General features: G+C 32.3%; 1 long non-coding RNA gene across 1 annotated transcript; it reads left to right on the top strand.

Moving 5' to 3' along the window:
• Positions 1 to 47,605: 47,605 nt before the first annotated feature.
• On the top strand, positions 47,606 to 54,953 carry LOC148620732 (uncharacterized). The gene is made up of 3 exons (XR_015920819.1): positions 47,606 to 47,674; positions 48,039 to 48,079; positions 53,869 to 54,953. It is a non-coding gene; the product is annotated as an uncharacterized LOC148620732 (long non-coding RNA).
• The last annotated feature ends 17,136 nt before the right edge of the window (positions 54,954 to 72,089 follow it).

Raw genomic sequence — 72,089 nt, 5'->3', positions numbered from 1 at the left:
TTGTGACCCGACCATGCATTTGGTATCAGCGAGGGTTTTATGAGTGACTTTTGTAATCTGTACATTACATCTTGACTTTTGTCTGCTTTTAACAAATATGTAGTAGTAAACTGTCTGTATTTTGTGAGTTTAATTCTTATTATATATTCCTTTCATTTCCTTCTATCAGCTATTTTCATCTTGTTTGTTGTGGTTATTGTGTCGTGTTTACATTCCCGAGTCCCGTATGAAGAGGGCATCAATGGATGTCTCATATTATGAATCGTGAGTTTTCTATTACTATTTTATGATATTTTACCTTTATACCACTTTCATATTTTTTGAAACTTGATAACCAAAAATGAAATTTCGTTGAAAAGAATAACTGGAATAAAAGCTGAAACGCCAAGATCAGCATAAAAAAATAACAAATTAGTACCAAGACAGGAATAAATAAAAAAGAAACATATCACTGCTCTTTTTATTCATTTTTAAATTCTTATCGATGTTTTCAAGTAGGAAGTATAAGTTGGTCACTGCTCACAGATATCATCTCAGTTGACACTTCAGTATCCCTTCTTTTTTCTTTACAAGCGTGAGTGTTGATATCTGTTTGCTCGATTTTTGCCTGAAATACCAAAATGGCTTGAAAGGAAAAGTTTTGACAAATGGTTTTGACCTGACAAAATACTTGTCATTAAAAACAAACAATCAATTAAACAATTAAATACAAGCAAACATAACATAAAAAAAAACAAAAACAAAAACCAAAAACAAAAACAAAAAACAAAACTAAAATAAATAAAATAAAACAAACAAAACAAAACCAAAACGAGAAAAAAAACAACGGAAACAAAACAAAACAAAAACTATAACCCCAAAAAAACCCTCAAAAACAAAACAAAACAAATATAAAAACAGCAAAAAAAATATTCATTACTTATTATTAGTAAACCGTAATAATTTCACATATATACCGGTACATATGGCTAAAACTAGGTCTTAGCCCTTCAAATATAATTTTTCTATCGTTGATTATACAGGTAGGGCAGCCCCGAATATTTAATTCAGACCCCTTCCGTATTATACTCCTTCGTTTTACAGGAATGCATGATTTGCAATTTTCATCGACTTGTAGGCTTACATCCGTATAATATATTAGCCGTAAAAACGCTGAGCCGGTAACGTTATGTCGATCAAGATACCCGATAACGCTTTAATGATCCACTTAATTCCATTATTTTGAAAAATATCTGTAATATTTTTGTAGATGAATCAGAAATTTCATCTTATTAAATAAATTTAAAACGGTATATATATGCAAATGTGCATTTCTAGTCGATTACAAATCCCATTAAATAAGTACGTAATAAATAACAACTAAATCAGTCTATTCATTACAAAGCCTCAAATTTCAAATATTTATTTTCAAACTAGCGGAATACTGGTACCTCAAAAACCACGGTCCGTTGTCATTATGTAGGCAAATGTTTGCACCTGTATGCACTTATGCAAGGTGATAATTTGTCACAAAAAAGCAATAAAGTAAATAAAAGTTATTTTATATTACACAGCATTAATTTCACATTTCACAAATATCTACTTTCATATTTCTTACTGTGATCTAAGAGACTTGCCAGAAATTTTCATGGTAGACACCTAGTCCCTTTTTATCTTGGTATCCAAATAAGCTACTCTTTGTTAAGAAGATATTATAACAATGAAGCCCTTCTAAACCGAATATCTTTTGGACTGAAGGGATCGTTCGGTTTATACAAGTTAAAAATGTATTGAAATTATTGTGAAAGGACTGCAGAAGAAATCTGGTTTGGACAGATCATCGGTTTATTAAGGGTTCGGTTTATACAGTTTTCATTGCATCATCATCATCATCATCATCATCATCTCTGTACATATTGCTTTTGACATATCACGTTATCATTTACTAAATCCCATGCAATGGTTTGTTTATTTTTTTTTTATACATTTCATTATTTATCTTCTAGCATAATTGAAAACAGGAATAGAACATATATTGCAGAAAACTGGATGATTGTTCACTCGATTCATCTTTATCTCTTTTTTGAATAATCTAGATCATGAGACTAATAAGTTTGTATTGTGGAATTTGTTCTAATGAAGAGAAAAAAATGACAATGAGATGTCAAGAAATTCAACCAATTGACACGTATTTGCGTAATTTCCAGTCGATGCACATAAAAAGAGAAAATTTGTATGGCCTACCAGATCAATGTAAAGATATTGAATAAAATACACTAAAATACCAAAGATTTTGAATTACTTCATTTATAATATTTTTTGCATTAAAAAAATTGAAAATTATTAATATAAGTCAAATAAACAACGTGATTAAAATTTGCTTTTATTATCTTCGACGCCCAATGATAAGGTAGCCATTGATCCACCCTTGTGTGAAATCCTTCGTAATAAGTAGTTGTGATTTATATACTTCCAAAAGATATTGTTAAATCATTATTTAATTTATCAAATACTTCAAAGTATCTTCATGATCATGGCAAAAAAATTATTACCCAAATGTGTCTCATCAAAGAAAAAAATGGGGTCTCATTTGAAAATTTTGCAACAGCGTCCTCATATTTCGTTAGTTTATAGACTAATGATATTGAACAAAATGTATTCGAATTACAATTTTATACAATTTTATTTTTTTCATAAATTTGTTTTACTTAAAAAAACACAATATTTAGGGGTGGGTGGGTTCATGATAAAATGGAAGAGGACACGACGCTCCGATAAGAAATTTTCCTTCAAGTCACTGAATGTGTGTTCAATCAACACTTTATTCTGCTTTCTGTTAAGATCTTTCCAGAATATTTGGTTTTTTCTCCCAATAACACTTTCAAAACCAAGAGAGTTGAAGTCTGATTGGCTGAGTAGGAAGGTCATCTAAACAAGTGTTAGCGCGATAAAAAACTTGTTTAACCCACTATTTTCATCGCAAATGCCATTACGAAGTCCTCTGCGGTGGTTTCCAACTTTCCTGTTTTTACCTTGATATTGCCGTTTGTTATACATACTTTCCAGTTTTTACCTTGATATTGCCATTTGTAATTCAGACTTTCCTGTTTTTACATTGATATTGCCATTTGTTATACAGACTTTCCTGTTTTTACATCGATATTGCCATTTGTTATACAGACTTTCCTGTTTTTACCTTGATATTGCCATTTGTTATACAGACTTTTCCTGTTTTTACCTTGATATTGCCATTTGTAATACGGACTCTTCATTATTTGTTCGATAATTTTGTTATTATCCTTCTGTAACTACTACAAATGAAGCACAAATATGAATGAATGGTGAGAATAAACAACATTATAATTAACACCCCCCACACACAAACATCGTTGAATATAGCGCAAATATAGCTTTAAAATGACCACTGATTTACCAATTATGACAGTACAGCATGCAAACCACAGATATATTCACGCCGATGGAAGATGAAAGTTTTACGCGCTGTAAAACCTATATTTAACCCACCATTTCCTTTGAAATGCCTGTACCAAGTCAGGACCATTTGCGGTACCAGCTACTCAGGTGATGTAATGTCTATTTTGTCAGATTTATTTTAGACTTGAGTTGATAGTGGATCGAATGAGTGATCGTTAATTTTGTTGTTACCCTTATATGAATGACGTCATTGGTAGCAAACAAAATATTTAAAAGCTTCACTTTACAGTAAAAGGGTTATAGCATAAATATTATGAAAACCTATCCCTACCAGCATATACTTATTGCACTTGCAGGCTCATGTATGGTAAATGTTCTAGTCAATGAGTCTGTGAATTGATTTCTCTGTGTAACTACAATGACAATATAGACTTGTTTCTATGTTTCTATGACAACAGAGAAAGCTTACCCTGTAATAGCAACTATAATGGATCACATTTTTTGTACAGCGTAGTTTATGTATAAAGTATTTCTTATAACTGTGGTCGTTTGGGCTTTTTAATGACCGATGCCCCAGTTCTGTGTTTAATTTTGTTTGTTGTTTTTTCTAGAATTTTTTGAGAGCTTCTTGGTGGATTAAATTTCACTTTATACAAAGATCTTCGTTCTTGACCTTAATCATTTTCTTTAATTTTCAGAAAAAAAACAACATTATACATTATAAACTGATTACAAAAACTAATATAAAGTATTAAACTAATAAGCCATAGATTGAAAGGATTGTCCAAACGCCTATAGAATATACTATATAAGCTAATATTTATCTAAATGGTTGAAATGCACTGGTAAAGTGGTCAACTTCCCTCTCCTCAGAGATACCATGCAGAGATTGCTGATCACAAACTAATTACTTCATAAATTAAAAATTACGATCTAAACGAAACTTCATTTTATTATTCTCTGCACGAAGTTCGCTACTAATTACTTATTAAGATGAAATGAAAATGACTACTACCCCCTTCCATGTCTATTTGCAGTTCATTTGAAAGGAAACTGCAAAAGAACGCCCAATTCGTTTTATTCTCTAATTGCTTAAATGTGAAATGTTACACCTATATTAATTAAATTCCTCAAAGTGAAATAATCACCTGTAAGTTTACTTATCATTCACCTTTCCTCCCTTTCATCTTTAATTACAAATATAATACCTATGTAGTACATCACACAGTATGTATGTTTCATACCGACCAACAAGAGGAAATTCTGTGGGATATTTGCTTTTTTCTTCATTTTCATTATTTTATTCCTCATATCATTTTTCAAAAGAATTACATCAATTATATGAGAGCGAAAATAGATGGTAATTATATCAAATATATACCTTAATCATTGAAACGGAAATAAAGATCAAGGCATCAAAAAGATAAAACACATTCACATTTGTTTATCCGCGAAATCGTTCTGTTTTTTTTTTCGTATCAACGACGCTTTCATTAGTTCTCAAATGAAGACAAAAACGAGCAGTAAACACTACTTTGCACGTACTATTTACAATATACAACAGCAATAAAAAAAAATGGGCATTTCTCTTCATATACCGATGCGTGAACAATGAGACAATTCAAATACGTTAAAATCCAGATATGTCCAGAACGTGGAAACTATCAACATACAAAACGTAGCGAACAGAATAAATAAACCGAATAGATAACATATAAAATCTAAGACAAAGTCTTCAAAGTCGTCAAATATTCACTGTCACTGATTTTGACTTACTTTCAACAGCCGAAATGGTGCAAATGCGATATGCTCTTAAATCGGGTGACTTCCGCTAAACTCTTGATATTATTGCGTACTTTTTCGTAACCGTTATGACCAGAGTGTTTTCAATCATCCGGAATAAGATTTAACAAATGGCAATATATAGATATCAGTTTCCTGATGATATATATGACCTTTATATAATAAATTGGAACGAACGCCTGTGTTTGAATCGGAAACTGGGTAATATTACATAAATTCAATGCTAAACGCTCATTTTATCTTTTAATGAAAACTTCCCGTTCTAATACACACATGTTTATGATATGTTTTTTTAAAAAGGTACGCTATAGCGATATTTAGGTCGCTTATAATATTGACCAAAGAACCAGTTTAGGAATCAGATTAAGCTGCTGGCAATGAATATCCACAAATATCGGGGCGTGCTTATGTATCTGACCTATACAGTCTTGTAACGAGCCCCAGTACCTGAATCTGGGTAACGTTCAAAGCTATCCGATCATTTCATGTAAACTTCCCGTTCTCGTACAATGATAAATGAAAAATCTTGAAGTCTTCCTAAGATTTGAAAATTCGATTATTGTAAAACAAATGAACAAATCTATGACGAGGAATTGTCTTATTACAAAAAAGGCTTATATAGGACCATAAAATGACAGAACAAAATCCAGACTGAAATTTTAGGAAACGATTCAGATTTAACATTTTGCACTTCAAAACCCCTGGATGATCTAAGCTGTGAATTAAGGTTTTGAGCTTTTTGTGCATGAGAAATAAAATGAAGACCATGTGTTGCAACAACTTCTTGTACTCGACATAAAGAGTAATCAAAGGAACCAAGGTTATAGCGGTAATCCAGGGACAAAGACCAGACATGGAAACCAGACATACACAACAAAGAACATAAAGTAACTAAAATCATACATACAAAGTAACAAAAGCAAATGAGCAACTCGGACTCCACTAAAAACTGGGAGCATGGACCAGATGCACCGGTAGGGTAAACGTCCTCTGCTTTTCTAGAAACACCCGCCGATTTTTTGAAATTACGAATTTGAAATCGTCAAAATACCAGGGGAGTAATGATGTACCACCTCCCAATGATAGAAACACAAGAAAAAAGTTACCTATAGCGATTACGGATGTCTTTTAGTATCAAAACCAAGTCCGATATTTTTTTCACTAGAACAAAAACAAATAATTCCTTGCCATTAAGATCACATTGTTTATATCAATTCATCACATCATAATGACAAGATGGCGTTCGAGAATAATATTTTTTCGCATCCTAATTTATTCCGTACGTGTGTAATTAAAAATAAATGCAGACGAGCGTATCTACATACACAAAAGCATTTCTTTGCTTAGAGTTTTTTCCCTATGTATTTGTTTAACTTCAAAAGATGTACACGGTTAATACACGTATCGTTCCAATGAAATATCAAATACGAAAACACATAAAATATATATTTCCTTTCAAATTTCAACCTTAATGAAAAGCATTTAAGTGTTCAAGAACACGCCTGTCGAAACGATGTCAAATCTCATCATTAGTTTTAACTTTGAACAAAAAAATCCTTTTCCTAACAACTGAACAATGTCAGCATGAATTTAACACAATCATTGACATTTATTGTTTTAAAAAAATAACAAAGATACATGCATAATTCAGACCGTAGAATGTTGATTACGATAAGGCAAAAGCAAAGCATTTGAAAGTACAAAGGAAATTGCCTCGTTCTCGTCTTTGCAACACAAACCTAAAAATCACATGGGTCTGCATTAAATTGTTTATTTTGACAATGAATTATAAGGTACCTGACAAATCTATTTTTGTTTTGAATGAATATAAAAAAAAACTTGAAAAATACAGTTTGTTAGCAAAATGTGTCTGAAACATCTGACTTTTGATAAAGAATCGCAACATAAGGTCATATCGGTAGTATTGTAAATTCATTTTCTTAATACTAGCAACTACAAAATGTATATCAAGAAGGTCATTCATTTTATTTTAACATTGCTTTTTTAAAATATATAATGTTTTAATCCAAGTAAGCATGGTAATAATTATTTAGATTGTTCATCAGTTCGAAAGTAATACGACCAACAGGTGTGTCAGTATCTACCGGTACCACAAATACAATTATTTTTGCCTTGTCTTTGGTTTTTGATCTTCGAGTTTTGTATATCACCCTCAACGTGGTTTTCCCTGGTTTCAATTTCATGACAGAGAAAATACCATTTGGATATACATTATAGGAGAGACCACAAGAACATGATTACAGACAGGTTGTTCATGTTCTATATACTTTACAACCTGAAGCCTTTACTGTAAATCATTGTATATAAATAACAAAATCGTTTTCTGATCATTTGAAAACTAGTTCTTTATTATCGTGTATTACAACATTTTTGGGGGATTTGTCAAGGAAATCCATTTATCAGTAACTTATATAGACTCTCTAAGCATTTATAAACCACCATATAAGTCGTTTTGCAAGCAAATAAAAGTTGTGCAAGTACACATGAAATATTTGCTACAGGTGACAGTTATATTTTAAATACACAAACCTTTAATGTTCCTTTAATAATATTTTATTAAAGGGAGGCAACACCCTTTTGTACCAGTTACGTATATAACCGTCTCTTGTTCTTGTAAAGGAGTAAATTGTCAACTTTGGCATGTAAAAAGTGTTTTTGGTATTATGCTGTCTCGTAGGCTTGTTAAAGATTTGATTTACGATGTGTTTATTACAAAAGAATGATACTTCTTTTCAAGTAAAATAAGATGTCCCCTTCAAAACATCTTTAAGCTTTTATTTCCCCACCAAAAATGTCGAATCTATACATGCACGTGAAATCTAGGGCAAAGTCGAGCATTGGTAATTTAAACTGACATAACAGAAAAATTATATGCAGACGCAATAATAATAATAATAATAATAATAATAATAATAAATTATGAAGCTAAACGAGCAATCTATACTACACCAACAGTAGTGTGTCCTAGTTTTGCAACGTAATGCAAATAGCTTAAGTTAAGTTTTTTATTAAGGCTATTTCTGTTACTCGATCTATATTTATTATCATTTTTATATGAGCACAGATAAAAAGAATCCGCAACGTTTGGAAATTAAATTCAAGAACTCTTTTACTTAGACAAGAATTGACTAGAAACATTTTGAGTCGACCATGATAGCGATAAATGTTGATATATCTTTGTTATTTGACACACTACCTCGATTCAATACCAATATAATACTGAGCTCGTTTTGCCAACTATTGGTTGAATGTTACTTTTGAAGCGATGGCTTGATATTTTTTTTACTTAAAAAGAATGAAAAATATTATTAAACGAAAATTCCTCGTGTGCTTAACAGGACAAACTTACTTAATAGATAAAAAGTTGTTCGATCTACACCAAATTATCATATTTCTTTCTTTCGTACAAACTCTGCTGATCGGGAAAAATGCACATGCATAATTATGCCCATTTTCAAAGATCGATTCGACTTACACATTCTCTCAACATTTCCTACAATAATAAAAGAACGCTCACAAACTAATGCCTAATTGTGCCTCTGAATATCTCAACAGATTCGCTCATGTTAACTGCGGAATAGTTGATTATCATGCTTAATTAAGATACCTGCAAGGACAGTTCTTTTGTTTTACTCAAGAACCTACCTCGCGGAAGTATATGTATCGCATGCTCATCTTCTATCCCTAAAAAAACACGCAAGGATATTTTTGTTTGTATTTTCCCACAATACACAGAGACATAGCTTCCACTTTTGTCACCCATTTATTTTAAAATTGGTAAATGCTTAACATATTTTGCATACTAAAGATACAGGAGGACAAAAATATTTTTTCTTGTATACGAAACTAATAACGAAGACCAAATTCCAGTGAACATGAAGAACGTATATCAAACCGATTTGAGGAAATTAGAAATGCAACGTGAATAAAAAGTTAGTATATTTCTTAATCTTGACACGAATACGATTTATGCCTTAATTTGCCAACAAAAATAATACTGATATGCGCAGTGTTTACTTATGTATGTATACCTTGGGATGTATATAAATCACCCTAGGTTGACATTGAGAACGACTTTTTGATACAAGCTAATGCAGTGTGTCTAAACTAATTTTACATTAGCTTTACAAGATCTCAAAAGCCCCTTTTAATCTCATTTTGTTGTTTAAGGATTGAGAACGATATTAAAGTTTAATAAGTTTCGATCATTTTATACCAATGCAATATTGGACAAAATTTGAATATAAATCTCTTAGGTTTTACGTACATTCAGACCAACGCGAATTGAGATCTGAATTTTTACCCTTATTTTGTTAGAAATAAACGAAAAATAAATAAAACAAGAATTATAAAGTTTAACTTTTGTATGAAAATGATAGGCGGGAATCATGACTTGTCGCTCGAATTAAATTGAATGCGAAACAAATTGAACTGGAGCGTCCCTGACTTTGAATGATTTAAAAATTCCAGCATTCCCGTAGAGAATATGACGCCATTATTAGAAGGTTAATCGAGTCTTGAGCAACGCAACAGCTACATCAGTTATTTTTATGGTTTAAATATTAAATAACAGACAATAAGAGTTATATGAAGGAATTTTGCCGTATTGCTTAATTCGGTACTTGTTTGTCATCAATTATATTAATTGTCATTAAAACTTGAGATGTGTGATAAAGCTACTGATTTTAAACGATAAATATGATATCAAACAGTATGCAATCTTTTTTTATGTATCAGTTTTATACATTTTCGCTATACAAACGGAAGACTTCTTTCTAGGCATTGTCAAAATTATTATATACGGTATCGAAAGTTGTAAATTGGGTTATTAACATATTGACTCAATGAGTGTGATTTTAGTTCTAAATTTATTTCTATTTGCAGTGTCATCTACACGTATTTTGATTAAGAAAAAAAATGAATCAGTAACACTTTAAAAGGCCACCCACTAATTGATAGGGTATAGTTATTAACGAATGATAAGCATCTTATTCAAGTGATCCGGAAAAGTGAGTCCAAAGATTGACTACTGTTACTCTATTACCATTTCTGACATGTCCTCCCATTTTTATAATCTGCTGTCATATTTCGTCAGTTCACATCTTTAATTTTAAGTAATACGGAATGAAAAAAAGCTACAAAGCAATCAATAGACATGGTACAAAGTACAGCAGAACCTGTCTTAATCAAACCACGGTGGGACTGAAGAAATCGCTTGGTTTAGGAATGCATTTGGTTTATACAGGTTCAAAATATATTTCAATAGATACGAAGGGACTTACGATTAGATTTACCCTACCGGTGCACTTGGTCCATGCTCCTAGTTTTAGTGGAGTCCCGAGTTGCTCATTTGCTTTTGTTACTTTGTATGTATTATTTTAGATACTTGATGTTCTTTGTTGTGTATGTCTGTTTTACATTTCAGTCTTTGTCCTGGATTACTTAATTTTGACTTCCGCTAGAACCTTGGTTCCCTTGATTACTCTTTCAGAGTTTATCAGGGTTCGGTAAAGACAGGTTTCACTGTATAGATCATGCTCCACGCAGCGGCAGACTTAGTTTTCTTTCTTACTAACCGCTGCAGACAGACCTTTCGAAATTCTCGGGCGTTATTCAAATCATACGTCGTTTGACAATCGGAAAACGTCGCATAAAATCATTCACTTTCTCCCGAATTTGCAAGATTTTTGCATTTTCTGAGAAGGGGTGCGGCAGCGTCTACAGTGAATTTCGAATATAAGACGCTGTTCGTTTCTTGTGTATAGACAGTAAATGATCAATATTACTTCGATATTTACCAGTCTTCATACTGACCACCAATATCTTTACTGAAAATGACAAAACATAATTTCCGAACTGATAGATTCTAGATAATATGGTAATGGTCATTTGAATAGTCAAAATAGAAAGTAATTCGGTTCAGAATTTTTCGCTGCAAATAGTTGATTAACGTTAAAATTCTTATTCTATATATTTTAACTCAAAATAGTATGTATATTTGTGAATAACAAGAACACATATTCAACGTTCGAAGACAGAACAAAAAATGAAACAAAATATATTTGTTTAATTTCAGTACCGAGCTTATACAACAGTACTAGCATTTATCAAAACTTAAAAAAAAACAAAAACAAAAAATTAGAATTTACATTTTGTTCTAATGTACTATACTGTTACCTTTGGTTCTCCACCACACAGAAGGGACAAAGTAATTCATCATGGGTTGAGAGGATGTTGTAATTGGTACTACACCATCGTGTAGATATAATACAGCAGTTATTACGCAACTAAAGTAATCAGTTTGTTCTAACAGTTCATTTTTTTCATTTGACGCATATATCAAAATATTCATGAGTTCATCTTGTGTCAAGAATAAGTCAATTCTAGTTCATGCAGTATAAAAAGAAAAAGAAAGCTGCGCAATTGTAATTATTTTTTGTTTGAATGCACGTTAAAATGTCTGTACCTGTGCACATGATCCATGCTTAAAAAAATGGCGGATGAACATGTAAGTTTTTCCTATTTCAGAGGTAGAAATCATGAAAAAAATATAGACAATACGTTGTTTTTTGTGTCTACATTCTATACTACCTTAGATCTTTCAGATAGTCGTATTTATATGATTTATATATCAAAAGTAGTTGTATCTGAAGTAAGGAAAGTAATGAAAGTAAGAAAAGCAGTTAAGTGGAATTCTATTGAAGAATATTTTCCACATATTTTTCTCTAAAGATCATTTTGTTTCTTCACCTTAAGGAGGTAGACCCAGGGTGAGGGACGTAACTCTTGAAATCAGTAATATGTTTGCATCATATACAACTTATCCAAAGCCTATCAAGTTTTCATTTGAAAAAGAATTAAATCAATCTAAGCTACTTTGATGCTTACATGAGATTGGTGTAAAATGCTGAATACAAACGTTCCAATGATTTGTAAGAGTTGTGCTTCTTACCCTTAAAAATAACAAGGATCTCAAAGGGTTGTGAAACCTTATAAGATCTTTCATGCTAGACACAACATGAATAGAAAAAAATATGGATCAATGTGTTCGTTTTAGAGATATAAACTTTAAAAATTTTTGTGGGAAAAGAATTTCTCTGGAATGTCCACATGTCATTTTCCATAGGTTTTATCTATTAAAAACCCAGAGAAATAACGCAACTTTAATGAAAACGTTTCAAATAATATTTTAGGGTGTGTTATTTTTTTTTTATTCTTTAATGATAGGCCTCTGATTTCCCTATTTATTCTTTCAGTTCACGTGGAATGGAGCATGCCTGACAAATAGTTTAAAATGTTTTTTAGGTAATAAGATTATATATGCATTTCTGTTATAGGTGTGATTAGATCATTCACAGGTATCACTGGTGTCTGATCATTTACCGGGTATTACTGATGTCTGATAATTCACCGGGTATCACTGATTTGTGATCATTCATTCACCGGGTATCACCGATGTTTGGTCATTTACCGGATATCATTGATGCCTGATCATTTAGCCGGTATCACTCATGTCTGATCATTTAGCCGGTATCACTCATGTCTGATCCTTCTGCGGATATCACCGATGTCTGATCCTTCAACGGATATCACCGATGTCTGATCATTCACCGGATATCACTGATGTCTGATCATTTACCGGGTATCACTGATGTCTGATAATTACCGAGAATCACTGATGTCTGATCATTTACCGGGTATTACTGATGTCTGATAATTCACCGGGAATCACTGATTTCTGATCATTTACCGGGTATAACTGATGTCTGATAATTCACTGGGTATCACTGATGTGTGATCATTCATTCACCGGGTATCACCGATGTCTGGTCATTTACCGGGTATCACTGATGTCTGATAATTCACCGGGAATCACTGATGTCTGTTCATTTACCGGGTATTACTGATGTCTGATAATTCACTGGGTATCACTGATGTGTGATCATTCATTCACCGGGTATCACCGATGTCTGGTCATTTACCGGGTATCACCGATGTCTGATCATTTACCGGGTATCACTGATGTCTAATCAATCACCGGTATCACTGATGTCTGGTCATCATTTACCGGGTATCACTGATGTCTGATCATTTACCCGGTACCACGCATGTCTGATCCTTCTGCGGATATCACCGATGTCTGATCCTTCAATGGATATCACCAATGTCTGATCATTCACCGGGTATCACATATGTCTGATCATTTACTGGATATCACTGATGTCTGATCTGTTAGCATTCAATTTGGTTTTGAAATTTTGATATTTTGCTTTCAGCCGCTGGTATTTGATCACTTATCATATATTGGGTTCTCTGGGGTTTGATCCGGAATTCTAAATTCACAAATCCTACTTTATGAATAAGTGGAATTAATAGACCATTATTTTCAAAACGGCAAATTTTCAATGACAAATACAGTATACCAAAGATCAATACAGAAAAATTAAAGAAAAAACACAAACAATATTAAAATAAGCAATTGGACTCAAATTGTTATTTCAAGTTGGTCAAAATACAGGCAATTAATTCTCCGCTGGAATGTTCATGTCATATCTATAAATTTAGCATTCATGAACCAGTATTAATAGGAGATTTTAGTTTCACATATTTCTATTGGCCCAGTTATATCTATGTACATTTTAAGTGGCCCCCTGTATAGTGAACTGACATGTGCACAACGGAGACAGACTAATAGTAAGCATTCTTCATAGAAGATTTATTTTATTCTTCCACACTGACCCCCATCTGATATATTGTTTTCTACGTTCTTTTTTAATTTTTTTTTTACAAATTACTTAAATGTTTTCTGAAATAGTTTTGGTGCATATTTTACTATCTTCATGTTAAGGACACTTCAACACAAATTCATAAACGGATAAGTAATTTATAAATACATCTTTTCAGTCTACTCAAAGCTTTCCAATACATATTATGCAATCGCTCCCTTTTATTAAACGGATGCTTAAAATTCTAATATGAAAAAATAAATATTTGTACACATTCTCAATCTTTCTTTTGGCATTTTAAACATTATATCTTTTTGACTACCCATACTGATTGCAAACACTATGACACTTTTGCTTCTTTCAAGCATATGAGTGACATTTGAAAGCATCTCTATGAAATTTAAATATTTAGAATAAATACTCTGTCAATGATATGCATTTTATAAAAAACTGTGTTCATAAATGCATCTTTATAACATATTTGTTTGGCTACTTTAGAAATTTATCTTAAAGTGCATTTTTTATAAACCCTTCGATAATTGATTTTTTTTGGAAAAAAATTGAAGTGTCCTTGTGTTACTAAGGTTCATTGCTTTAATTAAGATAGGGAATATCAACGGGTTTAACAAATGCAGCTTTGATTTGAAGTGTGTTTACTTATTGTCCTTGCACTCGATATGGGTGGCATTTATTCTGGGTGGAGTTGCAAATTCTCATAGTAGATGTAGATATACCCATGCGATCTGTGCATGATTTAAAGGAAAAAAACAAACTGCTAAATAAAATTTAGTGGTCTTTTTCACAAAAAATCGTAAGAGTAAAATTAGTCGTAAGTTATGACGTCTCAATACTTTGATTTACTCTGACGTCATAACTTACGACTAATTTTACACTTATGATTTTATGTGAAAAGGATCACAGCAACGTAAGCTGTGCTTTGTGGATTTTTTCTTTCAGACTTGTACATGTTTTTCTAATTAGTTACGCCATGAAATATTGTGGTTAATTTATTAAAAGGAACCACTTATCTGTTGGAAAAGAAACTTACAAACCAGGGTTGTCGTCGTCCTGCTAACGAAAATTGTTGAAATTAGTTCATACAAGTCTTTCTCAAAACTTACTCATATGTTTCATTGATAACTTTATATTCAGTTGTTTACACCTTTGGTGTCAACAGTTCTATGATAAGTTCAAAAATGCAGCCTTTTCAGAAAAGAAAGAAGCAACCAGTGATTGTGAAAAATACAAATTATTGGAAGTATAAATACCGAAAAACACTTAAACATCTATAAATTGAGTGTTAAAGCTAAGTTTTAAAATGCACACATGAAATTTGCATTGTCATTGCCTTCACTTTATCAGACTAAAAACATCAAAAGCCTATTGTCATTATATTGTGGTTGAAATCTAGATCCAAACATAAATGTACACTATAAGACGGCTGGATTTGCCTTCAACTCTCATCCAAAGTAGACAATTGAAAAACATGTTATTTATGACTTTCTGTATTTGAATGTATAAAGTTTTGGTTACACGATTGGAAGCTGAAAATGCGAAATCATCATGGTGTGAACATTGTAGATTTGCAGAGATTTGAAATTTTATCCCTACTGTGGGGTATAAAAATGAAATGAAGTTTTGTAAATGCGATAGATAATTCTTGGTAGTATCATGCACGAGAAAATGTAGACATTTGATTTAATGCAATGGTATTGATTTTAGTGTTATTATACATAATTGACAGACAAAAATAAAGTAAGAGCACCCCAAAATCTAAGCTCAACGCAACGGTAGAGGTTCGTTCCGTCTCTTACTGACCGCTGGAGATAGGCCTTTCGAAATTCTCGGACATTTTTCAAATAAAACGTCATTTGACAGTCGGAGAACGTCACGTAAAATCATTGATTTTTTGCCGACTTTGCAAGATTCTTGCACTTTCTGACAGAGCTGGCTGCAGCGTCTAGAGTAAATTTCGAACGTCAGGCGCTGTTCGGAGCTTGTCCAAAATGAAATGGAAAGGGACAAGGAGGGAAAATGTCATGAAAACCACGAGGAAAGTCAAAAGAACAAATAAATTTTGAAGTCAAAAATGCTAGACTTAAACGACTAAATTAGACAACAATATGATCTATTCTGATTCTTACAACTGTTCTAAATCCATAAGGTGTTAGGGGTTTCCCGATGAAAAGTTTCCAATCCATGTCCACGATATGGATAGCAGACATAGGGATTGCATGTTATATTATGTACATTATACATTTTAACATATTGATAATTTGCAGCTTCAAAAAGCAATAACCTCTTCTGTTCTTCTGGTGACATAAAACGTGCATACACTGCTAAGTGAAAAAGTTATTCATCATGTTTAAGTCCAAAAAAACAAAAAGATATATTTCATAGACATTTCTAGTCACCTTTCTGCACCAAAACTTCACGAGGTTACTTTGCTTGTATAGAGTGTAAATTATGAAATATGAAATAGCGAAATTGTATAATAATTCATAGCTACCACTACATTGTTTGAAAAACAAAATAAAACAAGACAAAACAAAAAAAAAACCACTCTCGATTATACTTAAACAAATTAACATTATTCTCTGAACTTTCTAGTCTCCAAAACATCAGTCGCTTTTGATCTGCGGGAAATTTAAGTCTTAATTTAAGTGCATTGCAAAATCCTTTCTATGTAATTTTCAATCTTTTATCCTATGATAACAACTCAGAAATGATCTGATAAAGAACACCCTTGTAAGTCACGGAAAATGTCGTTACAGCCCATTTAAAGCTTTACAAGGCTTAAAACTTCAAAAATCTCAATATGTAGGTATAAAATCGGAATATTAGTAATACGAAAATTCAATAAAGATGAGAAAGAGTAAATATAAAGTCTTAAAACGATTTAATGAATGAAATTTTCTACAGGAGGCTCTCTTCGCGTCAATATTTGGCCAGTGAAACAGTTTACATTGCACAAGTGGGAGACATAGTCATTTAAAAGATGGCACTGCCTCGAGCATTCGTACTCGATAAACATTGTGTCTGTCAATATGCCTTTTTTATTTGAAGTTTAATACTATGTAAAGATTACTATGAACTTCTTTTTAGTGGGTTCATTCATAAATTGGTGTGTTTACTGAATATTCCGATCACGTCCTTGATTTGTAAACTACCCAGTACCTGTTAGCCTTTCAAATATTTGTGGTCGGCTTAAAAAGTCTGCAAGCTCTTCCTTCGCCATGTCATGGAGTTCTGTCTAATGACCGAAAAGCCGCCTACGATCCCACAACGGTTCTTTCTTATGTATATTTCCTCGTGTTATAAAAGTGATTAATACGTTTGCATACTTTAAGGTGCATGGTTTGTAATTATATGTAAATTTACACCTTAATATAAATTGCATAAGTTTATTAGGTTCGATATAAAAGCGCATTTTTCTTACATTTCTTAAATTGAACACGTCAAACGCTAAACTTCTACAGTTATTAAGCACCAAATGTAATTTTTCAACTGAGATTCCTGTACTTTATTGTATTTTATGACCTAAGCTTAGTGTTGAATGTTACACATTGAAACTCTTTTTGATATGTTCGCCTTGGTCTTGAAAAGGCTTGATGAAAAAGGCTATCAAGGTCGTGATAAATGTTTACAGCAATATTCCCCGTCTGTAACGTTTAATTGCGATTCCTATGTGTTAGTGGGTACTTTTTAAAGGAAATTCACAGAGTAGGCTGCGAAGATTAAATTTCTAGAACAGAAATATATATATTAATGTCAATGCCAACAAAAATTAAACGCTGATGCATACCTCAATGGAAAAATTCAATGTTTAAGAAATCCACAAACAAACCTCATTTTTCTTGTTTTAAAAAGATTTAAAAAAAAAACTGAACTTATTGGAGACAAAAGTCATAACTCAAAACGTTCTATTGTTGTCGTAAATAAATTGTTGACGTAACAGTGACGTCATTTTCATATAGACAGACTCATTCCGTTTTGTCATCGCTTTCAGCTTGCCGAAACTACGCCGACTTTTTGTGTCGCGCTAGAATTCTAACAAATAGGCTTCTGGAACAGGGTTATGTTACTACAAGATTAATGTCATCACTACAGAAGTTTTATGGTCGTCATCATGAACTCGTGGATCGCTACGATGTATCCATCTGCGCCATGAAAACTGATTTGTTCGACGTGTCATAGTCTTTCTTTCCTCTTCCATCTACCCCGGACTTGACATTTTATGAGCAACTCGGCGGGTGTTTCTAGAAAAGCAGAGGACGCTTACCCTACCGGTGCACCTGGTCCATGCTTCCAGGTTTTAGTGAAGTCCGAGTTGCTCTTTTGCTTTTGTTACTTTGTATGCATGATTTTACTTACTTTATGTTCTTTGTTGTGTATGTCTGTTTTCCATGTTTAGCCTTTGTCCCTGAAATGCGTTCTTTTGATTATAGCTATAACCTTGGTGACCTTCATTACTCTTTCAACTTAATCTAATTATTTGACAGCTTGTTATGGTATGTTTAAGGAAGATATAGCAATTTCAGAAGCACAAACGAGAGAAATTCCATTGTAAACAATATACCAGAGAAAAATAAAATGATAAAAGACTAAAAACAAAGAAATACAAGTACACAGACAAACGAACAATATAATCCCAACTAAAACCGGGATGAAATCGGGTGCTTCGGTAGTTTGAGAATTTTCTGCTTCTTGCAAGATTTCCGTCGTGCTGCTTGTTAAAGGTCCAATTCGCTATTACAAATGTGGAACCTATGACTGACTAAGGTCAATGGTCAAAAGAAGCTTTACGGGACTTTACCTACAGTTTTCTTAGTAGGAGAAGATTACAGCCTTTACATTCATGAATAGTTGTTTCTTTTCCAAGTCAACCATGAACGTCATTTTCAAACAATGACGGATACATTAGAAAGGTTTTATCGACAATTACATTTCTTAAATTCGGAAGGTTTTATGGATTAATTTGACAAAATATTGAAATAGCTTGATTTATCTGTCAATATTTTGTCGACATCATAAATTTTTATGCTAACACGTTTAAAAACATTTTTTACATATTTGAAATTATTTTCTTTATATTTTATGTTTGACAAAAATCGTAATTATAAAGATTTATGGTTTAAAATTTGGAATAATTACATTAAAATGATATTTCAATTAAATGTAACAGTGTAAATTACCTTAAATCATCATCAAAGAAAAATTATGACAAATGCCCTATCAAAAACATAAAATATGGAAGTATAGTAAGTAATAATTTTCAATATAAAACACATATTAATTTTTGACGAATAATTGATACATTTGTTTTAAATGTAAAAGCATTATTAAAATATAATTATAACTAAACACATGTCGTTTGTCTTATACATCAAAGAGTTAAACAGACTGTTATTATTTAAGTTCTGCACAAATATGACACACAAACATGCATGAAGTCCACGTATAAAAAGTTATAAAGTGCATTGCAAATAATTGAATTATGTAGAAATTATAATTTCATTCCATTTTCGCTATTCATTTATTTTCTTAAAAAAACATCTTTTGAGTTCTAAGTAAACATATGATAAAAGTTCAAAAGTTGCAAACAATAACATTGTAACCACAAAAAGGGAAATTGTTTAATAAATACAAAAATAGAAACTTCCGATTCCTTTGAAGATTTTATATAGAGAGTATAGACCTCTAATGCATGTCTTATCTTTTACTACCAAAATATGGGCTTGGTGATAAAAGGAACCAATTGAAGCTTCATCTACATTTCACTATTTATAATTTAAGTAATTTAAAGTAACCGAAAATCTACAAAACTTCATCGCTAAGTTTATATTACTTTATAGATACAAAAAACTTATCTAATGAATTGTGGAGGTAGACTCACCTTAACTATTCAACCCAAAATGGTGGCGACATAAGGATTTTCGTATAATGACCAAAGTCTTCTTAATTTAAAAACATTCATCGAAGAGTTTAGTGCGCTTGTAAGAAAACTTAGCGCGGTACTAAACGTTCTACAATTTCTCAATGGTAACATAAATGTTGATTGTTGCATAACTTTCTAAAGAATGAGAACTCAAGAGCAACACGCAAAACTCAATACAAAACAACATTCAAGAAAAACACAACACAACATCAAAAACCAACAACAAAATACCATGAACTAAAACCAAAAACAAAAAAGGCAAAAGAGATAATTTAACATTGGCGAAGCAAACAAAACAATATTTTTGAACGAATACCTTCTTCAACTCTTTGTCACGTCATCTAAATATAATACTACTATTTAGTAAAAGCTACAAATCAGATTGCAACAAAACTAATTTGAGCCTACAAACAAATTGAAATAAGAAATGCATAGAATGTTTTATTTACCTAAAACACATGCTCCATTTTATAAAGATTTCCAATGACAAGTTGATATCGTATTTTGACAACATAGAAATTAAAATTGTGCAATATTACTTTCTGCAATGAATTGTTATAAGACTAATTGGAGAGATATTATCTTGAATACATTATGTCTGTACGTGTGGTATTTTCAAGTGTTTGTTACCACACAAGTAATTTTACATTTTTTGCTCTAACATGGGCATACAATGCAAATTAAAATTTTTGTCATCTTGTACTTAAAGCATTTGTGAGTACCTTTCCATCAAAGTATCAAGCAGGCTTTAATTCAAAATAATGAACTGAATAGATTGAGAAATTGATACATTTATATAAATTTCTACCAAACATTTCTATGTAATGGCAAATGAAAATGCATATAAAGTTGACACCAAAAAAATCGATTAATTTGATTGTACCTACTTCCTCTTTGTTAACACTTTTTTCCTAAAAAAATATGATCTTTTCGAGTTCCTTGAGCTAATGCAACAGACAGGCAGTTTGATGCGATTGAATAACAGACCTAACGATGATCATATTATATCAACAAAGATTAAAAGTGCTCGAAAGAGTAACAACAATAAAATCAAAACTTTACAAAACAATCACAGAAAGCCTGCATGTTACTTTTTAAGCGCTGTACTAAACTGATTTAATGATATAAATTTCGCAAGATGTCAAAATATTTAATAACATATTTGTTCGCCAATTTAAAAGTCCCTGTCAAAGTTTTCTCTACCCCACAATGTTCTTTTTCAGCTGCAAACAAGTTAAACAGAGTACTTCAGGGCAATAAATTTAACACTCAAATAGACAACGAACTCCGAGTGCCATTTGAAAAGATCTTCTTTTTTTTTAGGTAATTTGTACAGTGTTATTTGAAATGCTATCAGTGGAATAATGTTTTGAATTCTTATTGAATCAAAACAGTTTTAAAATGTCATCACTGAAGTAGCCTTAAGCTGGGAATTGAAAAATAAGATATCATTTCAGTCTGTTGATGAACTCCTTAATAGAAATCGTTGTCGCATTGATATTTTACCCGTATCTTCTTGTTAAATATTTTTCTACATTTCGTCATATTTCTAATGTATGGTCTTCGTATGTTTAACTTTTAACATATGTCATGACTGCAAAGTATTTCTTTCTAAAGAAACTTAAAATTTCTAATTTGTAACCAATCCTTTGAACGATTTTATAAAAAGGATTAATATCATCTTAAAGTGTAATATTGAAATTGGTCAATTTTTCACGCGCCTTGATCATGTTTTTTTTTTTTTTTAAATAAAGGTAGACCGAATGGAATGAATCGCACCTTGGAGATTTTATAATAATTTAAACGAGAAAATAAAACATTTTTTCCTGTGCTGACGTTTTGTTTTCGATTAATTTTCATATACATCATATCATGTATTGATTTTTTATATGTATAGATTCAGTTCTTACTTATATCACAAAAAGTTTGCATGTTACTTTTTGTAACGTAGTTTGATCTTATATATGTTTCCAGAAACAAAAGAAGATCACGTGATGTACACTAATCAAAATTGCGAGGGTTATGAACAATTGTAGCTGACTAAACTGAGACAAAAATAAATAACAACTAGCATCTTGTATCGCTGGATCACTCATTTCTTCAAATCAGTTTATATTACTCTACACATGATAACTTAAGCTATGAATACATTTAACTTGAATTCTGTTTCCTTATTTTAATTAGAGATTGCTCTTTCGGAAAATCACTGTTGGATCTAAACTATATTTAAACCACCTTAATCAAGCTGAGCAACAAAATACATGCACAAATGAACAAATCACGGCACAAAAACAACCAGGAAAACAGCAACTCAAAGTTGGTAGTTTCAAGGCTGAATCGAAATTTAAAAAGTAAAACTCATTAATTCGTCCTAAAATTTGTATTATTTATGTTTCAATGTATATTGTATATTTTAAAAGGACATTTTGTATGTACAGTGAAACCGATCCGAACCGAACCCTGAATAATCCGGAATTCTTTCTAAACGAGACTTTTTTCAATACCTTTCCATGTCTATTTAAACATATTTTCAACCTTGGTAAACCGATCACCTGTCTAAACCGAAACATTTTTAAAGTCCAAAGGAGGTTCAGTTTAGACAGGTTTCGCTGTACATAAATACCTTATGCTTTAAATTGCAAACATATTTGTTCTCGGGCCTATACGTAACATCCCCATTAAAAATGTCTGTTTGGTTAAATTATGACTTCGAGGCTGAACGAAATCATGGACTGAATACCTCCGAGTGTTATCAAATCATGCCAAACTCGCTGAAATGAATATCTCGGCATGAATTTAAAATTGAAGACACCATATTAATGTTTCAGTTAGATAATGCATTCTTACTGCATTTTCTTTCATCGTTGTTACATAATAAAAACCATAAATTACTCTACAGAATGCAGGCCTTTTTGTCAAAATATACATTAAAGCCTGATGTCATTGTTCAGTTACCCATAATCTGTAACCTCGGTAGCACTCATGGCAATAGTTTGAGGTTTATATTTGCTTAATTTACTTAAAGCACCCTTTGCGAACATTGAAACTCGAAGCTGTATTTAAATGATTTGTTTTTTTTTCTTGATATATGAGTAGATTACATTAAATTAGAGATTGCCATCATTCAAGATGGTGGTTTATGCTTCGGATGAGAGGGAAAAGTCCTGAATGACCATTCCGGCCTCGAGTTAAGCGGTGTATCACGAAACGCTCAGATATAATTACAAACCCAGATATCATCAAAAATGTAAAACTGTTCACAGTCGGCAGAAAGAAATTTAATAGTTTCTCACCTTGTCAACAAAAGATTTCATTTTTCACAAACATTAGAGGATTAGTTGATATGATATACTTTTTTGAAAATTACAAATGAAACTATTTCTTTATTACTTGGTGTGTTGTGTTGCATCCAAAAACATGCTGTTACATTCACAAAACACGAACTTTCTAATAAAAGAAAAATGATATAAAATTATATTTTTTCAGGACAGAATTCGTATGAGTCTGACCTTTTGTCTTTGTCGAGTTTTAAACCAAACGAATGGTTCGATTCGTACACTATAACAGCACCGACACAACCTTATTGCAGTAAATATTTATTCTAACGAAAACTTTCCAAATATATACCACTATTTTGTGCACACAGATAATGTTACATGCAGAAAATGTGAATGGAAGTGAAAACATATCTATATCTGCTGTTGCTCAAAGTTAATTTAATTTCGGTCAGTATGAAGATAAAGAGCGAAAACGATATGATAAAAATTTGAACGTAAAACACATTGTGTTAGGATGGTATTTATTTAAGAAATTAGGTGTACTTTATACGTTGTGGTACCGTAACGGTGAACGATAATACTATCTTACTTTTGAGAACAATTATTTCGTTTTACTCTCATTTTTTTCTCATTAAAAAATTAGAAAAGGAAAAAATATGGTAAAAACCACAGAAAAGTCCTTTAATGACTTACATTTGAATAAACACAAGGTCAAGTAAATGTCACATTAAGATGAATTATATATGCAATTTCAATTCTAACTCTACTGTGAACAGTTGCCAAAATGCCCTAATGACAATATGACCTAAAATGCACATGCACATCATTGCCGTCTGCGCTGACGTAGCTGAGTAAACTTCGCTTTGAATAGATAAATCAAGATGTCAAATTGATCAGGTGAGGGGCGGGGAATCTAGTAAATTCCACATTAAGAAAATTCCAGAGCGGATTTTGTAGATGTTTTAATTATGTCTATGCGTTATTGCATTTTCTGAATGAGGTGAATCGAAAAAAAACGGCTTAAATAGTCACTGAGTAGATATAACGCTTGATGATTTTGTCCTATTCAAAGTATACACAAAGGTATAAAAGAAATCTTCGTTAACAAGTCTTTATTAGGCAAGGTTAAGATACATACTTGAAGTTTATACATTTTTATCCCCATTGGAATGTTGCGGTCGTCAATCTAATTACGTAAGTTAAAAAATACAAACAAACTCGGGACAACCTAATGATGCTTCCGGTAAAAACTGACATGTTTGAATTAAATATTTGAAAAACAGAAATACATGTACCAAGGAGATCAAATAAAACGCCCAGACGTTACGCATATAAAAGGGGAGTTATTCAAACGGCATGCCTTGCACGTTGCAATGACATGCCTGTTTGGTCTTCTTGTGATCTGGAAACAGCCCAACATCTATTCAAATGGCTAATTTGCAACCTTTGGCAAATAAACAAAGTAAAATAATTGAAAGCATGTTGAAGAAACGAAATCTGATAATGTTGTACGGGGACATTCTTTACATGTGCGATGTACTAGATAGTATGCAGTACACTTATCGGTCATAATATCGCGAACAAACTTCCGAAGCATGTGAAATTCTTATAGCAGAGAATGCTACCCCATTCATTTAATCTATCATCTATTTAAGATTTTTGTAATGATTTGTTGCTAGATTAGTTTCCTGGTGATTTCGTTGTGTTTTTGTATGTTTTTTTTTGCCGTTTCACTTGTTTTACCTGCGTTGCCTCTTGATTTCATTTCAACATAACGAAAAATTAACACTCTTTGTGGAATCGAAGTACTAGTACATGTATATACTTGAAAATACATTCCCTAGTAATGCAATATGAATGTGTGATATTCTACTGATGATTTTCGAACGATTAAGATGTTCTCACAAGCCAATAGGCTGAGAGTGTATATATGCCACAGACTTTGTTCCCGTTGTGAAGACCGACACAGCGACAATAATAATTTTACATAAAGCTCAAGTACAACAATATGTTTTTATTTCGAGAGTTTGCGGATTACAAGGAGACACAAAATAGTAACATCGATCAGTTTTGAGGTTAAATGAGGCTGAAATTACAAATGACCAACTTCCTATCGTGTGACAGGTGCACATGATAGGCGGATGAATTAAACATGGTTTGTTGTGCAAAAACTCCTTCTTTGTCGACGGTTGTCTTACAACTGATACTCCGAACTTCATAATACACGCTATCCAACTGAGGAGACGAAAGAAATATATTAATTAATCTGCTTTTTTATTTCCATATTTATTACGAGACCGATTTAAAATATCTAAGCTCATCTGTCTTAGTTAACAATCAAAGGTAAAAATAATTCATTGCGACCAATAAATGTTGCATTTATATTACTGTTTCGTTTTTAACTATTATAATTTAGGAGTTAATGTAACACCGTGTTACTTCAAACTGCAGTTGGGTGTCTCAGGATTTAATTCATGAGAACCATAAATTCCTATGAAAGAGACTGATAGTGCAGGATAGTTAACAAATATGTGCATATAATGCAGTCTTTATTGTGTAAGAAGGATACATTTTTCACTTTTTGACACTTTTGATTCACAACTTTTTATGTAAAACAACACATAAAGTATGCAAGCCCTGAAAATAATAATGTCACATGCATCCGGCGTTAATGGTTAAATCTCTTTGTACGGATTTCTCCCAAAAGTCGGTCTCAAAACGTAAGGCGACTCCTTTAGTAATGCTTCTGATCTTTGGGCACATTACCCATTGCCTTCAGTGCTAGCTACCTGAAAACTTCAGTGACACGCTCATCGTACATATAATCTAAATACAAATCGACAGCAAGATGAATAAAATATGAAACAAATAGAGACGGAGCGTCAGCGACATCCTATATACGTAGCTGTTCTGAAACATGAATGACTAAAAATAGTGGCCCATTTTGGACATGACATTTGTGGTTACGAAGTGACCACAAAACTTTTTAACGCAGACACACAGAGCGTGTCATGTGGAATCTCGTATATTCCTGTTGAACGAGACATCACCTTTAAGAAAAGTTTATTTAAGTACAAATAATCTCGACCCTCATTGGCAAAACCTAAAACTATATTAAGCATTATCGTATACAAATTGTGATCTGGAATTGGAGATGTAGGTCAAAAGCCTTAACAGTACTGTAAGTTGATTGTAACCTAAAATAGCATTGTGACGTCATAATTTACGATCAATTTCACACTTTGACTTTTTGTGTAATCGACGCCTGGTCTCCATCACGGTCATATATACGGATAAAACTTACATGATGTTTGAACCACTGATTTGCTGATCTGTTGTGTAAATCAACGGAAATTTAGAATATAGGGTCAAATGGGTCTGTACACAAGCCGTCTATTAAGTCACCAAATGTGACATAACTACTGATACAGGATTTTATGAAGAAGATATTACGAGAATCAATATAAAAGAAAAAAAAACGAGTAAAAAAGCCACTCGGACTCCACTAAAAACTGGGAGCATGGACCATGTGTAACGGTAAGGCACGCATCCTCTGCTTTTCTAGAAACACCTGCCCAGTTACTCGAAAAATGTCAAGTGCGGGGTAGACGAAGGAGGTAAAGAAAACTTTGAAACGATGAACAAATCCGTTCTCATAGTGTAGATGGACACACCGTAATGGTTCACGAGTCCATGATTGAGGACCATAAGACTTTCGTAGTGGTATCTTCAGTCTAGTAGCAATATAACTTTGTTCCAGAAGCCCAATTGTAAGAAATCTAGCACGGTTCAAAAAGTCCACGTATACACGGCAAGCTCTGGCATAATGTATGAGTTGTGATATGAGAACGTCATCAAATCTGGCAAACAATCCTATCTATGTTGGGACTGAAAATTTTGTTTCGCTGAAGCAAATTTTTTTTAGATAGTACTGTATGTCAAAATGTATGATGGGAATACAGGTTTTCTGTTTTAGTCAAGGTTCGGATAAGGCAGGTTTTAAGTGAACGAAATCACTTGATAATTATCATGCGTTACTCATTTAACACTTCAAACTGACCAAAACGGTCAATCATTTAGAAAACATTTAGGTATGTGGTGGGTGGTCTGGTTTTCCTCTAAGTTTACAAAACTTTTACTTACTTGCACTGTCATTGACTCCGATGTAACACGCGAACTTCGATATGCCTCGGTGTCCTTCTCTCCGAGACTCACTGGGCACCATTGGGGAATTTAAATTTGCAATGTACAGATTTTCATGCTTAATCACTCGAGTAAGTAGCTCTTTCTTTAAAAAAAAATAGCCTCATTTATTTATCGAGAGATACGTTGATTGGTGAATTTAGACATTTGTATGCGAAGAATTAGATTAAGCTGAGGAGTATATATGGAACCTTGTCGAACACCCGCTATTTTGAATTATTAAAATGCCTGGGTTACCCATCATATTTACAAGAATTTGTGTTAAATAAAGAAATCCATCTCATATTACAACAATTATAGTATTTTAGAGTCATTCTTTACCAAAACCCATATAATTAATTTTCAGATTTCGTGATAACGTGCATACATGTTACTTTAACCTTGTGGTAATAATTTAGATGACGTATTTTTTATATATTCACAATAATTAGCCTGAAATATCACAGCCCAAGAGAAACATTAAACAAACTTTTGATTTCTGTTTTGTCAAGCAGAAGGACGTGCTAAGTTAGGGTAATGCAACCGATGTCAGATGTCGACAATGTATCGAGTTCGGGTTGGCATCTAAGGGTGACAAGGCGTATATGGTTTTGTTTACAAAACTTACCATATTTAGAATATTCTAAATGATGAAATAATAACGATTTTGCATGAAAGGGATGTCATTCAGTGGAGACAATAGTCCTGAATATTTTTTCCATCGCACATGATGGAGTCTACTCTCAGGACACATATGTCATAGCGTCTTGTTTTCCTTATCTTCAGTTTTTATATGTACATGTAACTATATTTTATTCTGTTTGCTAAAAAACAAATGCCCGACTCCTGTTTTCACATTTTGGCGATATATGTGGATTCTGGTGTTTTCGAAATGTCCCACTATCGACGCTTCAGTATTTTGTCGATATTATAAATAAAAAAGGATTCGTACTTAGTGCATATTCATGTTTTATCATGTTTTCACTGTTGATATTGGTTTCTACAAGTTACGCATAATATGAACAAACATTCATAGAAACAAAGAAACTTAAATGAAAACACAATACAGGTGAATATGACCTTTTTTATTGTTGCTTTGTTCAAAACATGTTTTTATTCTGTAGTTGTTGTCCCTTGTTTTGAATGTTGCCTTAGCACAATGGTTCATCCTAATTCTGTTAACGATATAAGCAACATGACAGAGTGTTCTGTTAACTTATCTATTAACCAAGTCGTAAAGATGTAACCGCCACCTTACAATACCATCGTACAACCGTATTAATGAGATACCAACAACTCTAAAACATTTATAACACCAAATAACAGGCAAAACAACTATTAGAGAGAAAGCGTGGATAAAGGGGGGATAATCGCTATAATATAACAAAATATCATGTATATATAAGATATTCCCTTTTAGGTAACCAGCACGTCAAGGACTATATTAAATAAAATCGAATAAGAGAACGTAAGAATTCTGATTTATCTTAACCATAAAAACTGAAGGTCTTGTTACATTTTCGAAAATAAATCGCTTGATATTGTCGCATATGGAATTTTCTTGAAGCTAGTGGCTTAATTTTTTTTCTCGTGGCAATCCCTATCATAATGTCTTAACATAGGAAACAGTGTCATCTTACGGGTAGTCAGGGCTAGCTTTTGTAAGCTCTTTAAAATTCTACACTATAACACCATGGAATAAACTCATAGTGTCATTAGAACGGATAAATTCTAAACTAGCTGCAGATGTGCCCAGTGCAATCATGCAATCATTTGCAGAAACTTGGACATAACGTAATATTCCTTAGCAAATTCCTAATATTTGGTTGTTCTGGCTATGCATTTCCATAAATGCCTTTATTGTTTAGGCGTACGCAAATAAAATTACATCTTGTATAATGTCAGACAACAGCGTTAAAATAGACCGAATAGTGCAGCTTTACTCCAAATAAATTTTATATGATTGGGAATCTGTTTTTTATCAATATTTTGCAAAGAAACTTTAAATAAAAAGAAATCAGTAAGGAAACTGTTACAGTAGCAAGTTTTTTTTTTTACATCAACTGCATCTAGTACTCTCACTTAACTTATATCGTTTTCGTGGCTATGGTACCGTCGTGAATAACGGTTACCACCAACAAACGATAACATTGGAAAGTCCGTTTCTGTGATCCAGATCCTAAAGTTAAATCGCGAAAACGACCCAAAACCGTCAACAATGCCAAATATGGTTATTAAATTTAAAGCACGTTTTATTTTCTCACGATGTAAATTCTTAACGATTTTTTTATCTGGTTTAACTGTTATCTAAAGCAAATCCAAATCTTTATTGATTTTATAATTTTAAAAGAATAAATTTGACACCACAAAATATATATATCAACACTATATGTTAAAAGCTGGACCTATAAATAGATAAATGATCGTTTCAACTCTTTGCACTACCATGTGACAAACTTTGTTCTAGATAACTTTTCGTTGTTACATTTTATTTAGATCAATACACGTGTTATCAATGTAGTACTAATAGTTTTAGGAGCGTTACATGGTATACATGTAACTATTATGGGAAGATTTTGATAATTTATTTTAACTTGGATCTGTTTGTATACTCGAACACCTATATGTCTCAATTGTCTATTTGTTAAGGTCACGATCTTGCTGGATGATAAACCAACATATATATTTTGAGAACTTTTTTTTAAATTTTCGCGAGAATGTAAGCATAGCGACTGCGAAAATTAGTAAATCAACACAAATCATTCTCATTTCGATTATGAATACTTTTTAAACTCATCAAGGGAAATCATGTATTAAAAACAATAATCAAAGTACTCATGTACTGAATCAATTTATATCAATCGCTTGAATTTTTACGCTGCAAATAATCGTGAAATTGCAAAATAAATTGGCCGAATAAAAGGAAAATACGAGGACTTAATTCAAACTATCTGAACATCAGCTCATTGTTGCAAATGATTAATATTGAACTCTATGATTTATTCTTAAATTCACCATTCTGATTACGAAGATTATTACCAAAAAACACAAACCAAATTCATGATGCATCGTAGCAGTGCGCCATTTTGCGTAATATTTAGGTTCGATGACGGTTTACATGGAACACCTAGATGATGAACACAAAACTTTCCGACATATTGGGTAATTGAATAAAAAGAAAACTATTAGTTGGCCTTCCCCAGTTTCAAAATATAAATCAAAATTCAATTTATCAATCTCCAGATCGAATATGTCTGTCAAATAATTCAAACTTCAGCCGCAACAATCATTGAAATAAACCATCTCCTTAGATACATGTCCATCTTAACTAGCTAAATTCCTCAGTTGATAAGCTTTATAGCTCAAGTGCTACAAGTTATCGCATAGTCACCAATGTATCATTTAAAGTGCTTAGTTTCTTAGTCACCTAGTTCCAGACACACGTACATTAACATAAACGCCAAAGTCTAAGAGTTTGATTTCAACAATTATGCTTGGTGCTGCCCTTTTGTACAACATTGGGCCCAAAAAAGAGTGGCAAATGATAGCACGAAACCCCTTTCTCTTTATAAGTTTCTTGATCGTATCCATTTCCCCATTTTTGTAAATATTTGGATCCACCAGGGCCTGCATGAAATATCTGATGACAGCTTCAGCATTCCTCTTTATATTTCATTTCTATGATCGATGAATATTTAAAGCCTCGCAGGGTTTTCGTTTCCAGCTAAACATTAAATAGTTAAATAAATAGACAACTTCAATATAACGACAGTGAAGACTGGTTGCTTAGAAATATACAGGTACTGATAAGGAGTTAGAGGTCAACTATTTTTAACTAGGTCGTTGTAGGTTACAGACCACCAATTCAACCAATGAGCATTGGAACGTATAGTCCTACGCAGAAATTACCCCTGTTCCTCATAGTGCTGTGAAAAAAGTTCTCATCTTATTTTAAAAAAATAAACAGTTTCTGAAAGGAAAAACATTTCTCTACATTTTATAGGTGCATTTTGCTTCTTGTGATGTGAAGCCTAATCTCCATAATGATTTTTAAATATACCCCTATCTTGTGAAAACACTGGGATTTCCCATGCTATTTATAGACCCTTCACTTCCGGTGACCAGTACTGCACTGCAAGTCTGCTAACCCCACATGCCATTCTGAGGATTGTGAGCTGACATATGTAGAATCATGCTGATATATAGTCCTCTGCAGGTTAAAGTTAAGGTAAAGTCCAGAGAAGCCATTGAATATTGTGAAATTAGCATAGAAGCCTATGGGAAGTGGAATTAGTGGTTTCTAGCATTGTAAATACAAATGTACAGTCCTAATTAATGAGCATATTTAGTTGTTTTTTAAGTTTGTTTATTGGCGTAAATAACGTAGAATTATGTTTGATGTATTAGATATATCTGTTAAATAGACCTAATTAATTGTATCTGAACCTACATGGGGTATGCCAATTAGACTATTTTACTGCGGTAGGGTAAGATAATTGCAGATGCCATCAGGCTTACATACCTAAAGGCTCTGGCGATTACTTTATCAATTCTCACTTCCACTAAAATTTAAAAATAGATCCGGGTGAAATTTCTCTAATCTAACGCAATGTTGCTAAAATACACCCATATAGCTTTTAAATTTTGAAATAAAAACCACCATTTCATGTGGCGTTTCTGCCCGTAAATTAAGGTTCAAAAAGGGGGATACTTTTTCAAACATCAATTTTTCAGTAGTCACCCTAAGCCTTAAGTGCTCCATAAAATAAACATATATGGGCTGCTAGCTTTCAAATTCGATACTTTTGGTTCCTTACTGTTCGTACAATTTTTTCAAGAAAATATCTTTTTTATTACCCACCAATCGTGAACGTTTGTGTATTTTTCACTGGGCTGCATGTTGGGGGTAAAGGTATGCCTGAATACCGAGGAGACATAATTGCGCTATTGTAACCTAATGGCGTGCACTAAAGCTACGAGATACCCATTACCAGGACAAAGCGATTACAATGAAATAACAAACATGCTTCGAATACCTGTGACATGTACTACAGTGTAAAGGGTAATTAGGCGTCATATTCGACAATTTTACAGTCAATATAACAAATCGCGTTTATTTCAATCGTACAAAATACAAGGGGTCAAGTATGACCTCCCTGTAGTAAACCTAAAAAAAAATGGTTATTTTAAACATAATAACAAAATAGTTCGAGAGAATTTGATTAGTGATTATTCAAATATTCCCGAAATATCAACATTTATGTCCTTAACAGTTCTCTAGAACCAAAAACAGTACATTTTCATTCAAGTCAACATTACGCTGTGTGCGTAGTAAAAGTAAAAGGAAGTTATGCCAAAGCGATGTACTTTTACAATTTTAAGTCACATTGATTAGAATAAAATGTGCTGCCATCAATAAAATTTGTCACTTGTGACCTCTGATTAGAAAATAAATGTTAAAACAGTCGATTGTATTCCGTATGACAATTAAAAGAGATCGCATGCGTATCCTGAAAACAGTAACAAAATGACACTAAAAGTATGTGTATATTTTAAGTGCAAATACCACATTGTATAAAGCCCATTGTGTAACTTGATGGATTCAACTCGGCATGATTGTGACAAAAATGAAGAAAAACGGGATAATTCAATAGTATTGTAAAAGGCACAAGTTCAGTAGATTAAAGTGTTGATCTACATCTTTAAGTACCGGTGATACTTGTGAAATGAATAGAACTTTTAAAGTGTGAAAAGCGACAGCGCTGTGACATATACGTTTGTATCAAACAAATTATGTTTGATCCTGCTTTATTGAGCATGAACACTTTATCGTAACAAATGTTTTGGTAACAAAGACTGACCAAGATTAATGTGCTCCGTAACTTAGAAGGCAAGGTGATTGGCAGTGGCGTTGATGTGAGTATATGTTTTATGGGACTGATCTATTTTATTTCAAAGGTGTTTTTAATAAAAGTATGTTTACAATTTTATCTCATTGATAGTTTATCGGCGGTCAGTGTTAAGTTAATCTTGGTTACGTTTTTTTTTTTGTTTAAAGTACACATCTATCTGTAATTTAGAGATTTACTCTGACTTCCTTAATATTGTGTGATACAAACACGTGTCAATGTGTACTAAATATACTACTTGTAGTGTACAATAAAATAATTAAAAAAAACCCCACTTCTCATCCAAAATTGAAACGTAGTTTTACTATTAACATGTAACCAAAAGCCAAAGTGACGACCAACATTTTGGACCAAAAAGGTAAAAAAAAACAAAAACAAAATTAAATAAATGAATAAAACGGTGTTTGGCAGGCCTGAAAGAACTAGCTACCACTTATGTTCAACGACACCATGCGAATTAAGAATAGAAAACGTATAAATTGCCAACTACTGTCATGAAATAAATGTAGAGGAAAGAAACTGATATTTTAAAACACCTAAATGCATGTATTCTAAACCAGTTTTAAACAAATGTTTTTACACCTTTTTTCAAACTTACCCTACCGGTGCACCTGGTCCATGCTCCCAATTTTTAGTGGAGTCCGGTTTGCTCATTTACTTTTGTTACTCTGTATGTATCATTTTTGTTATTTTATGTTTTTTGTTATGTGTATCTGTTTTCCATGTCTGGTCTTTATCCCTGGATTACATTCTTTTGATTCCCGCTAGAAACTTGGTTCTCTTGATTACTTTTTCAAGCTTAATGATATTCTGTCGATACAATCTTTAACAAAGTGATTTATGTTTCTTATCCAAACAATCGCATCATTGATAAAATCTAACAAAAACTCTCAATTTTATACGCTAATTTAAAATCCGTGGTTTGTTCCTGTTCATTTACCATACGCCCCTTGAAACAAGTCGAATTAAGTTTGTGACGAAATTACTAGACGCATTAACTGACCACAAAATAAGATGAATCTATTTTATAGCTTTTTGGCTATTCTTTGAACTTTTTATTACTTTCAATACAGTCCCCGCTCTCTAATTTACATCTTGAGCTGTTAAGCCATGAACATTTAAAAGGCCACTTTTCACTTCACGCGATTATTTTAAGACTATGACTTGAAATTATAAACCACATCGTATAAAGTGTAATTTATATCGTATCCCATTTTTGAATGAGCAGATACTTGGAAAATTATATTATAACGTTTTTTTTTTCGAACGTCGTCAACCTGTTTTAATCCTTCCACTTAAATAATATCTTTGGGTATGCTAGTAATCAGACACTAGAATTGTTATCATAGGGTAAAACTACCAAAAATTTTTCTTAATTTAGAATGTATTAACTGCCCTATGCTAATTATAGACTCATTTGTTATAATGACAGCTCAAGAACTTTTCTACTAACAGTCTCTGACAATTCTATAACGAGGTGAAAAACAAATCCAAATAGAAGCCTCCTTTCGACTTTTAGCTTAAAACTGAAAGATTAATGCCATTGAAAACGCACAAGGAGCATCCTTGAAATTTAAATACACTGATGAAAAGAGTTAATTAAGTGAAAACCTTAAAAATGACCATTTTAAAAATTCATTTTACTTGATAATAAATCATTTTCCTTGTTAATTGCTCTCAAAAGAATTTAAGCTATGTTATTAAAATCTAAGTAGGAATTTTAACAAAAAATCTTTAGATCAACAACAACATAAATTATCTGAAAAAAGGTTCATTTTATTGCAGTTTACCACAAAAACGAGGGATTTCAATGTTACCGTTGTTTGACCGAGTTAAGCAGGTTCAACGTTTTCAGTTATTTAGCCCTTTAATTGCTACCCAGTTTGATATTGTACCTCGTCTATTATTGTGCCCAACACCTTTGGACAAAGCACACAGAATAAAATCAAGTACATTCGTCTGTAAACGTATAAATACTATAAATACACTGCTTTTCAATCGAGCTAGACTCAGTTTAGATTTTATAATGGGATGAAAGCGTCTGAGCTATTTCTTTGCGTATCTAATGATACATTGTAAAAGGCAATTAATAGGGAAACAGAGAAATAAGATATTGTGCACCTATAAAGCAATGTTCAGTGCAAAAAGACTTAAAGGTTAAAGCCTTGTCGACTGGTTGTTTTGCCAGTGAAAAGAAAAAAAGTGTTAGAGTCTTTTAGAAATGTCTAATATTTTTACGTATATTTTTTTAATTGACGACCGTATTCAGAATGGATTTGTTTGTTTGTTTGTTGGGGTTTAACGTCCGAGCAGCAATATTTCAGCTATATTCAGACGATGAACATGAAATTGATGATAAAATGAACATGAAATGAAAAAGGGATGGGACACAAGGACAATGGGGTCGACAAATTTTGATTGCCACTGGAAATAGGGAAATAGAGAGTTGGGTAGGGTCGGGCAATTTAGCCTCCTGTGGCGGAGCCCTATGGTTCCTACTCCGGGAGAATACCACAGTAGGGTACTTTAACGTGCGAGGAACGTGGCATCTTTCCCAACACGGTGCACCACTATGGTTTGCGGTCAGGTTTTCCGTATTATAGCCTGACAACCCAAGCATGTAACACGCCAGGGGTACCCCATTCAACCACCTGGGGCACACATCCCAGTTGCTCTGTGGGCAAAGCGCCCTAGCCCCCGACTAGGGTTCTGAGCACTATTTAGTCGCCTTTTACGACAAGCTTAGTGCTGCTGCAGGCCTATTCTTTTAACATCCGGACCTGCACGGGGCTTCAGAATGGATAAAAAATACAGCCAGTTTTAATGTTAACTTAAAAAAGATATACAGTATTATAAAACCATACAGATACTTGATATTGAGGGGCACGTATTCGTCACTTTCGGGTTTTAAATCTTGTTTTTGATGTAGTGTCCTTTGATTTAACTTTTATACGCGTCGTCCCTCTGAATTTTACTGTGGATATGTTGTCGTTTGAAAATGGTGGTTGTAGAACCGCCTACAACACCGCTCTTCTATCATAAGGTAAATAAAAAGTTAATACCAAACATACCCGAAGAGAGGTGTCACTGTACATCTTCCCATGCTCACTTTTTAATTCTTTTCTTTTTCTTAATTCGAAAATCAATACAGCATCGCACTGGTATAAACTTGGTGCATTTACATTAGTAAAGCAATTTCTTTGTATTGTGGTTTTGAGATGAATAGCTAAACTAAACGGAAGGACATATTGTATTTCAAACAAAATGCAAATTTATTGTGCATTCATAAATGTAGGTGGAATGGCCATAAAATGTACAAACAAGAAAAGCTTCTATATGAAATTTTCCCATTTAAAAATAAAAATAAACTTAGAATACTGGCTTATAGGTTGGTCTTATTATAATTCAGTACAATTTCCATTGTGTTGATAACATATTGATGGTAAATGTATGAACTAGAAGCTGTCGTATTATATTTCTAAAAGAAATGAGTTACCAATATTGTCATTTTTCATATAAAGAGTTTAGAATTTCATACTTGTATTAACTATTACGACACTTGTATTTTGGGCGGAACCAGACAACAGTGAAGAAGAATCGTAAAATGGTTACGGATCAGTGGAAATTCCGTAATTAATAAAGAATTCAAAAGAACTGAATTTAACATATGCCAGAGTTTAAATAAATACAATAGATTGAGAGGTTCAATATTCGGATAATCTGCATAACGCTTTGGATAGTAAGAAATTTTTATTTACTGAGCAAATTCTTGCACTTAAAATCTTATTTCATAATTGAAATGCTTTATGAACGTCGGAAGCGATGTGCGATATTGTTATATATTTATTTACGCCTACAATGCACCATATACAACGAAGGCTTTTGCATATCAACATTGAATTGATGGTTAACATACTTTAAATTGTTAATAATACAAACAAATATAGACAAACAAACAAACAATAACAAACTAAAAGCGAAGTTTCCATAGAAACACATAAGACAGAAGTAGTAGGAAAACAAACACTCCCACTGGACTTCAAATGAAGGACAGTTCCACAATGCAGGGAGTAAATAATACCAACTATCTCAAGTATTTTCAAAAGGAAGTAAAAGGGACAAAAAATGTGAACGATTACCAAGAAGAACATAATCGAGGACAACGACTAGACAAGAAAAATAGAAAGAAGTCATATTAAGTAACAGTCTCTGTAAGAATCGGGCAGTTGGTGATACATGGTATGAGAAAATATTAAAAGTTTAATTCGACTATTTGCACCATCATAAACAAGAAAAAAAGACATTGTGTTCCATATGATGTTGGTGCATTGAGTTATAATCTCATTGAAATGCACTAAAATGAATATTTCAAGGGCAGGTAACTCTATCAAAAACCTCATTTATTTAACATTATATTAAACAAATTCTGAGCCAAGTCAGTGATGCAGATTTCAAATAATGGTCTTTTTCAAATAGAGAAAGCATCTTTGAGTGATATTAAATTGTCAGATCGGTGGAGTTTGGATGCATGTTTCTGATTTTTCCCTTTTTGCCAGATTCTTACAAACACTTACAATTAAGTTACAACAACAAAATGTGAATTTGTCAAACCACATACAATTTAAGTACTTCTCTGTCTAAAAATCGGACAAAATAGTATAAGGTGTCGAACATGATGGAAAAAAAAACGTAGAGATTTTATTGTATTATCCAAGCATTTATACCTGATTGCCTCCAGAAACAACCATCAAAGCGTTTGTAAAATTTGCCTTTTTAAAATATTGATAGGTCAAATTTAGTTGAAATACATTACGGAAAAAAAGAAAGAAAACTTTTTTCTTATATAAGAAGTCAACTAATAATTACGTCACAGATGTTTTAGGATTAATCAACAGCTTTTCAGTTGTTTTCTGGATTTATTGAATATATTTGATGCAAAAAAAAGACCAAATTGAGAATAATGGTGTACTACCCATTGCCACATTCTTACACAAAATGGCACTTAACACTTCAACCGCGTTGCTAGCATTTGTCCCTGGCAACTCTCACTTTCAAACGTAGTTTGTTCTCCTTTGCCTTTCTATATTCTAAAAATAAATAAATAAATAAATAAAATGAAATAAAAAATATAAAAAAAACCCAGACATTCACCAGTTTAATATTACATCTACATAAAATTTACTGAGAGCCTAAGGCTATCTGAATAGTTTTTGCCCTAAGCATCGTTACAGCTTCAGTGTGGTCCGATAATTATCTGAATAAAAATATTAAGCCGTCAAAATGCTCCAAATGTTTCTTCTTTTGTTAAAATGCGATATATGATGACTCTAAGGATATTTGAACGCAGTGTGAACATCAGGTTCCTGCATAAACGTCACAATCAAACGAGAGAATCCGAGTGTAAGACAATCACATGACACCAATTTGAATTACCCGTATGTTGATAAGCGAAATTTATACCCTTTATGAATAAGGATAAAAGGCTTACTATTGTTTGTTTGGTGTGTCTTTCATTCTTGTCTTGAATGCAATCTAGAAGTTTTATGTTAATGCTTACATTTTAATTAAGTTTCAATCGAAGTATAATACCATCTTGTTTATTTGTTACGTCGGGGGTTACTTTAGTCATTCTTTCTGTGATAATATATCAAAAGGAATGACAATTTTATATTTTCAAATCCTCAATTTATATTATGTTTGATTGACATGCATTCATATGTCACTGAAAGCGAACGATAAACATCTAGTTTCAGAAATATGAACAATGGTAAAAATTTGGATAACGGAATCTGGGAACGTTTTTCAATACCACCGACTCAAACTGACGTTCAGGGCAACGGGAGACAAAAAATCATTAGCAATGAATCAAGACAAAAATGTTAAAGCAAAACAAGAAATTCTAATGTCAATTGACGGGGGCAAATCGGATAAATAAAGTAATTAATTAATTAATTTTAATACTGATTATATTAATAAATAACTCCACCACTGTAACTCAGTAACAACTACCCGATCGACTACATAGCAGATTTAGCAATATCATTGTAGAAACCGAAAAAAAAAAGTTGTAAATCACGGTCCTGAATTGGTACAGGCATATCAAAATGAAAGGTGAGTTTTATAGCGCATTAAACCTCCCGCTTCCATTACGGTTAACTATTTCCGGTATATTTCAACATAAACGGGCAGAATGAAATTGCCACGAGTCAAAGTAGGTAAAATCAGTGGTCAAAACAGTACAGAAGATATGAACAACAAATAAGTGAAAGAAGTAAATACAGTAAGATCATGTAAATCCAAGCTACGAATTTTAAAAAAAGTCTTGAACTTTCCGGAGAAGGTGTGTCAAGTTCAAGATGAAATAATAATGTATAAGGAAGAAAACTAATTCGTAGACATTGTGAAAATCCATCATCTGCAACTTATTTGTCAGAACATATTATTTTTCAATAAAATATGGATATCGGAAATGAAACTTTTTAGGAAGCGTATGAGACTTATTTCCTTTTAACCTTCATACAACCCAACGGTGATGTCTTAGTTTAAACATAATTATTTTCTTTCAAATAAATACATCAATTATAATTAATACAACAGTTATACAACATAAGGATTCGGAAAGAAGCCTAAGCTTATGTTAATCCGTCTCCTATCATATGACAAATATTATCACATTGAATCAGCATACTCTAAAACGTTCGTTTTTCATATATTTACAGTGAAATAGAAAAATAATATATGGAAAGGAAGATAGACATATAGGTAAAAACAGAAGGAATTTGATGAAATGCATTAGAAAGAAAAAAACATACAATACTTTACACAGTACAATACAATACAGTATTTTGTTTTGTTGTAAGAGCATCAGATCCTTTAAGAAGAACATTGATAATCAACCGGTGGCGTTTTAAGAAGCCAAAAGAGTCGCAACTATATCTGACATACATTAACAATTGAGAAATACAAACACCATAAGCTGTATATTACTGCACAAAAAGGAAAATGTATAATTCTAAAATCAAAACCGTATGTTGTTAGTCATATATGTTGTACTGAGATGACTGCTGTCGTCAAATTCTAGGTGAAGGTCTAAAAATGTAAAATGAGAAAGATGTGTTAGTAGTCTCTTTAATTTCTAGTTCTGGTTGATAAATAAACAGAAGCCATTTTGCAAATTTAGGATTATTAAAGGGGAAAAACGACAATATATCGATATGTGAAATTATAGGATCAACCTTCTTTAACCTTTTTATCGTGCACAAAGTTTTGAAGGAGCTCCGAGTCATAAGAATATTGAAACAGAACGGGTAGGAGAGAGAATCAATTAGTGCCCATTGGCATGCCGATACTATGTTAAAAAATTGCTCCTTCAAAAGTAACAATTGTTTTCGAGGAGAAACTCTAGCATACTGACCACTTGTTGTCGAGGAGAAACTCTAGCATACCGGCCACTTCTTGCTCGGTGTGGCAATTTTTGTCTTTGTTTTATATTGGTAATATGAAGAAGGCATTAGCCTTAAGTTCGAGCGAAGCATTTGGTAGGTTTCTTCTTAAATCAAGTGGATTCTTGACATTTACCAGTACCACGTTTGTTAAATTTGATTTAAGATATTTTCATCTGTAGGTGCTGGCAATTTTTAAATTTTGTTTCATGGTCAAACAGTTTCGGGTTCGGTAAGAAATCTGATTTTATCATATTAATCGTAAGTAAGTTTTTGTAAAACGTCCGAGGAGTTCCAAACAAATAACATATATGTCTTTGAAACGTTTTTTTTTGTAGTGGGTATTTTGACTACATTTCAAAGCTTCATGGACCGCTACGGTGTATCTATCTGCACCATGAAAACTGATTTGTTCAAAGTCATAGATTTCCTTTCCTCTTTCGTTTATCCCGGATATGACTTTTCATGAATAACTCGGCGGGTGTTTCTAAAAGCAGAGGACGCTTACCCTACCGGTGCACCTGGTCCATGCTCCCAGTTTTTAGTGGAGTGCGAGTTGCTCATTTGCTTTTTTTACTTTTTGTATGTATGATTTTACTTACTTTATGTTCCTTGTTGTGTATGCCTATTTTCCATGTCTGGTCTTTGTCCATGGATTACATTCTTTTGATTACCGCTATAACCTTGGTTCCCTTGATTACTCTTTCAAGATATAGAGATATAGTGTTTTGCTTAGACGAAAATTTCTCGTGTCAATATATGAATATTTAAACGATTTTTTACGATTTTTTTCACTCCTTTTCTCGTTTGTCTACCCCGGACTTGACTTTTTATGAGCAAATCGGTGGGTGTTTCTAGAAAAACAGAGGACGCTTACCCCACCGGTGCACCCGGTCCATGCTCCCAGTTTTTAGTGGAGTGCGAGTTGCTCATTTGCTTTTGTTACTTTGTATGTATGATTTTAGTTACTTTATGTTCTTTGTTGTGTATGTCTGTTTTCCATGTCTGGTCTTTGTCCATGGATTACATTCCTTTGATTATCGCTATAACCTTGGTTTCCTTGATTACTCTTTATACAAATGTAGAATCGTAGCCTAAAACAACAAATTTGGGAGGATTACCATTTTTGCAGTTAAATGCCTTGTTGGTGATTTCTTTTAGACGGGTTTTCAATTTATTGTGGGGCAAGATTGAAATAATCGTTTTAATAGAACTTATTTCAGCGAATGAGCGAGATTTAAGATTATCTAAAAGATTTTTTTCAGAATCCTCATGTGGTTATACCACCACGCAAGTGTAACAGTTTCACATTATTTTTGTTGTCCTTCTTTCACTGCAGACAAAATTTCGATGAGCCGTCCAGACAGATCTTTTGTTGAAAAAGTACATGCTATGTACCTTTGCTTGTATGGGTTTTTATGTATAATTAATTCACCAAAGGAATGACTTTTTTCTTTGAATATAGAAATGATGTGGAAATGTTTACACTGTTAATGCCAACCTTCACACAGCAGCAGACGTTCGTTTCCTCTCTTACTAACCGCTGCAGACATGCCTTTCGAAATTCTCGGACATTATTCTGATCAAACGTCGTTTGACACAATTAATCAATGCACGAAGTGAGTTGTCTTTCGCACTATAGTAATAATATAAACAAAAATCTTTCATTATGTCCAATAGAAAATCGTATGGGCGTGTCTTAAATGTGAAATTAAGATTACTTAATGAGATACAATAATAGTTTTGCAGACTGCGTTCTTGAAAAAAAAGACGTTTCATTTTTGATTTCTTTTCTATTTGTTTCTATCCAGTACGTTTCGCAGTTTTGTGTTTTGATATTCTTGGTGTCATTATCTCGACGTTACCAGGACAGTCCTTGTTTCCAGATTGCAGTGGTTTGTGATACTAAACTACACGATACCAATGCGAATAGGAAAGGCTGTAGTTACATTTTACCGTTAGAACTTGGCAATTCATAATTCGTTATGAGTTCTATTCACGTTCACAGACCATCACAAAACCTTCTCCGGAGTGAATGTTTTTTGTATTTTAGAATTGGTGCCCCCAATACTCCGAAAAATATTTATCCTCTGATTTTATTTGCCATAATCTTCAACTAACGAGTGTAGATGGTTGAAAAAACTTCGATGTACCTTAAATAATATGTTCAGCCTACAAAAGGGTTTAGTTACATTATCATCACGTGGTTTCTATTTCTTTCATTGATTAAACGACTTACACGTAACATGCAGCAATTTATTTTAAAGTCTATGACTTTCGGTCTGTGAACGTGAATGGAATTCCGGACAACGCCGGCAAAACATGCATCATTGCCACCCACTCACGGCGGATGGGAGAGAGAGGACAATGAAAATAAATTAATGCATTCACTCTTAAAAAACGATTAAATCTTAGGCAGAAATGTAATCATTCTTCTTCATGCAGTGACGGCGCGGTTACAGTGCAATTTAGTTTGGAATTATAAATATACGTTTCAAAAGGAAGTAGTGATTGTCTGAGCAAACATGTTAATAAATCGTTCTTTATTTTTGCATAAGAATGTGTCCTTTGACTTAATTGTAGATTTATAGGGCATGTATGAGCATACAAAAAAATCTGTTGATAAAATTTACATACGGTAAGGCTGACTAAGCAAATAGAGGCACAATATTGCATCCTCTTAAAATAGAAACTCACACAAGGAACGAATTTGGCCCGGTTTAATGTGTTTCTTACGCACATTTGTTTAACGTTTTATGGTAATTTTCAATATTACTTATGATATTAAGGTATAAAACCCCAATATCTAAATGTTTCCATAATAGGCGCGAAATGATTCATCTTATACTACTGATGGTATCTCATTTATATTGCATTTATACTTAAAACGTAAGTTTTTACAACATAAAAACGATACAATCTAAACTTTCTTATAGAAAACGTAATGAATATATGATATTAGTTTAGTCTGGCCTACAACAGATTTGGTAATGAAATATATCTTGACATTTTATCAGCTTTATATGAGATGAGATTTCTATCAGCCCAACTTTGAGCAGTAGCAATGTCAACGTTTGTTTTGTGTAGTATTGAATTTTTTCTGTTTTTCCGCACGTCTGTCTGTTTGCATCTAAAATCAGGATGAAAAATTTCAAACAGATTGATTACGGAAGAACTTCAGGTAGTCATATTTAGGCGGAAATTTGAAAAGACAAAATAGTCTTTTCTGGTCAAATAATTCGCGTAGTAAGCGTATTTTCTGTTCACATTATTACAATATTATGGACAGCGCTGTTGTATCAGAGACATATAATACGCATTGTATGTTTAGGTTCATGGTTGTACGGTGTATCATAATTCTGCAGTAGGTTTTGTTTTAAACCGATGCGGTGCCTGTGATACTGTAATTCGATTTCCGATGATGGCTTATAAGGATGCTCTTTAAAGGAGCTTCATACTTACTGGTAATACTACATAGTACTTTATATTTTGTCCCTTACGGAGAAAATGCTAATTCAAAAGTATTCGTACTTTTATTAAATTAAATGCGTCATGTTGAAACATTAATTCGGTGCTATTGACACCTGTTTATGTCTAAAATTATAAAATTTAGTTAACGAATATCCCGTTTCCTGAATGCAGAGCTTAACCATGTTTGTCGTTTGACGAGTAATAACTGTCTGTCGTGTGACATTTATTGCTGAGCTCTCCTCGTTAGAGATCAGTAACAATACGTGTCTGATTCAATTTTCCGCTATTTTAAATAATTCAGTTACATGTGATACGTTAAAATAACATCCCCAGCAATGTTTTTGTTTTCACACTGTAAATGGAATGCTTGAAATGAAAATTTGCGGTCAACATTGAAGAATGTAAGACGAAGACTCTTTTAAAGCTTTATGTTCTTGACAATAGACAAAAATGTCACAGTGAGATCGCATAACAACAATAGGTCGAAACAATTAAAGGTCAAGGTTTGATAATTTTTTCCATTAATTTTCTCTCTTTCTTTGCCTTTAGTTACATGTACTACAATCAGGTTTAAAGTGCTTGTTTTAAAGTATCTTTATCTTCAAGCTTAAAATATTACTTTCTCCATATCATGTCCAAATATTTTTCGTTTTTGTTAGTTTTGTCTAGACATCGTTTTACAATGTATAGATTTACATTGTCAAATGGAAAGAGTAATCAAGGGAACCAAGATTCTAGCAGAAATCAAAAGAATGCAATCCAGGGACAAAGACAAGACATGGAAAACAGACAAATACAACAATGAAAATAAAATAACCATAATAATACGTACAAAGCAAACAAATAAAAACTGGGAGCAGGTGCACCGATAATTAAGAAAGGCTTAATGACGACATTCATAGTAGCACAACGACACTCAGAGTGGTACAATGACGACACTCACATTGGCACAATGACGACACCCATAGTAGTACTACAGCCATTCTGTTTTATTAGCTCAAAAGAGATTTTCGGCTGATTGTTTTCCCCTCTCCAATAGCTTACTGCTCAGTTGTCATCAATGATTTCAAATTGTATGTGCATGCAAATGAATTAGTACAATCCAAGAGTCTCTTTAAGGAATAACTGTTTTCTTTTTGGTCTTTGAAGAAATAACCTCAATCACGTGGTGCACAATAAATAACTTGCGTATCAGGTTATTTTCAAGTATGCACCACGGACATTGATGTTATTTCAAAAAGTCCGAAAAACAGTCATTTCTTATGATTTAATTCAAGTAGCAGTCTTTCTAAAAACCAGACAGAAGGTGATTCATGCATTTCAAAAACCCCACGTAATTCTGTTTTATTTCTTGTTTAGAAACAGTTATTGATCACATAACTAGTCTTACTTTTTTCATTTGGTTGTTACGCTTTTAAAAATTATATAGATTTTACATAAAAATGGCACTTTGTAAGAGTTACGGTTCTTGATTTGGTTTGTATTAATGGGAGACGAATGTATGATTTTCAAAAAGTGCAGATCTGAATACAGAAATTATTACCGTTATGTGAGAGTAAACATATGTAGACTGAAAAAGCATCGTTTGTTTGGTGGGTTTTTCTTCACCATGAATCACTTTACCATTTTTTAAATGTGGATTGATATTTAAGTATCAAAATTTAACGAGTATAATTTTATCATAAAAAAATGTTGATGACGTCACACTCACATTACAAAATGTGGTCTACGAGATAATGGACAGATTTTTTTTTATCCAATCAGACATATTGTTTCTTCTAAACTTAAGTTTTATAATGATAAACAAAGAACAGTCCAAGAGTTGTTTACATCTTTCGATTGTTTGACCATGGAATTGTTTAAGAAATTGATATTGCTTAGTTCATTCAGCCAAGTCACGTTGAATGAATTGAGAAACCCATATCGTTATGTAAGAGGTTATCCAATTAAAATATAGGTTTTGGAAAATTAGAATATAGATGAAATATATCTGATAATGCTGAAATTTATAACAGTTGATTTGAAAAAGATAAAATAATCTAACAACAGCAAACAAATAGCATGCCTTGACAAATTACAGGGTTGTTTTTTTAAATACAGTATCACTGTGACTTTGTTATAAGAATAAAAGCCGACAACAAATTCACTTATCGTTAAAAGTCAAAGTTAAACGAGCAGTAACGATAAAGACAAATGTGGGATGTTTAGGGGAGGTCTTGTTATGGTCACGAGGTCTAATTATGGCTTCTTTTCAATCTTTACATTTTAACTATATTATTATATTGATATATCACCAATCAATCAATTTTAAATAGAGAACTGAAAATGTCATGACATTTAAAAAACTTGCAAGTTTTTGCTTTAAAAGTGGTAAAAACGAGAACTTTTTTGACAAGGGACGACTATAATACATAAATTTGACACATGAAGAATGGTATCCCCATACGGAGGAGTATCAGTGCTAATACCTAAATTGCACTTTTACATTTCAAAGGTCCGGGTTCGATTCAATAGGCCATCTCTGATTACCCCTCCGCGTTTTCATAGCGAAATCCCGAGTTTGTTTTAGGAATTGGTATTTTTAGACTGCTCAAAGCTCTATATGAGTATAATTTTGTGATTGAATATGTAAGCTGAATTTATGATTTAAAATTTTTTAACGAATTTAGTCGGTTTATACTTTTTTGGCAATATATGCTTGTGTACACTACCATTGAATATTTTTTAAAACACAAATATTATTAAGACCGAAAAAGACGCGATTTCATTGCAGAAAAAAAACTAAATCAAAGTTATCGTGACGAGACAATTTAATACAGCTAATCGTGTCTTAAGACATTAGTTCGATCAATATCGGGGTATCTTTCTCTTATACCATAGAAAATTGAGCTTATATCTGCATATAACACCCACGGTCTACATGAGTGGCTCAAAAAGGTGAAACGTTGCTTTTGACATGACCCCTTCTCATGAATAGCTTGTCCCATTTTTTTGCCAGTATTCACTTTCATCTAATATTGCATTTTATTTAATTCAATGATATAAATAAGCTTGTAATTTATAAGTATTGAATGTTTGAATAGAACTAGTGTATCATCTTATCATGACCCGTGTGACCGAAATTGATTCAATTTTAAACAGTTTCTTTCATAAAAGTACATTTTTTCTTTTGATATTTACTAACGTAGCAATGAAATACAGCTACCAATATAAAAATTTGACAATAAACGAAAAGTATCATAGGTTTCAAGACTATAAGTTACAACAACCTAACATGAATACACAAAACAAATTTTCTTTGGTCTCACATTATCTTAACTGTCTTAATCATAACTATAAAATGTGCTCCTTGCAACCCGAGAGAAAACCGATATTTATATCAGACGAAATATGACGCCATCTTAGTATATCCCATGATTCCCCGTACCATATAGTTCAGCAGACGTAATTTGTAGCGGAGGACATTTATAGACATACCAAATTTTATGGGGTCTGTAATACTGTTATTTCAGAAGCAGCTCAGTTAACTTTTTATAATAACACCCTAACGTTCAAAAGGCCATATTTAACAAAGTGATAAGTCGAACATGGTTTCTTACTGTTTTCAGTCTGGATTTAATACACCTGTATCATGTGCTATAAGGTTAATGCTGTCAATGCTTTTATGCTTTCTTTAAATAAATAAATTTACAACTCAAACCATTGAGACACGATAACTTATTATTTGTTTATTAATATTTTGAATATGCCTTCTGTGGAGCTCGAGTTGCTAGTTGCTAGTAAGCTTTTATTCGCTTCTATAAATGAATTAACTAAATGATGAATAATGGTTTCTGTTAATTGCTTTTTTTTAGGTTGCCATGGTAACAACGTCGATAGCTGATCTGAAATCAAGGTACAGTATTTTAGCGGAACTAGCTGACCCGTCAGTCCTTTCAAAAACATAAGGTCTGGTTTTGAATTTAAAAATATTTCACCTTATGTCTCGAGTTGTTAAGTGTCTGTGCTACTAAATTGTTCAGTAATACTTCTCACAACTTAATCCACAATTTAATTTTTCTCCATTTGGTTTCATTATCTAAAAGCTACCCTGGCTCCGGTTTCAATTTCACGTCTGTTACTTCAAGTATTTTCTATGCTCTTTCATCTTTAGCAGTACATCAGAAATATAACATAGGCATTTAAACATAACGAATTTAATGGCGAGAAAATCCGCACATAACATTAGGCGTGTGATCAAAATACAAATATCTTTATACAATATACCCAAAAGATTAAGATGAAACATATATATCAATTTCTAGTTTTCGTTTCATTCAAGTTTTGTGGCGGTGTTAATCCATCTATTTTCCTCAATGACGTCGGCCTTGCTTGATGTATCAAAACTTTAAGGGTTAATTATAGTTTTGTACCCGCAATATCAAAATATTTTATCTCAACCCCTCCGAACCGTATAATTTCCAGCAAATCATGTCCTAATAGCTTACCATAGTCATTTCTTTGATGTTTAAATGTGCTGAATTGAAGCTATTTAAATAAGACATAGTATACCTATTTTTGTGAAATACAGCTGAAAATTGTTATCTCAGATTTAAAAGATAACACATTAATTAAGACAAATATGTAATGGTTTAAAGGGCGATTAATATATTGTGTATGGTTAGTTGCGCTGACAAAACGCTTCTCCAATGAATTTATCCACCCCTTATATTAAAGCTTGTAGCTTCACAGAGATTCCATAAATTTCAAGTCAAGTCAAATGGGTGCATATTTCGAGATGCATTTCTTTCTATGTGCATTCTGTAATTAGTGGAAAGAAAATCTCGGTCTGAGTGTACTTTGCAGTTGAAACAAGGCTTGAAGCTAATAAAATTGCATAGGACGAGATTTTACTTTAAACGTACTTTAATAGTATTTCACAGTACGGGGAAGTCTCAATCAAACGAGTTCAGAGAAATATTGTAAAATAATGAAACAATAAAAATAAAACATTTTCTTTGTCGTTTTAATTTTATGTGCTTTTGGTATTTTGATCCATTTTGTGCATATCCGCACTTCAAAGTCAATATTTATTCTTTACCTTGAAGTGACGAATATCGGTCATCTTCTACGTGTGCGATCGTGTCATCCATATGCAAATTTGTATAATAATAGTAGCAAAAGTACAACTGATATTTGTGGCTAATTCCACAAAGGCAAGGTTTATTTTATGGAACGGAGTCGTGGAGTGGTAGTTGTAGCTTGGTGTCTTCGAGTGGCATCTTGAGGTAGAATTTTGAAGCAGTACTTTGTGTTGTGGCGTTTTTATTGTTTTTTCAAACCTGGTACTGACTTACTCAATGAATATATGCAGTTTTGTTTCAGAATATAACAAAACAGACAGTGATTAAAAACAAACAAACAAACAAACAAACAAAACAAAAACAAAAATAAAAACAAAAAAACAAAAAAAACCAAAAACTTCCAACAAAAAGTTGTTACACTCATTTATTACGTTAATATTCTTAAAAGTGCACTTTACTTGAAGTTCTCAGAAATCTCAATGTAACCAATTTTAGTCGTCTTATATAATACTGCGAGTTACTTTCACAAATTGTGTACACGTGACTTTTTTTAAAAGCATTTCCTGTGTTGACAAAAAACATATAACATCCTTTTATTACCGCTATAACCTTGGTTCCCTTGATTACTCTTACATAATAAATCGCAAATCAACCATTTAATTTTAAATTCAATTCCTACTATCAAATCCAAATTTTCAAATCAAACTTCTATTTCAAGATTCTACTCCACTACTCCACTACATAAAAAAATTATGTTTCCACAAAGTAGGAGATCATAACATGTTTTTTTTTTTGTATTTCTTCTTTGAACAATTTAGCTAATTTGTTTGGCTTTATTTTTTGATAGTGTGAGTTAGCTCTTATTTCAAACAGACATTTGATTTCAACACTTCTCTGTCTAGGTACAAGGAGACCATGTTCAAATATTTGCAACACCATAACCCTCCGGTAATGGCTTTTCATTTCTTCATATATCAAAAGCTGAGTTTTTTTCAGCTACGTTGTTATAAAGTTATGACTTTAAGATGACATAAGTTTTAATTCATATTGACATTCGATGTCAAATTTGAACTGTATTTTAGAGGTCAACATCTAGGCGTCGTTATTGGTAAATACTTTGAATTCTTGGCCCGAGTTTTATTGTTTATCGATCCTAATTTAAATATGCTTCATCATTTGTCTAATATGAATAATCAGTTTGATATATTTCCAATTAACAAATGTTGGAACTCCCAAACAGTTCGAGTTCTCCTTATCCCATGCACTAAACAGTAGTCAATTTAATGCTCTTTGTACTAAGAGAATACAATATTTGAACAATTGAAACTCTCAAGATTAAAAAAAATGTAGGATTGTTGAAAAATTGGTTAATATTCTCAAAAATGCACTTTACTAGTAGTTCTTAGAAATCTCAATGTAACCAATTTTAGTCGTCTTATATAATACTGCGAGTTACTTTCACAAATTAAGTGCACGTGACTTATTTTTAAAAGTTTTTCCTGTGTTGACAAAAAAAAAAACATATAACATCCTTTTTTTTCAATTTAAAAATATCTCTTACTTGTGTATAGACAAAGATGTTTGCTTGTACTATATCATTCGCGGATCTTTGTGTGCGCAAGGGGGAAAGAGTAGTCAAGGGAACTAAGATTCTTGCGGAAATCAAAAGAATGTAATCCAGGGACAAAGGCAACAAAGAACATAAATTAACTAAAATAATACATATATAAAGCAAGAAAAGTAAATGAGTTACTCGGACTCCACTAAAAAATCATGTACCAGATGTTCCGGTAGGGTAACGTCCTCTGCTTTTCTAGAAACACCCGCCAAGTTGCTCATAGAAAGTCAAGTCCGAGGTAGACGAAAGAGGAAAGGAAAACTATGACACGTTGAACAAATCAGTTTTCTAGGTGCAGATGGATACACATTAACGTGTTGGCTTTTCCGGTAGATGGAAACTATACTTTTGTTCAAAACTCATTTAATTTCATAACTTTTTTTTAACCTACTTTAAAAATCTGTAAATCTTTGCCTGTATATAGTTTAGCAAATAATGCTGCATGTTTATTGTCTCTGTTTTCCCCCAAAAGTTATCAAAATGGAAATTCATTCCATAATCCCATTAATTTTATGCTGTCATAAAAGTTTTTATTTGAAATATTACAAACTTACAAAAAATGAGATTTTATATCATTCAATGCAATTATACAACCAGCAATAGTACATTATTCAGATATTATCTAAAGAGTGATATCAACCTCGACGTAGGCTCTAGCAATATTATTTAGAACATACCGACCTTGCCTATTCTATGTTTGATCAATTTACCTGTTTGAACATCGCCATTGACATCGATGACATACTTTTATAATTATGTCAGAAGCTACACTGGCAGCCCTTGTTATATTGGTAAAGGTATGTAGTCAGTGAATTAAAACAGAATGTTGACTATTGAAACCAATCACGTTCTGTAAATAATGCCGAAGCTGTCAAAATAGGAACGTATAAATTTGGACATTAAATTCCAAAACAATTCGCAAAACCAGTCTAATTAAAATACTCCAATTATTTTTAAAAATGCATTTCCTTTGATGTGAACAGTAACCGCAATATATGTTTACAGTCTAAGTGCTAGTGCAATGTTTCGGGTTGGTTTCTGATTGATTGGTTATTGTTTTAATGCCTTTTCTAAATGTATACATATACTGGAATCAATATATTGGACACAAGCAACTTGTCATCATTTTCTCCATTATCTAGTTTCGTCAGGTAGAACCTTTAGCCGATCAAGATTTGTAATATATAGCCTGTTTTCTCTTTCTCTTTTTAACTTCGACCAAACCAAACTCATAGAATAGTGTCTTTTCCTTAACCAGATTAATTAGATAGAGCGGTCTTTATAAGTTCAATATATAGCGCCTATACTCCTTATAGTTTTGTTACAATGCGTCTTCGTATTAATTATCATAAGGAAGAGCTTAAGCGAGCTACTGGTCTATCTAATTTAGTTCGATAGATCTTTTAGTTTACAAGTTCATTAAATAGAGTCTTTTGTTCAATTGCTTTGCTCGCTCATTGATTACTGAGTTCTTCTAGCTGACCCATTTCAGTTCGTTAGAAAGAGTGGTCCTTCCAGGTTTGATAGCGAGAGCTATTTACCCAAACATTTTCGATAGATAGAGTCTATTGCCCTTCCAGTATCGTTAGATTGAACCCATGGCTTAATTTAATCAAATTCTTTAAAAAAAAACTATTGCCCAATCGGTTTCGTAAAATAGAGCCATTGGCCAAATCCATTTTCGACTGATAGAGTTTTTGACCCCACCAATTTGTGTCGAAGAATGGAGCCTTTGGTTACTTCAGTTTCGTTACATACAGTATTTGGCCCATCCTTGTTTGAGAGGAAGGGTTTTTTTGTTCAAACAATTTTGTTACATAGAGATATTTACCTAACTAGACATGTTAGGGATAGGACTGTTAAGGTGTTTTTCCAAACTACGAATTTTACCCTGATATGGTCATTTGTTATAAGGACTTTCCTTTAAGACTATTCCTTTTGACATGTGACTAGATTTTATCCGTTCCTTAATTTTGTTATTACCCTTCATTATGATAAAATAGCCTTTGACCTATCAAACGTCGTGTATTAGATAGAGCTTTCTGGTCATCCAAAAAAGAAAAAAAAACCACTTTTTTTAGTCAGTTAGAGGAAAGTGCTTATACCATTCGTGCAGTGATAAACATAGCCGTATTAATTTGGCTAATATACTTGATAATGAAGATTACCTTGAAATACTTATAATTTAATTTGAGACTCGAGTTCATGAATAAGTGGGATATTTATCAATAAAAATGATGTAAAGTCTTACATTAAACCAATTCCCTTTGCCAATAAACACGTTTTGTCTTATAAAAATACCATAATTCTATAAAAAAAAATTCACACTTGCAAATTTAGAACCTAAAAGTTTAATTTGTACCCACAAATTGTGGCCAACATACAATTGATAACCTTTGTGTGCATCTCTGATATTACAAACATATTCAAAGAATTATTTCAACAACAAAAAAATCTTCATTCAATAATTCAGTTGTTGATGTCATACCCACGTCACAAAACGATCATCATAGTTTTGTCATTCGCTTTAAAAGTGTTTAAAATGAATGCAAGAAAGCAATAAACATTCTAAAGAGGGCAATTCTAATAATTAAACTCCTCCTGCCTTCTCTAAATGATCATAATTAGCAGAAAATATACTGAAAATTTTGCTATAAATCACGCGAAGTGTTACAAAATATCCTAAAACTATTCTGATGTTTCACATCAGTTACAAAAAATACGTAATGTTGTCTCATCTTTACAGGTCCCATATAGGGTATTTTTGTAAATTGAATATAACGGAATTTGAATAATGTGATATCACTTCCGGTGTGGTATCGGGATGAGCGGTAATTACTGATACAGGTTTTGCCTTTCAAGATTTGCTTTGTCATTGAATGACATCCCGTGAATTGCATTAAACATTCCAATTTCGTCTACAGACTTCCCTTGGTGAACCCAGACTGATATGAAACCTACAATTACAAAACATTCTTTCATAATATCATCTTTCTATTTCAGTATACAGAGGATTAGCTCTAAACAAATACCAACACCAATGAATACAAGGACATATCCATCACATTTCGTGTGGACACGAGAACCATTTGAATTTTTACTACACGGTAGCCTTTAAGAAGCGGAAAGGTTGTGAAGTCTTTTGCCATTATAACCAGAATGATATCTCGTATAACGCGGAACTCCAACGAAGAGCTTACATCAGTCTGTTTTACCTCCACTTAACTATTTCCGTTAGTACGTGTTAGGAAACGTGAAATTACATGATATTGCAGATTTACTCTAAAGAAATCTGAAGAAAATATTTATGATCTCCCTGTTAACGGTCCAAGTATATATTTTGATATATATTATCCATCCATTCAAATTATTAATTTTATTTATATAAAAGCATTATGTTCGGATCAGAGTGATTTGAAAAGAACAAAATACTTTTTTCTTCGATTTTCAAGATAAAAATATATACTTTCAAAAAGATCTGAGTCAAAGCATTTATTTTAAAGTTCGTCGAAGCACACCCCCCCCCCCCGATTAAAACATTAAATGGTCGTCCCCTTATGAGTCTAAAATTCTTATAAATGTTATTGTTCCCTATTTCATTGTGTGATATGAAATAACAATACTATTTGAGGAATGTTTCTCATCCGAAATAACCTGGTTTTCGCCAGTTTACACTTTCATAAACCACGAAGCGGTTTATATAAATGTAAACTAGCCCAAACCAAGTTATTTCTTATAACTACATTCCTTATAATTTTCAAAACGTTATTTAGGTAGGGATTATTTGAATCGCGGATTACGGACCAGTCGACGTTCAAGATGTCACAGTATCAATCAAGGCTCTACGAAATAACTTGTTTTGTTCGAAGAACCAACCAGAAAACTTACAAATGAAACCAAATTATTGTTGGTGTTTCATCATACAGTTTGTAAACTGCTCCAGAAAATCACATGACATAATCCCTACCGGTACACATAGTCTAAATCTATGCCGTTCATATGTATGCATTGAAAGTTCTTACCTTTACTTTAAGTTAGTGGTGTATTCTTTTGTATCATATTTATATAAAATATATGGTTAGACTGAATGATATTTTTAATCAAACACAAATCAACAAATGTGATATATTGGCATCGGCCTTTCGAAATGGATTTTCCCATTGCTTCTGTCAGAGGTTATGACCAATCTCGTTTTCATATTCATTTTGAAGCTATTTTAAGAATCATTTGTTACGTAATTCATTTTTTAAAAACAGATGATGCGAACTTTGTGTCAATATATATATTGATGGAATTCAATATATTAAATAGTTGGTATTCTGCATGCTTCCCCACCAAAAGCCATATTTAGTTACATTTTAATACGGAGACCGCTTATAATTTGCAGGTTTCCATTGTTTTGTGGAGTAAATGTTACTCGTTTACATTGTACAAAGTGCCAGTGTTTGATTTATTCACTCTGTCTTAGTTTCATTTCCTCTTTCATCTACCCTGGAAGTGAAATTTTACAAGCAATTCACCGGGTGTTTCAAGAAAATGAGAGGGCGCTTACCCTAGCAGTGCACCTGATCCATGTTCCAAGAAGTTAGTAGAGTCATAGTTTTTTATTCATTGTTGTTTCTTTGTATGTGTTATTTTGGTTGTTTCCGGTTCTTTGTTATGTGTGTCTATTTTCCCATTTTTGTCTATATCCTTAAAATATATTCTTTGATTAATTCTTCTATCTTGGTGTCCATGATTACATTTTGATATGACATATCGATTATATTAGTTTTATTTGTTTCTACTTTTCGCTCTTTTAACATCTGCTTGTGTCTGTATTAAGTATTTTGGTTATACTCAGTATGTGACCATATAATATTGGTATTAGTTCCGTTCATGTGGCTTTATTTCCTTCTAGAAACATGAAAAGCTGTAGGCTTGAACTCAACGAAAAAAGAAACTACATGTAAACGAAAAGATATTTAACCTAACAGCTGTTACCATGCTATCGAATGCGTTGGATATAGTAAGGAATAGCATATACATATGACATGAGTGGCATAAAACGCATACACAATTAATATAGAATATTCTTAATTTTATGGATAATCTTAATCCATTTTTTTAAAGATTTTGTGACGTCATCAGCATTTGTTAATTTTGTTTGTTTTGTTATGCTTTGAAGATCCACATTGAGAACCAGTGTTATTTCATCTGATTGAAAATACAATAAGAAAATATAAGTTAAGGTAAATAAAAAAAAGATGAAATAACATAGTATAAAACTATGTGAAATCTTGGCAATTTTATGCTGCCCATTAGTTTTGAAATATATCTGAAATAATGAACCGTATTGGAAGCGGGAGATTTAGTGCGCTATAAATCCTGGATTAACCCACCTTTATTTTGAAATGCATGTACCAAGTCGGAAAAAAACTGCAGTGGTTTCTAACTGTCTGGTGTTACCCTTATACGGCAATTTGTTATACGGACTTTCCTTTTGACTACGTCCTGGATATTTATTTGTTCCATATATTTGTTATATTTGTTATTACACTTCATCGAATATCTAAAATGCATGCATAAGTTAAAAGATATTAAAAGAAAACAACAAATCCTGAAAAGAAGATCCACAAATGAAACTCATAATTGTATTTATATTGCGTGCATTTATATCCTGTTTTGACATTTTAGGCAACATTGTAAACCAAATTTGAAAAATTATGCTTATCAGTGATTATGCCAGTTCAAATCAAATTCTCAAGTTTTGCACTGAAAAAAAAATTGCAAAAAAGTTCCTGATTTGCCTGTCAGTTGAAACATAAAAACCCGGAAGCAGGTTAGCTTACAAGAGTCAATTTTACAAAAAGTCGTAAGTGTGGAATTGATCGTAAGTTATGACGTAACAATGCTATTTTCTGTTGTGACGTCTTTATTAACGATCAATTTTACAATAAAGAATTTTTTGTGAAATTGACGCCTGTATCGAATGGTCATAACATAATTATTCATATAAAAAGAAACTTGTTTTTTAATTTCTTGTCAAAAGTAATTTTTCCATTTTTTTTTTTCTCCTGTGAGGATTTTATCATTCAAAACAGTAAACTTTGCTCTTAAAGCCGCCCAGTGAACGTTTCGTAAATTATTGTTATATCTATCACATATAACATGCTCCATTTTTCAATCAAATATCTGACTTTGAAGTACAAGTCTTGCATCTTTGTAAATAATTCATTGCTGTGAACACTAATTAAACATTTTCCCTTTGATACTAGATTTTTCGTGATTAGATACAACTCATCTCCTTTTAATGGAGGCAAGTGAAAAAAAACCAACACATTTTCTGCTTTGTAAAATTTTTGCCTTCGGCCTTCAAATTTTATTTAGTAAAACTCAATAAATATTCACTGCGTTATTTTGCCTTGTCAGATGTGTACATGTAGGTAGTGCTAGTCACACGATTGCACGCCATTTTGGGCCGGGGGACATTTTCAAGGATTAAAATTTTTTTCCAAATTTTGTCTACGTAATACTGTCGCCACAAATATTCTGTGTAAAGTAAAAAATGAAAGTTTAAAAATTACTGAAGAGCATCAAAACTTTTCTACATCTGAATGATGTGTTGAGCCCAAAATTGAATAGCTTTATACTTTACTTTGACCCTAGTGCAAATGTTCAAACTCGGACTCCACTAAAAACTGGGGGCATGGACCAGGTGCACCGGTAGGGTAAGCGTTCGCTGCTTTTCTAGAAACATCCGCCGAGTTGCTCATAAAAGTCAAGTCGGGGGTAGACAAACGAGGAAAGTAAAGCTATGACTCGTTGAATAAATCGCTTTTCATGGTGCAGATGGATACACCATAAATTGTTCGATCGACTGAGTTTCATTTTGTTCTGTAAGGAATATTTGTGGTACATATCACTATTTATTATTGTCCATAATCTTTTCTGGACCATCTTAATGTGTTCTTCATTCTATATCGTGATCTTGCATTATTTAAAAACAATAAGAGAGGAACATAAATTGAAAGTGTGCACATGAGAATCTAATAATTAGCAAGATAGTATACGTTTCATTTTATACATGATTATCGTATGATTGTCATTTGATAATAATGTTTTAATTTATAAATCATAGCCACCCAATATTAACACATCATATGATAATCATAAAACTAACATATGCAAATCAATTTCTTTATGATTGTCTTATGAATCAAGCAGTATATAATCATCATAACTAATATTGCAACCATACGTTTTATCGACAACTCAATTGTTTTTCTTATGTTCTCACTGCCTAATAATTTCTATTCAGGCTACTGTCGTGATAATGTAAATTTCCAATGACAATGGTACTTCGAATCGACTGTGACGTCGCCGATAAAAAGAATAACATCAGTTTAAAAAGTGTAGACGGTACAACAAATCTCAACGTAGCGGGCTCCTTGTGATATTTTCTGTCTCGAACTCAAAACTGCCGTTATTCTGTATTTATTGTACGCACGTATACTGGTTATTTTTGCGTGCAATTAAAAGTCTTTTTCCAGCTTTCCTCTAACGTATTCTTCAAATTTCATCACTCAACTTTTAAATGTCTTCCCTTGAAAATATCAAATCACTAAAAAACTGCTGACTATAATCAATGACATAATTAGCTTCCTGAAGTAGTTAATCTTACAAAAATTTCATCACCTTTTGTCTAGCCACGTTACGTTTTGCCATAATTTATATGAAAGTTATAAGACAAACATTTCTCCATAATTCCCATATGACGACATCAATTAATTGTTTGTTATAGTATACATAAATAAGACAATAACAAAGTACCGGACTTGTTTTATCTTTTTCTCAAGGCTAATGAACTAACACTTGACTGTCCTGAATGTACAAGTAGTATCCCCAAGCAACTACAGTAAACTACAATTCGTCGCCACTTATCTGTACAGTGGTCTTCCCAGACAAGAGGAATGAAAAATGACCAAACTGTACGATGTTGAAGGCTATGATGTATACTAAGCTTCACGACTACTGATTTTACATGTACATGAAATGATTCTAGCGTTTTGAATAGAATCGCCGATAGACATAATTTAGATCGTGAATGACGACTTCTTTACATACGTCTTGTAAATGCTGTTATGTTTCTAAAAAATATAAACAAAAGCATGTCACGTGATACTTCGATTTGAAATTTATGATTGCCACGCGAGCAACCTCTTACTTAAACATTTCGTGTCATTCCTTTAATTTCTTGTTTCTTGTAAGTTTATTTTCTGTTTATCCTCTGTTTTCCTCCATTGTACTTTACTTTATAACTACTGTTTCTTCTTTAGAAACTATCCTACACAGTAGTTTGACGACTTTTTCTGTTAGAACTGTGGCTTAAAAGGGTCACTATTAACTAGGATACTCTCACAAAACAAGACAGGTTGTGTCAGATCTTTTAAATGCTTCTAAGAATTGAGCTAAATGTTATTATTGTAATTATTAACAAAGATAACTTCTGTTAAAGACCCAAATGTTATTTTTTGTCAAACCTACAAGACACTTTGATCGTCCACTTTATCTCAAACCCGAGAAAGTCTAAGATGACATATTTAACCCTTCCTTTTTCATTCAACACCAAGTGCTTTTTATACGAGTGATGTATCCCTAAATTTCATTCTGATAATAATCAACAGTAATCACTTTGTACGAAATTTACCCAGGACCTTATAAAAGTTTACGTTTTTTAAAATATAAAATTATATGCAACTTAAATTTCAAATGCATTTAATATTCATCTCATTCAAATTTAAGCCCATCTTTTTTCGATCTAACCGAAGTGCGGTTATACAAAATCACTTATGTATCCCTCGTCAATGAATATGAAATTTAAAGTTAAGCTTATCCTGATAAAACGTGATAATGCTTTAAAGAAAGCGTTCTGTGTTTGACGTAACTTCAAGTCTTTTTTATTTATGAGATTTTCACATGCTATTGACGAGCTTTTCATATGAGTTTTCTCGTTAGATGTAAAATGAATACAAATTTGTCGCATCTCTACCCCGGCCACTATATTAAGTTCAGTTTTGTTTTTTGTTCTTTTAAATTTGATAGAGACCTCAGATCATCTTTGAATGTTTCTAAATGTTTAAGTAACGATTATCCTTTTCCTACAAAACGAGAAATTCATTTAAGTCACGTGATAAAAGATAAGCGAAACACGATATTACTCCGAAGAAATGAACTGCCATAAATAGTTTTAATAAGGCTCGATTTTAAATTTAAATATATCGTAATCATAGTTCAGATCTAACAAGCTATCGATACACAAGGTCGATTAACACGATTAAACGTTTCCGCTAAACTATTAAAATATAACATAATCGTATTTTACCTCGATTCACTGGAGAGTGCATAATAGCTTGCTATCTGTCCGACTTTGACTGACTCACACAAAAAGGGTTATTTTCAATGGCAAATAATATCTAATTTTCGATTAAGAAGCACTGATAAGTTAGTTCATTCCCGTCTACTTACTTCAATTGTTGGACCCTCCACAATGGCTGTTTTAATAGATCTCATCTACTAGGTATTTTGCTAATCTGTGACGTTTTCAGTAGAATCATTACGCACGAATTCTGTATTCCGAGTTCAATTTTGTGTATTCTTTATGATAAAAAGCAGCATAACGGTGCAACAATGATAGGAAATGCGTAAACGTGAATGTGACCTGTAACTTTTAAGCAACAAACAAACAATGGTACATCAAACGACAGTTTATCTTTTCAAACGTTTGAAGTTATTACCAATGAAACCACTTAAATTGCTACAACGTGCATTTTTAGAAATCACAAGAGGGCAAACGTCTTATACCGATTAGAAGAATGACTATAAAAATATAAAGTTCACCTGAAGTACCATTGTTATCTGACTTAACATGACGAACCTTCTACATGGTTCTAGACCTAAAGATACAGTTATTCGAGATGGACCTTTCGCAAGCATTTTTATTTCTTTTTTTATTACCAGAAATAATTTATATAATTTATTGAATGAAGGGGGAAATTATTTCAAAGGACCCCATTCCTACTGAGAGAGAGCAGCTCAGTACACTAGACCTACCTTGTCGATGCCTTGCGATATATATCATAAAAAATCGTATGTGTGCAGTACTAGAGCTAAGTCGTGTGATGATGTCTTGACATTTTTGTCCTTGTGTCCTGTAAAAACAATAATAATATTTACTTATAGGGTTCTTAAATTAACATTCAAAAGACCTCATGCAAATTTAGATGATACTGCTATGATTTCATTAAAACCGGAAATAGGTGAGGTTGACAACCATACATATAGATGTTATACAAGGTTTGTTATTGTCTAATAACTGTGGTCAATTGTAAGTCTTGGGACTTCTGACCTTTCCTAAATGTCTTAATTGAGGTCTTTTGTAAGTCCATGGACTTATTCTATCTACCTACTCCAATGTTTTAATGTGGTATGTGTTTGTCTTGAGACTGATTCTTTCTACCCGAATGTCTTTATTATGGTCTTTTGTAAGTGAATGGACTGATTTTTTTACCCAGATGTGCTAATGTGGTCCGTTTTAAGTCTTAGAATTGGTTCTGCCTTAATTTAATTTATTAATTACTTAAGGTATAAGTAAGTCTTGGGATTGATTGTACCTACCCAAATGTCTTGATTATGAATTATGGTATGTTGTTAGTCTTTGGACTGATTCTACCTACCCAAATGTCTTCATTGTGGTCTGTTGTAAGTATTTGGACTGATTATGTCTACTTGAATCGTGTAACACTTTAACAGTTCTACTAAAGTTCCCATTCGCCAAAAGGAGTACGATTTTGTATAATAGTATTAATCAAAATTGAAATAAGTAATATAATGTAATTATGCAATGTTCTAGAAATTATATCTGTCATATATATCAAAATGTAAATACTTTATAATATTTTCTTATAATGACGACCATGAGCCAATTGACAACTGATTTTAGTAATATATAATTTGTAAGAACAACTCAGTGGGTGATTCTACAGAAGCAGAGGACACTTATCTAACTGGTGCACCTGGTCCATGCTTTGCATGTTTTGTTTTTTGGTTGTTGAATATTCTTTGTTGTGTTCGTCTATTTTCTTTGCGTAGACTATTTGGTTGGAATATATTTTTATGGTTACCGCTCAATCTTTGGTCTTCTGATAACTCTTATTGTCTGAAAGGCATAATGTATTTTTTGTGATTTCAGTGCACAGAACAAGGAATGAACAGGAACATATTGTGATCGTTGAAAAGCATTCATGGGAAATTAACTTTTTTAAAAATAAAAAAAAAATAAAAAACAAGTAAAAAATACAGTAATGCTATTGTCAGATAACACAATAAAAATAGATATGGTTTTAAACAATTTCGGCAGTTAGAAGTCATGATATAGTAAGTTAAATTCTAGATTATTCTTGAGGTAAACGTTTTAAAATTTCACATTTATGTGTCAGCTCCGCATTCATTTACGGAAGAAATACTAACTGCAGGTTCTCCGGTGGTTTATAGTTCTAAAATTACAAACTTAGTTCCTTATTGTTGAAATCATCTCTACTGTGAGAGATTGATGAGTCGGGGTAGGTAAGCGCGCTGTTCAGATAAGCAGACGATACCGGCAGCCATATTGAATATGAAATCGTGTGAATTCCATCAAAAGAGTAACATCGAAGAGGATTGTTCGAAATGATATAAATTTAAACATGAATGGATTTCCAGACATTTTATGAGTCGAGTACCTTGTGACTGTCTATATGAAGAAACTGAAAAATGATCAAATGAAAAGTGCACAAATTAAATTTCGATTGTATCTCACCATTTTATAAGACGGTAATTTGTTACTTCGGTGAATTCAGAACTAGATGAATGAAATCAAACTATATCAAAGTAGTTTTATGTTGTTATGAACATCAATAGTATGTATTGGTTTTGTGATATGAAAGACAAGATTTTGATAAAAACTGACAAGATTATATGAATAAATTCAAGTATGCATCTCTTTTGGTGTGCATTGAAATAAAAGTAGCATGAAAAATTAATTGCGCATGGTTTTACTTTTCAAAAATATTTAAGGTGTGCCTTCCGTTCTTTTGATGTAAATATAGAGATAGATCTTAGATTAAAATTTATCATTGGACGGAACACTATGTCCATAATGTATTTTAGTATTACTTGATAAATTGATATACGTCTTTGATACTTTTAATTCTGGGAATCGTGTTTTGAAGGGTCTTGTTTATGATTATGTAACGAATTTTTGTACATATATACTTATCATGAATTTTGATTATTGGAAATGTTGATGACGTCGTATGCGATGAAGAGAACTGATTAACCGGTATGACGTCACACCAAAAACACTTTTATCGTTGTTTTGGTTGACGAATACTTATATAAATATATTGGAATTGATCGTTGAGATTTTACAACTAACATTTGTTTAATCATTTACAAATTAAATATCATTAAAAGTCAGTTTGCGACAAGAGAGCTTGATATAGAAAGGGGGAATATCCACAAACATTTTATTATTATAGTTACAAGGATGAAGGTACATTTCTTGCATGGTTCATAAGAAAACAACATCAGTGTCTATGCGCATTCACCTGCAGATTGAATAGTATAGATATCTTTTCTTTATAGATATATTCTAAATAGTATGTATATTATCCATATCACATCAAAAACTCAAAATAGATATTGTAAATACAGAAATTATACACGTATTTTTATAGGAGTCTTTCGGTGTAATCTTTTTATTCAGTTCTCTACATTTTGTGTTTAGCTCTTTTATATGTTCACAATTTTGACGTATTTGAATAATCTCAATGATGACGCTTCGGTAATTTTCCCCCTTTTTCTAGTACCCTTCTACTTAAATTCTTTAATGGTTTGTCCCATTATAAACAACGTAGTAAATGTAACTTTCAGCTTTTAGATGCAACTCACCGTCTAGTTAAATCTTTGGTTGAAACCACGTTGATTATTTAATTAAAGCTTAACCTTGGTTTTCCGTTTAGAAATTGTGATATTAAGTTACTGTATTAACCTCATCAGAACGTAATATTTTGTTCCTGATCTTTCAACTATTATTACATAAATAGCTCATCTGATTTCACACGAATCACATTAAATCTATTCAAATACTTTCAATGAAACGAAAACTGAACTTCAAATAATTAGCAAGCCTATAGATTATTATTGATTATTCTATTACATATAAATATTCAAAAATCTATTTAAGACTTCAACTGAATCGTGACATAAATAAAAATTTATCGGGATGACAAGACAAATTCCATCTTCATTTTGCATGTTTGAAATATTTGATAAGATATTGTATTTGATCGAGAGGATATTACATAAGTAGATTAGCTCACAGTAAAAGAACATTGAAAGCAGTTCAAGAAGACATCAGAGTCATAAATAATTAAAAAAGAAAATGAATTTTGTCTCGCTACGAATCTCATCGGGTTTTATGTTTAAGCTATTTTAGAATTTTCGCCGTGTGTAGTAAATACTCAAGCTATCTTCCGCTTGATACAACATCCGATGATTGTATACAAGATTCACTATCCCACCCAAAAATTAATTGTTCTTGATTTCGTGATTCAGAACCTGTAAGTTGGTTATATCTGACAAAAATTAGTGTAAAATTCTTTAATTCAAAGGATGTTGTAATAAACATCTTGTTTTTTTTTATTAGTTAAAGATAGTAATGTTTCCGTCAAATAATATTTATTCTCACCAAAGTTAATCTTTGATTATTACTTTAATTTGTATGCTTTCAGTTGCGATGTATTGCAGTGTCCAAGTTTAGATGAAACTCATGAGTCAGGGAACGAAAATACAGTTGCTTATGTCATAGCCGGTTTAAGATAGATGGTGTGGGACAAGTCTTCATTGATGAGATCAACACGCCATATCGGTCGACGAGTTTACATTACCGACCGAAACTTTTAAAGAATACAAACCTATTTTCAAAACACCGTATCTAAAAGAAGTTTCGTTTTATCGTACCTGTCCTTGCTTTCTACATCTCTGAATTTTGAGATATGAATAATATCATTTAAACTGTGCTTTTTCTCTTCTATCTATAATGCTTAATAGTTTCATTTAATAAATCAAAAATATGAAACCTAGTAAAATTGGGACGAAATATTTCACAGACTGTACCCTTGGTAGCCCACGCGTATCATACATTCACAAAACACATATAAATGTGACACCCTCAAAATTGTCCATGTCACATGTCATAAATGAGATAAATGTATTTAAAAAAGCATGTCAGATCTCTTTGTTATTCTTTGTTGTTAGTTCACGTAAAAAAATAGCTTGCTGAAATTGCCCTTGCCGTTTACTATATTTCATTCGACAGTTGTGGGGAATTGACATTAAATAAAATAATATACTAACAATAACGTCTTTTAAAAACGTGTTTTATGCATGACAATATCTTTATTTGTATCAAAAGAAATTGAAATCCTAATTCATATGATATTTACATTTCATTGTAAAGTGTTGAGTCTATCTTTACAATCTATTGTAAAGTGTTGAATCTATCTTTATTGTGTAATATAACAATGACACGGTTTTGATGGTATTAAATCCGTTTAAAGTCTTTCCATTACCTATATAGCACGTGATCGTCTACTGATTTCTCCCGCTAAAAATATGCTTCGTGTACTGTGGGTGCAGAAGTGATATTACTTTGCACTGAAAAGCAATATTAGTTCTATCAGTATAGTAAATTGGTAAAAACCTGCAACGCAAAATATGAGTTTGAGAAAATTACTTTAAATTACTATTAATATGGTCTAGTAAATTAGAAAAAAAAAACATGTTGCCTGCATTTATTACAACGAATTTCTATTTTGAAATTTCATTTTAATTTTGAATTTTTGTGTTATCTGTAAACTTTGCAATTGCGTCAAAACAAATTGCAAATTCTATTTTGCAATCAACACTCCAACGTAACATTCAAATGATAGAATAGTTTTTCATGTATTAACTTTTCAAGGGTGGGTAATTTCAGAACTATTTCAAGGAGGAATGCTATTTTTTCTCTTTAAACCAAGATGTAGACACACCACATGATACAATTAATTTTAACTATAAACTATTAAATTATTAAATTACTAAAAATGTTTGTCAACACGATGGGAATGTTTCCTATTAAAAGGTTAGAGGGGTACCTACTCTATATTAGAATTCTGAAAAAAAAAATACATCAGGAAGTGACAACACAATTTTCTAAACAATAAATGAAAAAAATGATCAATTTTAAGTGTAAGTGTTTGTAAGAACCATGCAAGTCAAAAGCCCACCAATCTGACAATATGATTTCACTCAAGGATGTTTTCGTTATTTGAAAAGACCACTATTTGATCTCTGCATCATTAAATTTGCTCAGAATTTTTTCAATAAAATCATAACAAAATGAGGTTTTTCACAGAGTTATCATTATAAAAATTATGTTTTTTTTTTCATACCATGTTTCAACCAATGCCTGATGATTCTTATAGGGACTGACACTTAATAATTACAATTTGATGCTTAGGAATATTTGTATCAATGAAAAACATACTAACAATGAAACACGGATGTTCATGCATTTGGTTAACTCAGTTACAATACAGTTGTCCCAGTCAAATCAGAAAGACAAAAAGCCGCCAATGACTCAATGCTTAAGACATAGCTGTTAAAACGACAAGATGGAATGACCACACTGATATAATGTCTTTCTGATGAGATTATGGTACTCTTGGTTGCATAATTAGAATAATTATGTGCATAATAATTATGCGGTTTGTCAAGAATACTTGGACGTTGTACTTTTCGGTATTTACTTTAAATTAGAATCGTGCATGGGGGTTGTATCGTCTGTACTGCAACACATGTTTCTTTGAAGAAGATAACAATAACTTGTAGTTAAATATTTGAAAATAATTAAATCGCCAACAAACTATATAATTAAAATCTTTCAGCCACTGACAGTCTTGAAAACTTGAATGCAATGCAAATATAAAAGAGATTAAGTAGAAATTTGACGGGGAAGTGCAGATTTGTAATATGCAAACATTGCTGAATAGCACCGTTATCAATTTTGTTTACATCTAGAGCAAAGATGATCCCTTGAAGAATGGGGCTATACAGAATATTCAAATATTCATTACGACTAAAACCACACTTGTTTAGGATCAAGGATATTTCTTTTGAAAGCTATATGACTTTATAATACACTCGAATCTAAATACAGAACGATTCTAGGTATTTCAGAAAAGGGTTGTAAGTTGCTCAAGTAAATTACTCGATAGTAAATCAAGTTCAAATTATGAAATTGCTTTTTGGTATTTTAAACCTCCTCGAAACCATTTCTCGAAGACTTGAATTTTCCTACGAAATTTTATGGAATTTTCTTCCAAAAATCTGTGTTTTTTGTGTTCGTTTAGGAAGTTTATCCGTGTTCTTATTTTATCTTTTTTATATCTGAATTTTATATTTTTATTCAACTACTGACTTGCAATACTATGTACAGTGCTGTTTTTCCCTCTTCATAGCGCTTAAAAGCTAGTCAAAAGACACTAGAATTTTCATTCCAAGCTTAAGTTTTTATAAATTAAATTATATAACCGCAAGACTAAATAAATACAGTCAAAGACTAGTCAAGGGAACCAAGATTCTGGCGGAAATCGAAAAAATGTAATCCAGGGACAAAGACCAGACATGGAAAATAGACACACACGACATAGAACATGAAATAACCAAAATAATACATACAAAGTAACAAAAGTAAATTAGCAACACGGACTCCACTAAAAACTGTGAGCATGGACCAGGTGTACCGGTAGGGTAAGCATCCTTTGCAACACCCGCCGAGTTGCTCATTAAAGTCAAGTCCGGGGTAGACGAAAGAGGAAAAGAAAACTATGAGATGTTGATTAAATCAGTTTTTATGGTGCAGATGGATTCACCGTAATGATCCACGAATCCATGATGACGACCATAAATCTTCTGAAGTGATGACTTCAATCTTGTAGCAACGTTATCTTGCTCCAGAAGACTAATTGTAAGATGTCTAGCGCGATACAAAAAGTCTGTGTATTTAACGTTTGAGTTGTGATATGAAATCTCCATACTCAGATGATGAAGGGTTGTTGCCATAGATGAAAGGAAAGTTGACAATACGGAATAAAAAGTCATCGCGATTGTCGTATAGTTTGGTCAGTAGTTTTCCTTTACCATCAATTCCTAAGTTAAGGTCAAGGCTGACTTAACAGCGTCTATAGTATCCTTTATCTCAAGTTCTTTAGGGTAGATGCGATGTATCAAATTCCCGAAACTAGGATTTTTTTTAACGATAATACGTCATCTATATAGCAGGAAATGAGATTAAAGGATCTAGCTGTACTATGTTCCTACTTTTAAATCAGATCAGCTTTAAAGTCATTACAGTGAAATAATAGGTCAGCAAGTTGAGGAGCAGTATTTGTTCCAATTGGAATGTCGACCGTTTGTTGAAAAACGCGTCAACTACACTGGACTAGCATGTTGTCTATCAAAAATAAAAGCATTTTGATCTCCTGTATATTTGCAAAATATTTAAAAGTAGGTAAAACAACACAAAACAAAACAAAAACAAAAACAAAAAACAAAAAACAAAAAAACAAAACAAAACAAAAAATAAAAGGAATAAAAAGAACAAGTTCAAATTATTTCAAAATTCCATACTCTCTGCATATGGAATGTTGTAACATTCTCATGATGCGTTAAGAAGTGTACAGAAACTACGTTAAAATTACATTTACGGTAAATAACTTTAAGATTTATTTCTGGCTAGTCTTAATTTGCAATTAGGTATGTGTTTTACTTATTCCTTTATCATTTATCATTGTAGGATTCTCGGGGCATTTCTATGAGTCAGAAAGGCACAGACATACTAAAGAGCTTGACAACTACCTTGAGACCAACAAGCAATAACATGGCAAATGAAAAATTACAACAAAACACTATTAAATGGGATAATGCATTTCAGGTGCACGAATAAGTGCATTTTCCATGAATGAAGTCACACTTGGTTACAAGGAATGTGCTAAGTTTGCATAAATTGTAGATAGTATGACAATAAAACGGCAATCATTTGTGTATGTAACACTTAGGAAGTATTTCGAAGGACGAAAACTATAAAATCTTACATTTTATAGACATAGAATCTTCATAGACTGCTTAATAGGTGTGTTACTTTAGATGATGTATGTATGGTGTTTCTGAACTAATGCTTAAGTTTTATGGTTGTTGTAGTTATTAAGTTTTAGTTTTTTTTACCGTCGTTAATCAGAAATAAGAATTTGCTAAAAGAATGTTCCATTTGCGAGGAATTTTTACGTTTCGATAGTGGATTTTTTTTTCTTAAAGAAATTAATGAATGCATACATTTAATATTTACACCTTTTGTAGATGAAATAAAACGAGATGAAATATCTCGTAAAGTATCATTGAAGAATTTTAATATGATCATCGTCAAGTGGAATATGTTTAGCATGAGTTCCAGGATTGAGTAAACTTTCCATTTAATCGGGCTGTGGGGGAATGGGATATAGGACAACGGTACATGTAGCAAAGCAGATTGAATATTTGTATTAATTACTCACAATTTCTAAATGTAAAATATTGTAACAAAACATATTTATAAGAAATTTATTTTTTAAAAGAATAATCCGTGTTTGTATACGAGGTGATTTCGAATATGAATAGGGTTAGGGCATGGCGAATTTGGCAATGGGGGATCTTGAATATGGTATGTCGAATTTGGCAATGGGGGACCGGGAGTATGGCATGATGAATTTGGTAATGAGTGATTAGGAATGAGGAAAGGAGACATCGAGTATGGGGTATGGCGATTTTGGCAATGAAGGATTGGGAAAGGGGAAATGAGATTTGGATAATGAGAGAAAATAGGGAGAGTGAAAAGTTAACTCCATAGAAGAGTTGTTAAGATTAGTAAAAAAATCCCCCAGCTTTAAAGAGTAGGTGGTATCCATGAATAAAACTTAGAAAAACCACTCCCTAGATATTACATAAAACGATAAATACGCAATGAAAAAGGGAACAAATACGGTGAAATGTCACAAATGAACCATCGTTTAAATTTTATAAAAAATAGTAATTTCGGCCATTTCAGCTAAGTAAAACATATCTTCTTAAAAGCTGAGTAGTTACGATTGAAAATGATGAAAACCATTACTCTTTTTTGTCAAGTTTCTTTTCGAAGGTCTTTTAATTTATACTCGATGGATGGAGTTTTTGCATGGAAAGACCAAATGTTGTAATCAAAGCATAATTTTAAATTTCATTTTCTTTTTTTCATGTGCCAAACAGTACTTGAATAGATTAAACTTTCAATTTAATGGGGTGTGAGAAGCAGGAAATTGGGTATCGGTTAATAGACATAAACAGGAAAATAATAAATATAATTAATTATATATTACGACGTTTCTGTGCAACTTTTTAGAGTCTTATGTTTTCCCAGAACACTAAATTTGTGTCAAATACGGTTTTCATTTACAGTATCATAACCCCCGCTTTGAGAGGAGGGTATATAGTACTATGGTCTTCATTCTTTTTTCCACCCTCTCTTCATTCCTTATTTCCACATTACAGAGGGGTACCATCTCTTATCCTACACTACTGAATGAAACTTAATTAAAGTTGTAGAATATTTATTATAAATTCCCATTGTGCATCTCCTACTTTTATTTAAGATATTGATCTAAATCATTTTTGAAATCAAAAAGTGCATGTTTTCAATGGAGGAATGTGTTTATCAAGTCAGTGAGCATTGCTCATAATTTTTCTAGTTACACCAGAAATAGTTAGTGTGTCCAAAATATACAAGTTAAAGAGCAGGGTTCATCAACCGGAATGTTTATATAAGAAAACGACTTTAACAATAGTGCTCGTATTTGATTTGCGATTTTATCGTTCCCACAAAACATTTAAAATGGATATTATTAAAATTTTATCATTTTTCTTTATTTGATGTCATCCGAGATTTTCTTATTGGGAATAAAATTTTGAACAGCTTTAACAAGTTGTTAACACATAATGGGTGGTATATGTAATAACAAAATATGGGAAAATATATCTTAAACTTATATCGTTGTTGACACATCGGGTTAAATTACTTGTTTACTTTCATAACACGAGCCATGTCTCTTTCAAATGTCTGGATGACCACAGCTATTCCATTTCTGTCAAAATAAGTTATTTGCTTGCGAAATACATCTTTACTATAATTGTGCTTCTAAAAGAAAATTATAACAATGTGCTCAGAAATCTTTCTACAATGAACCAAAACTAAATTAAACACCTGTCTAAAACAATCTTAAGGACGCAGTGTTAGTGACGTTCTCTGGAAAAAAAATGGCCCTAAACGGTTTTGTAGGAAATAACACAGTTAAATCGGGAGCGAGTGTTTGAACTTAAATGCAGGCGCAGATGTGAGCGTGTAAGGAAGTTCCGCGTATATGTAATTCCGTTGGGCGAAACGTCACCCATAGCATAAACGCAGGCGCAGATGTGTGTGTGTAAGAAAGTTCCGCGTATATGTAATTCCGTTGTGCGAGACATCACCAAGAGCATCAAATACGTCGTTATATAGGTACAAATATCTCCGTCCATCAAAGGCAAAGCAAAAAGTATTTTATTCCACATCAAACTTTTTAAGTTCCTAACAGTATTGTACATTGAACATGTGTAAACTAGATACCTGTCTACGCAGAACAAATGTCCAGTCACATGTCCGATACGGAGTTTGGTTTAGATTGGTTTCACATCAAATTGTAGATATCATTCACAGGAATAGTAATTCAAGTGAAATAAATGTGACTCAAGCGTCCCTTGAAATTCACTTCAGTAAAATATGAAATGCATGTGACTTTTACATATACTTCATCCGACATGAAAATTATTCATGAAGGCACAATTCAGAGAATTTCACGAGAGCTCTACTTCATCTGTTTGAAGTGATGTATTATCATAAGAAGAATAATAGAACGCTGTAACGAACATTGAAAAGGTCGCGGCCAGCCTGAGTAATGATTTATGTCTAATGACGTAATACGGTCCACGGGCTATGACCAAATTATTGGTATATTTACGCGCGAAATGTCATTGCTCTCCTGGTCTTCATAAAAGTAGGTCAT

The sequence above is a fragment of the Perna viridis genome, chromosome 3 (assembly GCF_037379345.1).
Source record: "Perna viridis isolate PV_CMFRI_1.1 ecotype Kerala chromosome 3, ASM3737934v1, whole genome shotgun sequence".
NCBI classification, from domain to species: Eukaryota; Metazoa; Mollusca; class Bivalvia; order Mytilida; family Mytilidae; genus Perna; species Perna viridis.
The sequence above is the reverse complement of the archived record's forward strand: the minus strand, read 5'-3'. Positions and strand labels throughout refer to the sequence as shown.